Source organism: Stegastes partitus, unplaced genomic scaffold, assembly GCF_000690725.1.
Source record: "Stegastes partitus isolate 25-593 unplaced genomic scaffold, Stegastes_partitus-1.0.2 Scaffold548, whole genome shotgun sequence".
NCBI lineage: Eukaryota > Metazoa > Chordata > Actinopteri > Pomacentridae > Stegastes > Stegastes partitus.
In genome coordinates, this window is record NW_007578279.1 from 329,736 (window position 1) to 386,790 (window position 57,055).

The window sequence follows — 57,055 nt, forward strand, 5'->3', positions numbered from 1 at the left end:
AAGGGACATACTGATTATTGTTTGTGATTGATTTGGTTATGATGTTTTTTGTGGACACATTGAATAGAGGGATAGCGGGTCACGTGGACATGGACGGGAGATTTAAGCTTATATACTCACCTGTTTACGTTTTCATTGTCTGAGGGAGAGAGAGGGGGTGAGCTGGGTCGCCATATTTGTTGTTGACTGCTATTTTGAGTTGATCACTGTGATTACTTTGATTATGAGTTTGCACACATTATCATGAGTTGATGTATCTTTTTTTTTCTTTAATAAAAAGCTAAATTTATTCTTTTATTTTTTTGTTTAGTGTGTCAGACAAACAGGCCTCACCTCAGTCCTTCAGTGACTTGGTCTTGCTACATATTAAATGCTGAGTTTATATTTTTTGTAAATAAATTTTGCTGCCATTTTTGGATCCTATGGATTTTCTATGGTTTCTATAATCATCTGATGTGGTTTTCATGTACAAACATTCATCCATGCATTATCTATACACCGCTTAATCCTCACTAGGGTTGTGGGGGGGCTGGAGCCTATCCCATCTGACTTAGGGTGAAGGCAGGGGACACCCTGGACAGGTCGCCAGTCTATCACAGGGCTAAACTTAGAGACAGACAACCAAGCACACTTACACCTTGAGTCACCAGTTAACCTCAACATGTTTTTGGACTGTGGGAGGAAGGAGGAACCCACACTGCACGGGGAGAACATGCAAACTCCACACATATCTTCTAGCTGCGACGTGATGGTGCTAACCACCGAGCCACCTTGCAGCCCCAATTCAGTTCAATTTATTTCAGTTGAGCAGCTGATAAAAGACAAACTGTACCTTTCTATGGTGTTTATGTCTTTTTTTTCCACTCAGATGGACGTCTGAAGTGGTTTACATGTATGAACATCAAACTCAATATTCAAAACATTCATCTGACTCCATTTAAATTAGTTTATTCAATTCAAATAAATTCAATTCAGTTCAATTCATTTCAGCTGAGCAGCTGATAAAAGACAGACTGTCCCTTTAAGACGGCCCCCCACCGCCTCGTGCACATGACGTCTCCTCACTCCCGGCATGCACACTGGAAGTCCAATTATTGCTAATGGCGGGTATTGTACAAAACATACGTATTTGTAGCAACTGTTTGCTAGCTGCGTGCACCAATTCGAAACCGTGAATCATAACTTGACCGTCGCTGAGCGTTTTGAAGCATCGTCGGCGGGAAAACAAAGGCGAAGGAGCCGAATACGAGGAGTTTGTAACTGTTCACTATCATGTGGCAGCTTTCTGATAACTACTGACTCAGAGTGAAACTGGGCAGGAAGACGGCGTGTGTCTGACGGGAGAAGTAGCCTCGGGGCTCAGCGATGCTAGCTCACCTAAACGTCCGCCGCGGCTACACAACTCGTGCACAAATAGCTAAGTTAATGTGACCAAGTAAGTTCAGCCCGTGTAGAAACGAAACCTTTCATTCATTCGACAGTTTGGTTAGCCGCCAACAAATTAACGCTGTCTTGCTGAAATCGGAAATGAAGCCGCCGGTGTTGCTGTTGCTGTTATTAATGACCGTTAATCAGGTTAACGGTACGTCGACGCTAAATATTCCCAAAGTGTTGCTGCCGCTCGCTAGAAGTACAAGAATTAACTTCACATTGGAGACTACTGAAGGCTGCTACAAATGGTGAGTAGAGATACTGTGAAGGCTGACAGTCTCGGTTATTAACTGAGGGAGACACATGCTTTGTGAAGGAGTGTCATATTGCATAGGGGCATGTGAGGCCACATGGGCAACCTGTACATGTCAGTGTCTGGGAGACTTTAAAACTCCTGCAAACTAGATCTCCAAATGTCCTTTTTTCTTGACTTCATTCATTCATATTAATTCATAATAAATCCAAAGTCAACCCCAAGTATGAAAGTGAAATCCATTTTATGCTGGGCCTAAAATTAAATGGTGCATAAAGTAAGATAAGTTGAGTTGCAAAGTAAGATAAGATGAGATAAGCCTGCATTAATCTCAGATCAAGAGGAACACAAGGGAATAGTACAAAAATGTTGAGTTTTCATTTGAAGAAATAAACAAAAAATGTGCGCAAGTACTGTTAATATTCTTTTCCATATATACACACCTACATACTCACAAAATGTACGTAAGTACCATTGATATTGTACAGATTCTTCCTTATGTATAAATTCAGATAAGACACAGATTCCCCTGAATGTGGAAAATAATATTGCACTGGATTGTTCTATATGTATTAAACACTGATATTGCACAGCAGGAAATACTGACTTTGCACACATTCTTGTATAAGTAGGAAAAATAATATTGTACACATTCTTGTATACGTGTAGCTGAAAAAAAAAAAAGAAAACTGTACACGGGTTTGAGTACTTTGGTATTGTGGCAGATGAAGAACAATATGGCAACTCCACTAATGTGTTTAACCCGTTTTTGTTTGTTTGTTTTTTAATGTTCCTTGTGTCCCAGGACTTCTACCAGGCCAGAGGTAGCAAGTATTCAAGCTGTGGACGAGGACAGCAGCAGAGGCTGCTCCCGGAAAGCTGTCCTCAAGGCTCTTTCCACCCAGCCCTCCAGACTCACGAGCATCATTTTAGCTGAAGATGTTGGTAAATACAGCAATGACATTTTAATCAGTAATTTGGAAGGATGCTTACAATATGCGAGCAAGTAAATTAGTATGTGCTTAGTTTATTATTATTATTATTATTGAATTTCCCTTCTGGGATGAATAAAGTATTTTTTTCATTTCATTTATGCAGGGATCAGTTTTGTCAATTGTTTAGAACGTGTAAACAGGGTTTACTACAGTAGGGATAAAGACACTGGTGAGGATTGTCATCCCTAGGGTATTGGTAAATGTACTCTAAGATGTAGCTCAAATTGTAGTATGCAGATGTATAGAAATATCCACAGCAAGCAGCCTATGTTGGGAAAAATGAAAGTTTTTATTACTTTGACTTTTTTTGTTGTTTCCCAACAATGACAGACTTCTGAAAAAGGCCAAACGACCTGGAAACATTTTTTTCATTAGAAATCAGTTTCATGTTTTGGGTTTTGCATTTTTCTGTCACTGAGAATGAGCCGTAATTGAGTTAGTTAAGCTATTATCAGTACAAAAAGTCCAGTGAGTGGTGACATCAGAAAACCATTTGTACAATTATCTTTGATTAGCAGCATGCTCTACAAATAGTTACTTGGAGCGCTCTTAAATACTTAGCAAACAAAGTAGATATAGAAACTTGCTCAAGCATTACGAAATTTTTTAATGGGTACAATGTGTTAGTACTGGCTGGCTTTCGACCCTTGGATTCGACCGGGTGATTGTCTATGATGTTGCGTCTGCAACACAGTATTGTATTGTCCTCCCCACAGCCCCACCAAGAGCGCTTCAGAATGTTGTTGACGTGCCGATTTGGTCATCTTTTCCTTGATTTTTGTGCTTTTGCCATAGGCAATTGGGCTACATAGTTAAATGGGTTCATTTGTTGTTAATGTTAATAGTGTTGCTATTTCCTACATTTTTACACTGTAGTCTAGCAGTTAAGTCCAGTTACAAGTGTCATGGATTGAACATTTGTAGCTGTGTTTTAGTAGTTAAAAAGACATCCATCCTCCATTATTATTTTATGTGTCTCATATACAGTGCTTGTTAGCTTGAGGAGAACCCTAGCATTTCTTGGATTTATGACGTTGATGTTCTGATGTGATAGGCAATCGGCAATCTGCACATGGTGTTTTATTTCAAGACGCTCTATGCTGTTTCTGATTTTCAGCACAGATAGATATGCTATGTTCTGGTTGACATGACTTTCCTCAAAAATAGACGAGATATGTATTTTTAGTGGAGCAGAGTGGAGAGATGCTTTTAAGATGCTTCGTAAAGGTTGTGCTGTGCACCTGGTGGATTCAGTCTAGAGGTTGTGCGTTGCGCTGCGATTGCAACACGTCCGCCCCCAGTGGAATCACGAAATAAGTCTCTGCACATGAGTTCTTAAAAATATAAATAGTTCTCTAACATTGTTACGGGCTGATGGTCACAATCATAAATTATTGTGATTTATTTTTTCTAACTATGTATTTTTATAGCAGATACCAGCATTTCCAGGGTGTCTTATTGTCGCTGTAGTGTCAGGTTTACTGAACTGTTTAAAGGTCACATTGATTTATAATATATAAAACGGCATACAATAATAACAAGAATGGAACTTCTAACAGGCAGTATTGTACAACTTGCCATTATTATTGCACAACACTTTTTTCATTCTTCCTTCTTTGCAGTTGTGAAATGCTGTATGTCATGGCATGGCATGTGGCCCTTTCACATGCATCTGAAATGAATGTGGCCTAACTCACTGTGTCTGCTGTTGTTTTACTGAAACATAATCCGTTAATCGTGTAAAAGTGCACTTACCAAAGAAGCCACAACATTTGACTAGACTGATAACTGTAGAGCATTAAGCTTGGCACAAAGGAAGCTTTAAAGCTATAAAACTCTGCTGTCATTTCCATACACTCATGGACACGATAGGGTACACGATATGTTTTGCACATCATTAGGCATCCATGTTTCTTAAAAACACCAGGCAGTTTATTTCTGAACTCATCCTTGTTTGTTTAAGGTGCAGTATTTGTACTGTTTAAAATACTGTGAAGTGTTTACTTTGATTGTCATGCTTAACATGTCCCGTCTTCCATTTGCAGTTACAGGACAGGTACTGCGTTGTGATGCTATTGTCGACATCATCAGCGAAATCAAGATAGTGTCCACCACCAGAGAGCTACACCTTGAGGACTCACCCCTGACACTCACAATTCATGCACTGGACTCTGAAGGTGACATTTACTTGGTTTATGACAGAATAACACCATTGTAAATTTAAACTACTGGAATTATTGATAAGTAAATAGCCCCTTAAGATGTCAAGGAATTTACAAAAATCCATATAATTACTCACTTCTCCTATGGCAAGGGGTCTATATTGTATTGTTTATTTGTTGCTCTGAAGACTTTTCAGAGTAATGACTGAACTGACTCTAGGCAGCATTTTCTTTCCCCTGCCACTGTGAGGTAGCTGTGTTTGTTCTGTTCCACTGGTTCCATTTAGGGCAGGCACACTTAGTTTAATGAGCTGTAGCTATAGCCTCTTTCTTTATGATGATGGCTCTAGGGTCTGGTGTTTTGTTGTTTTGTCTTTGCTTTGGCTTAAAAGTACATTTTAGATTTCTCAAATGGAATAGATTGCAAAAGATCGGCACGCATCCTTTAATGAAATTTCTATTGGTTTTGTTTTAACTAATTCAACTGCCTGAGGCTTTCAGACAAATGTGTTCACTATCCATTATACACTCAAGCATAGTGACCTCAGCCTTTAAGTTGAAAGGTCTATGAAAATATTCTTTGTTCCTCACCAAGCCTCAAAATACCCATGTTTAGACGGAACTTTAAGATTTGTGGCCTGAAGAAATGGTAAAACTTTTTTTAATATATATATTGCAGGAAACACCTTCAGCACCCTGGCAGGTCTAGTGTTTGACTGGACTTTAGTGAAAGATGTAGATATGAATGGATTCACTGATTCCTACAGTTCATTACGGTAAGCTTCCTTGTATTATTACGCACTAAATCTCTACTGAACAAAGACATTTGTGTAAAAATCTATTAGCAAACCTAATGTAGACAAAAGCAAACAACCAACTACTAACCAGCCATAAAAACGTAGCTAATTATCCTTTTGGTTTGTCAGTGCCGTGTTTCTTTTTCACCTTGTGGCTCCTCTGAAAACAAATCATTCTTGTGGTCAAATTAAAGAGGTCAGTCTCATAGGTGTTTCTGATCTGTCTCTCTTCTCTCCTCAAGGGTACTTAAATTTTCTGAGTCCACATACACCCCCCCTGGATACATATCTGAAATGGAGCGTGTTGGGAAACAGGGCGACATGATTTTGGTGTCAGGACTGAAAACAGGCCATGCTAAGTTGAAGGCCAAAATACAAGAGCAGCTGTATAAGGTAAGCTGTTAAGTGATACGAATGATCCATTTCTTGTTTGTCGACACCAGCACAAAGTTGGAGTCACAGGTATCCTCGAGGTTTTTGTCTTGTCTACTTTAATAGAAAGAAGGAAATCAGAAGAATAGAGTAAGTTCTAGTTAAATTGGACCCTCTGTGCTCATCCCCTGAAATGCAGACATCTAAAAATAGCAAAGGATTACATAATAGCAATGCCTTACATATGATGTCATGGTAGTAGTGACAGTTAAGTTTTAGTTATGTCTTGTCAAAGAATTGGAATAGAATAAAACATTATTAATCCCTTCGGTACAAGACCTCAGGGAAACTGCTACACCAGAAAAAAACAGCACAACACCAACATAAAATCAGCAACAACAACAGCATTCAAAATCAACATTTAGTATTCAAAATGAAAATCGTTCAAAATTAGTATCTGGCATGTGTTTTCATCAGGCTAATATTTTTTTTATCTGAGTCAATGTCCAAACAAGGCACTGTCCAACAAGACCAAAGAAAAGTAATTTTTGTGATAATGTGTAAAATACTCAAAAAGTGACCAACAGCCTCGTGCAGATTCATTTTATTGGTTTTGTTTTTTATCAGTATTTTTGAACACTGCATACAGTTTGTTCTGGTTTGTTAAGGCGGGAAGCTGAGGCTTTGTTGTTTTGTAACCATGGTATCCATACCACAGGATGTGGGTGCAGCAGAGGTGAGGCTGCTGATCTTAGAGAACATCCTGCTGATTCCTGCGCATGATGTCTACTTGCTGGCGGGAACTTCCATCCGATACAGAGTCCTGAAGATAAGGCAGGGCACAATCACAGGTCTGACACTGCTGAGTGATGAGCAAAGTTCATCATTTTACTTCAAGTGTTCCTGATTGTATACCTGCAAAATTCAGTTTGTAGCATTCAAGCATCAGTTTAGCGATGCATATGAAGTGAAAATGTGGTTAAGTCATTGATGTCACAGATGAGTGGAGCAGCTCTGCTGTTTTTTTCAGTTTCAAATCTCTGTGTAGAACAGCGATGCCAGCTCCTAAGCAACTGTTTGTTTGTTGTGTTTGTTCAGAGCTCTCTATGCCTTGTGATCACTATGAACTGCACCTTCAGAACAGTGTGGTTGGCCCTAATGGAAACCAAGAGGTTGCTGTGGCCAGTCTGGATCAAAAGACCTCCACAGTTACAGCAGTACAACTGGGACACATCAATGTGGTGCTGGACCATAAGAGTATCCTTCTGATAGATTACGCCTGCAGTCATGCGGTTTTTATAATGGAGTAATGTAATGTTCTTTACCATGAAATCATGTGTTGATAATATATATATGATTACATTGTTTTTACTCGAAGTCTTGTTTTTTATTTGTGAGCAGAGTTTGATTAAAATGCAAAAAGTTGTAGTATACATTTGGCAAAAGTTAATCTAGTAAGTTCAGCGCTGTCATTGCACTGATTTACTTTTCCTTAGTCGCATCTACTCAGGCCTTCAAATGCAAGGAGTGTCTCGCCTGCCCAACAGCACTTTGTATGTTGTTGAACCAGGCTACATAGGTTTGTTTCTCACTTTTTTCATTAAGAACATAATAAAAATGTTTCATAGTGTAGCTCTTAAACGATTTGGTAAACCTATGTTTTTTCTTTGTTTTAGGGTTTAAAATCCATCCAGGTGACAGCTGGGTTCTGGAAACGGGCAGAGTTTATGATATCCACATTGAAGTATTTGATAAAACTGGCAACAAAATTCACCTCTCTGATGTAAGTATGCTTCAGTAAAATCACTGAGTAAATGTTTAAAAGAATGTATCTGTATATCTTTGTGAATGTGGCACGTGTTGCTGGGGAATGTGCCCACAAATGTGAAAGTCATAAATATACAAATGGAGACACCCTATTACTAGCAGTGTGTTTTGCTTGCTGTATATAAAATCGGATTTAGGCAGTACTTTAAAAGTCTGTCGTATTTTGATTTTGCAGAATGTCCGTATTGGCACTAATTTCCCTGTGGAGTATTTTGAAGTCCTGGGGTCTTCTCTGAATGGATCATATCATCATGTCAGAGCACTGAAAGACGGCCTGACTCTCATTGATGCTACCTTAAAAGCTGTTGTGGATGAAGTGAGTCTGTTTGCAGCTTTGATGCTTATCAGTCAGAATTTATTTCTTTATTGTTGAATCATTGTTGCATTAACCTTGTGTAACTTTCTTCCACTTCAGTAGAGAGAACTCAAACATTTCTGTTGGCTTTTGTTCTGTTTCAGAGTGGAAGGATCCATGCACTTGCCAACCCAGTCCACAATGAACAGGATGTGGAAATTTATAATCCCATAGTTCTTAGTCCTAGTATTCTCACATTTCCATGGCAGCCTAAAGTTGGAGATTATCAGTACACAATAAAGGTAATTATTCCTTTTCAAACTTGGTGCTTGAAGATCATTTGATCAGTTATCGGGGAGAAAATGTCAGCATTTGTCAGTTTACAATGATTGAAAATTTACAAAAGTCTAGTTGAAGTTTGTCATTTTACCATGAAGTCTCTACGTACGTAAGATCAAAAATTAAAGGTGCCATTCTGTTGTCCCGATGTCTCCTATTCTCTGGTGCATGTGGCAGGCAACAGGAGGGAGTGGAAATTTCAGCTGGACTTCCTCTAACACAGCTGTCGCCACAGTGACCGTGAGAGGAGTGATGACTACAGTCACTGACATTGGTGTCAGTGTAATTTATGCTCATGATCTACGTAACCCTCTACACTTCGGCCATATGAAGGTAAGTCGACATGAAAAACTGCCATATAGTGAAACGACTCACCTGTTGAATATTAATATGAAGGTTTTGGCACACAATCTTCCTGATGATTTTGCTGAATGATTTGAGTTTCAGTTTTGCATTCACTGTGGAGTTTTTCAACGAAATCTTTATCTCTAAAAGATATTTATCTGTTTTGTAACAAACAATTTTAATGTTAGAATTTTATTAATGTGGCTGGTTACTGCAATTTTTTACAAAATACCAATCAAAGTGAGGCTTCTTGTATCTTTCAAAATATTTCTATCCAGTGGAAGTATTTATCTTTGAGGTGGTGATTTCAGAAAATTAAAAAAGTCGCAGATAATTATTTTTAAAGCACATTGTTATCAATCTTGAAAATGTAAATATTATAACATACAGTTTAGTTATCTTATCCAAATTAATTGTGGTGCCACAAACCTAATCTTTTGTCACTGCTGAATTTCAGTCTTAAAGCTTGAATTATCATCATTCCCTGTTTTAAAACTCTTCAACACCTTTCTGATCTTGGTTCTTGTAGGTGTATGTTGTTGAGCCTGTTGCCATGGACTTTGCCCCCTGCCCAGTAGAGGCTAGGTTGGGCCTGGTTCTGGATCTGCCCCTCAGGATTTTCGGGCTGCTGGAAGAGGTGGAAAATGAGCAGGTCATGTTGAGTGACTGCTCCCACTTTGACCTGCTTGTTGAGGAGGAGAACCACGGTGTCTTTGAGCTGCTGGATGGTGAGTCCTGGTGACAAGACTGTGGTGTGTGGTGAAAGAAATTGCACAAAATTATGTGAAATTCACAAAATGTCGTGTCATGCTGACTTTTTGACCCAAGAATACTTGGTAGTCATTAGTAGGTTGGACTGCATTTATTTTTGAACTCTGCTTTCATTTTGGTTTATACTACTCATTGTAAAGTTTTATGATTGTGGCTTGCATGGTTTCAACAAGATTAGAAACTGTCCACAGGCAGACGGAAACGCATACTAAAGCATTAGAAACTGCCTCTGTGGGGCACTCTTTCAGTTCATCAATTTGAGTTATGAGTGATACAGACTTTGGCCAGTACACTGTACTTGAACTGCGGGTAAAGATTTTGTGAGTATGGTTTACTTAGCAATGCTAGAGTGAAAGTACATGTTTCGGAGGGTCAACTTAGGATCCTACCACAATTGTGTTGTCTACTTACTGGGGTAACACTATCCAGTAGGATGCACCCCCTTGGTTTTTATTTTCATGTAGGTTGTACAGTTTCCATGAGAACACAAGTTCAGGAAAGTTGCAAACTTATCCATCCATCCATCCATCCATCCATCCATCCATCCCTCTCTCCAATTCTTCCTGAGGATTCCAAGGTGTCCCTAGGCCAGATGAGATAAATAAATCCCTCCAGCGAGCTCTGGGTCTACCCTGTGGTCTCCCCCCATGCGGACGTGCTCAGAAAACCTCCACAGGAAGTCTCCCAAGAGGCAGATGTCCCTCTGGATGTCTAAGCTTATCACCCTGTCTCTAAGGCTGAGTCCAGCCACCCTACAGAAACTCTTTTGGCTGCTTGTAATCTCGTTCTTGATCTTTCTGTCACTACCCAGAGCCCATGACCATAGATGAGGGCTGGAATGTAGATTGACTAGAAAATTGAGGTGCCGACTTGCAGCCTAGCTGCTTCACACTTGGCAGCAAACTGCTCCAGTGTGCCCTAAAGGTCAGACAATAGTACCATGTCGTCCACAATGAGCAGAGATGCGATCCAGAGGTCCCTAAACCAGACACCATCCTCAGCCCGGCTGCACTTTGAGATTCTGTCCATGAATACCACAAACTGTGGTCGCACTGTCAATCAAGTTGTACTTTATGCTAGAAATTAATTTTGTAGAGTTAGAATTAAATTAATAATAAATATAAGAATGTTTAGAGGTCAAGGTTGTCAGCCACTGACTTACATTTCATGAATGTACTTATTGGAAATATTATGAGCACAGTCCATACAAGCACTGGAGTATAATTTTTTTATTGATTTCAGATTGCCACTGCAAAGTTTATATTTTTGAGAATTCCTTTGTTTGCAGAATCTGTAGTTTTTCATTTTGGAATCTTATTAATCAGAAGAATGTGTTGGGGAGAAAATAAGACTGCTCTGTACCCCAGTGTGTTTTTAAAAAAAAGGAAGATAAATGAGAACACCTCTGTGAACAATTATTTTTTGGTACATTGTAATATTGAATTCTCTCCAACCTGTTTGTCCTGATCCAGGGAGGCTGGCTCCAGGCCAGGACCACTGCAGTGGAGTGAGAGCCAAGGCTCTAGCCCCTGGATACACCATGCTTACTGTCAGCTACACCCACGGCAATGTTCACCTCAGTGCCAAGATCACCATTGCTGCCTATCTTCCTCTCAGAGTGAGTCCAAAGGTGTTGTTCCTGCAGGACTTTGATATTATGAACTTTGAAGTGATTTACTCAAGGATTCAACATTTCATGTCGAACTGCTAATTTCTTTTTGTAGTTCTTTGTTTTGTGAGTGACAAAATGTGTTTGATATGTGGCAAGTGCAACGTGTAATAATCTTGAATATTACCTGTAGTCTTTGCTGTGATTTGCTTTCATTCCTGTGACTCAGCCCTCATAGCTCCAATTAGCACTTGTCTTCTAAGGAAACAAATTCACTCATGCACACACATTCACATTCATGAACAGCCTCCCCTGTACTGTCAAGGCAGAAATGCAATGATCAGCAAGTGTTAAAATTTTCTCCTCCTGGGTTTCCTCTGTGCATTTTAATTATGCATTACACACTTGCTGCACTGATTTGTTTTCTATGCAAGGGCTCTGGTAAGGCACAAGAATGAAACTAACTGTTGTGGTAGAATATAGCAATATGGCATGCATTAGGACGAAGCGACCAATTGATCTGCACTGAAAAATCTTGTCATTCCTAAACAATAGATATAGTAGCTGTGTTTTTTTCACAAGTTATCAGTACAGTACCATATTGTTTGATGCACCACAGGCTGTGTATTTTTTTTTTCATGGGTTTGAGCAGAATTCTTCAAAATATTGCAGAAATGTTCTTCCCTTGTTTTGCCCTGGCAGCTAAAGGTTGACCTAATTCTGTTTCTTTGCTGTGTAAGGTTGTGTATTTCAGCTTAACTTTTCCCAGCTATGTTACTCCTAACAGTAGAATGACCAATAAAATGTGAATTAATGCATGTTTTTTGTTTTTTTTTAATGTTTTTTAACATCATAAATTGAAACATTGTTTTATCCTATAATAATGCATCATGTTTATTGGCAGGCGATTGATCCAGTATCTGTTGCTGTGGTGACCCTGGGATCATCCAAAACCATGTTGTTTGAGGGTGGACCACGGCCTTGGGTTTTAGAGCCCTCAAAGTTCTTCTGTAACTTGAGCGCTGAGGACGAGGCCAGCCTCAGCCTTACTCTGGCTAGTCCCTCATCTCACAACTATAATCAGCACTGGGTCAGAGCAACCTGCAGGGCCCTGGGAGAGCAGGTAGGTGCACTTGAAATCATGTCCATTTACCATTCATGACACCACCAAAAAATGGAATGTTCCATCTTTTTTTATTTTTTTACTGGAGGACAAATACAATAGTTCAAAATCCTAACTTTATAAACTATCTATAGGCTATAGTGGTACCACTGTGTAGAGCTGTCCTTGCTAGATTACTGTGATGCCTAGAAATACAGCTATTGTGTTTTGTCATCTGTCAATGGAGTTGTTATGTTATTCTTCAGGTGCTGGAGGTGATGGTCGGGAACAAGGCCAGTGTGACCAATCCTTATCCTGCTGTGGAGCCAGCAGTGGTCAAGTTTGTTTGTGCTCCTCCATCTCGCCTTACCCTGGTCCCAGTGTATACCAGCCCACAGCTGGATCTGACCTGCCCGCTGCTGCAGCAGAACAAACAAGTGGTATGTGTGCAGTCCCTTCAAAAAAGGGTCAGCAGTCTTTCCTTTGCTGTATTTTGCTGCATAGATACATTTTTATTTGTATTTTTTCTACTTCTAAATTTTACCCAGAGCTATAAAGACCTAAATCATTGAAGAAATGTTCTTTTAGTGTTTGTAGAAATCTTTTGATAGAAATACTCTTGTACTGTAAGGAGAAAGTGACATCTACAAAAAGACGCTGGAAATATGAACAGATTTTAGTTCTTAAGAAGAAAAAAAAGGTTAATAATTACTGAGTTATTTTTGTGTAATGGAAGTAAAATGTCCTATATATAAATAGTGTGCTTGTTTTTCTTTTGTCTTTGTAGGTACCTGTTTCAAATGACCGCAACCCCATTTTGGACTTGGCTGCTTTTGATCAACAAGGAAGGACGTTTGACAATTTCAGCTCTCTGAGCATGTTGTGGGAATCTACAAAAGTGTCGCTGGCTAGTATTGAGCCCACTATGCCCATGGAGCTTCAGCTGCTTGAGGACAGCAACAAACAGATGAAACTTCATGGTAAAAAAAACTGCATTGCGTTTTGTTTTGTTTTTAGGAGAGAGTGGGTGGTCGGCTTAACTTTAAAGCAATGAGGTAACAAAATGAGAAAAAAAAATCTCTGGCAGGATTTAATCCTAAAAACACCTGCAGGAAACAGTGAATTGTCCATTCACCCTTTGTTTCCTGAATGTTTCAGTAGTTAAGAAATTGCAACAATTTTTGATTGATGTCATGTAATTACTCTTTCTGTTTTTTGTTTTCAACTCTAACAGGACGTCAGACAGTTCTTGTCCATCAACAGACAGGCATTGCTGCCATTACAGCGACAGCTCTCGGCTACCAGGTTTCACATTTAGCAGCAGCCAAAGTTCCCAGTCCAGTAAGTGAAAACAGTCACTCACCGACCAAGTCTTGTCAACTAGCTTTTCACTTCCTCTGAAAAAGCAGAAGTAGCTGAATAAGACATTATTCAAAATATCTGTGTAACCTTCTTGCATAAGGTCTGTTTCTCAAAAGAAATCTTGATCTCAGACAGAAAATCTTTTTTTTGTTTGTCTGGGCAGATGTTACCCTTTTAAATGATTTGTGTTTTCAAGTAGACTTGTATTTACATGCTTCCTTTTTTTAAACTTCTGTTACATCTTCAACGTACTTTCCAAAACCAGTTTTTCCTGTATAATGGGCATTGCCAGTATGGTGCCTGTCTGCACTTTTTGTAGGGTTTGGCATCAAGAACCAGTTCCAACTTTTAAGTGATTACAAAAGTCAGATTCTAAAGAAATCATGAAATACATGTTAATTTTGCCTCTGCTTATTGGTTCCTGAACAAATTTCACTTGCGCTGGTTTATAAATACAGTACTGCAAACACCTGCCTTACATTTACTGCTGTTCATCTGTGCTGTCATGTGAGTTGATTGCATATATGTCTTTCAATCTCTTAATGCATTTGTCCTAATAAATCATGAGCCAGCATTATTCTCAGTAAGTATATTCAGCTGTTTGTAGCAGTATTTACTACATTTTGCTGTATTAAAAGGTTTTACAAGAATGACATCAGGACTGCTGTTGTTACAGTGAAGTAGGCAAAGTAAACTGTAAAATATTCAAGTAACCAGAAAAGAGCTATAGTTATGCTTACTTCATCTTGCTGTGTGTCTCTGTTGGAAACATTTTTCCATTCTAAGTTGTGTTTCATACAACTCTGCTGCAAGCAGAAGGACGCAGTAGCAGTCTGAACAGGGATTCTTTACAGGCAAGTTACGGCTGCCTAAAGTATCGTTACTGCTCCTTCTAGGAGATGCTTTTCTGATTGCATCAATGTTCTGGTATTTTTCTGTCATACCTGCAGAGACCTGCACCTCAAAGAATCAGAAGTGTGAACTGTTCTGAACTGCATTTGTTAAAATACAAATGATAACCAACCTTAACTGTCTGTTACATTAGTGATAAATGTACCAATTCTTTTTGCACTTGTCATCTTCTTCTGTACAGTTTGAGCCTTTGACCCCGGTCTCAGCTAATCTGGAACTGCTATTAGTTGAAGATGTGAAGGTTTCTCCAGATACAGTGACCATATACAACCACCCAGATGTGAAGGTAAGAGACAGAAATATTAGTGCTGTGGATTCATGTTTGATATACTAGGAGTGTTTGGAAGGTGTGAGGGTTAACAACAAGTCACCTGTGTAAGAGGATTTTGAAGAGCGTGTGTGTTCAGGGGTGTACTTTGATGTCACATGCAAGACCAGCTATCTGTCAGAAATATGTAAGAGGGAACTGCGATCATTTACCGAATTGTGGAATAATCATTTTGAAAACTGTCACAAGGCACTGATTGCTTTTTGTTTTGTAGGCAAATCTAGCCCTGCGAGAGGGTTCGGGGCACTTTTTTGTCAATACCAGTGTTAAAGGGATAGCAGATGTGGTATTCCAGGAGACCCAAGGCACAGCTCAGGTAAGACAGAACATCTGCAACGGGGACTTTCAGGAAACCTTATGGCTATTTTTCTCTTAATTGGATTATAGATTTATTTGCACCAGTGCTCAAAAATGTCTAAGCGAATGCAGAGAATTGAGTTTTCATTTGGTGTTTGTGCCCAGGTTTCTCCCGTCCATCCAGGTGTGGTGAAGGTGATGGTTCATGACCTGTGTCTGGCTTTTCCAGCACCTGCCAAAGCCACAGTGCACGTTTCTGACATCCTGGAGGTTTATGTGAGGGTGGTTGACAAGGTCAGTTTCCAGCTCCATAATCCTTCATCTTAGAGGGTCCAGGTACTGCTTGACTAGATAATCTCTATCATATCACACGTCCCTGAAATGCCTCAGTGACTCCCAAGCACTAAATATGGTTATCGTCTTCTTGCACCTTCCCTCCCACTTTCAGTGAAAGGCAAACTAACTTGAACTAGCATCATTTGGTTTCCCCCTACGGTCAACCAAAGTTATTATTTTTCTATTGATGACTGTAATTCATCTCGATTACAGGTGGAGATTGGCAAATCCGTAAAAGCTTATGTCAGAGTCTTGGATGATAATAAAAAGCCCTTTCCAGCCAGCTATTTCCAATTCATGAATCTTAAACTCAAGGCAGCGTCTGCGATAGTCTCTCTAAGGTAAGTGATGTAAAATGAGTTGTTTAGGTTGAGAATGTAAGAACAAGCAAGGTTTTATGTAAATTTGTGAATGTCTCTGTTGCAGACCAGTAGTGGAATCCACAGAAAAAGATACTGCAGTTTTCCTGGTGAAAGGTGTCTCTGTTGATCAGACCACTCTATCAGCTGTTGTTGTGGATAAAAATGGGAGAAAAATTGCTTCTACACCGCAGCCGATTGAGGTATGATTTAGTGTTTTTCTTCAAATTTTGACACTTTCATATGTTGCACATGTTGTAAAAAAAGATGTCTATTTTTCTCTAGGTGTTTCCACCATTCAAACTCATTCCAAGGAAAATCACTCTGCTAATTGGAGCAATGATGCAGGTATGTGGAATATTAATGCTTAGGCTGGATGTGCAAACAGCTGGCTTCAGTTCATCTTGCCAGAAGAGTTCATCTGGTCCTTAGTTTATCTTCCAAAAGAGCTCTCTGCCAGAATGCTTCTGGAAGATGACGTTAGCCTAATTGCTCTTGGTTTAAACTTCCAGCTTGCCTGTCATTTGCCTCATCTCATGCCATAATTAGAACGCATTTACCATCTATCCAACAAGCCTCCTAATTGGTGATCATTAAACTCAGTAAAACACTACACATTATTTGTGTTGGATCTCAATTTTTTAAATCATGAGTAGGCTTATACACAAAACACAATAGCTTTCAGCAGTATCAGGCGCTGCATTGATGAAAACTGTCAATTAGACTGTCAGAGTGGTCAAGATCACTCATGAAACTGATACTCAATATTTTTTGTTTGTTTTTTTTTCCCTCTTCCCCTATTTTTCAAACTATCCTTCCTCTTCTCATTTCTGCTGTCATTTATAGATCACATCCGAAGGTGGCCCTCAGCCTCAGTCCAATATCATTTTCTCTATTTCCAATGACGAGATAGCTTCAGTTAATGCTATGGGCCATGTCCGGGGTATTGCTGTTGGTAATGTTACAGTGACTGGACTAGTCCAAGCTATTGATGCAGAGACCGGGAAGCTAGTCGTTGTGTCTCAGGTAATTACAAATCAGTGACGTTGACCAGTGTATGGCTCACTTAGCTTTGCCACATTTAAAGCTTATTCTCTTGTGTCCTCAGGATCAGGTAGAAGTGGAGGTTGTGGTTTTGACTGCCATTCGAATCAGAGCGCCTATTACAAGAATGAAGACAGGAACACAGGTATGAATAATAACAGACCTAAAATCTAAGTACAACTGTTTAAAATGGTTCTCAGTGTAACAAAAAAAGTATATGATGATTTGATAGCCTTGATTCATTTTCTGTCCTTTTCTAGATGCCTGTATATGTGATGGGTTTGACCAACAGTCAAACTCCATTCTCCTTTGGTAGCGCTCTCCCTGGTTTCACCTTTCACTGGTCCACTACCAAGAGAGACATCCTGGATGTCCAGCCAAGACATATTGAGGTACCGTGCACTAAGGGTTTTTGCTCTTGCATTTAATGTTGCATTCAGTTTCTGCCACTGATCCGTTTCTATTTTTGGGTCCCGTTTCCCTTTGATCCTTTTATCAGATTGACTTAAGATATGCCGTCCGTCCATTACTGCAAGATTTCTAAAAACCAGCATCTGCCTCGTCTCTGCTTCTTTGTCAGCCTCTGCCTTGTCCCTGCTTCCTCATCACTGCTGCCGTTTTTATTTGATTTGCTGCTGCTATTTTTACCATTGTCATAATGGTCCCTGTCCTACTCAGGCTAGTGTGGAGCTTCAGTCAGAGCACAACTTTGGCATGAGGGTGACTGGAAGAACAAGAGGGCGGACAGGACTGAAGGTGGTGCTCAGAGTTACTGACCCCATCACACGGCAGCTAATGGGGCAACTGCAAGAGCTCAGAGATGAGGTCCAGATCCAGGTACTACACAATGGCTACAACTCTTTGTGGATGTACTTACCTAAAAAAAAAAAAAAAAGCACTGCTATAAACATTGTATTTGTGTTTACCACCAGCATCACAAATATCCTGTATGCAGATATTGCATAAAGACACCTTTTATGAAGTACTTTGCTTATCATGATCACGCCTCCCCTGCTGCTTCCTCATAATGGGGAAAGCTGGCATTAAACGCACCAGAGCACCAAAATTGCTGAGCTTTGGGATATCTGAAGTTGTTAATTTTGTGAAGTGATAACACTGCAGATTAGTTGGAGCTGAATGCATCCAGCTTCAAATTGTATTAAACTATGACATGTCACTAGTGCAGAAACATCAAAGAATGATTAAAGCCCTTTAATAATTGGAGTTTCAACATTTTGCTTTGATCAAGGTCTATGACAAGCTGCAGATGCTTAATCCTGGAGTAGAGGCTGGAGAGTTACTGATGGCTCCAAACTCAGCCCTCAAGCTCCAAACGAACAGGTGAGTTGCAAGTGTCTGCACAGTGGGTTTTGTCTGTTCCGAATACATACGTAAAAGTATGTCTCTCGAACAGCTTTGCCTGCATTGCATAACTTTGAAAAAGTTGATATGATTGAATTTTCCTTTGCTTAATAGGGATGGGGTAGGTGCACTCTCCTACCGGATGCTGGATTGCCCCGAACAAAGTGTTGTTGCTCAAGTGGATTACAAAGGCTTCCTCCTCTCTGGCTCTCTCACTGGCATATCTTCTCTGTTGATCACCTCACAAGAGACCTTTGGTGTCAATCAAACTCTCATCCTTGCTGTGAAGGTCAGTGTAAGAGACACTGCATGAAAATTGTTTGCGATTTTTGCTTTTAAAAGTATTGTCCTCTGGATATTGAGAATGAAATACATCTCCTGACCTCCTGCCAGAAGCTGTTAATGTCAGACTCAGAATCAGAATCAGACTGCTGAAACTTTCAGATGTTTTATATTCCAAGGTACCCAGTTCACCGCAATATACAGCCTGCACTTCTATGGAAACGGCATAATAATAACATTATACATTTGTACAGATTCTGGCTATGGTAAAAGTTGCAATTTCTGCAGTTTAAAAAAATAAACAATGACATGAATTTCATCCCAGGGGTCAGGGGTTCAGAGGATTAATGGAGCTAATAATAGATTACAATATACAGTCAGTTAGATCAAGGACATACAAAAAACAAGCTTATTTTTAGAGATGCAGTAGGCTCATATTACAAAAACAGCATTTTTTTCCCCCTCCTCCTTTTGCATTTTACGGCAAATCACGAAGCTGCACCTTTTCCTACATTAGGTGCTAGCTAGCAAGAATATAGAAAGGATATTCTGCCATTATGGATTTTTAAGCAGAATCTTTGTAACAAGTCATCCGTCATATGCCATACTGAACCATGAGCTGCCAGTAATGTGCTGCTAAAGGCTAATTCTGAATAATACTGTCTTGAAATGACCGATTGCATGGTCTCTGCGCCTAATGACTGCAACTCTTCACTTCTCAGGTGCTGCCTGTGTCCTATGTGCGCTTCAGTACCAGCCCAGTGCTCTACACAAACACCAAAGAGAGCCTGAAAGCCTTCCCCCTGGGAATAGTACTCACCTTTGCTGTCCACTTTCATGCCATTACTGGAGAGGTTCTGCACAGCTCCAACTCTCACCTTACATTTTCTACAAACAGGTCAGTCCCCATGCAGCCTATAGGTTCCTGAGCACCCCTTATCATGTGTCAAGAACTGCTGTGCTTTACTGGCATAATTCATACATTCATAAACTGTGTGACTGAATGAGTGAAACATGACTTCTAGACAGGCAGAGGAAGGAGGATGATATGTTTTTCTGTTTGGTCACTACCTCAAGGTTGAAAAGCTATTATCCTGCTGTGTGGGCATTATTTATAGAGAGAACCAAGGCCTCTTTTAGTGGTCCATTTTTGCAACCTCACCCAGCCTTGCGTGAGCTAATGTCTCCCACTATTTCAAATTCTGTCAGACAAGTCATGTCAACCCACAAACTACTCATCCTCTACTAAATGCATTTCAGTTAGACATTGTTTATTTATCATTGTTCACTTCTCCTATATAAAACTATAGGTTCTTGAAATGGTAGTGGTTTTGTATGTGAATGTATTTGGTGTGGTATATTTTTATGGCATTGATAGATCCACCAATGAGTCAAAACAATATGACCACTCACCATGCAGTTAGATGAAGCGGCTAACCTGGATGGCAGGGCTTGTGGAGTGCTCTCAGTGAGGTGGTCTGAAAATGGACAAGCAGCAGACAGTGTGTTGGGGGAAAAAAACAGATCTACAGTAGCTCCAACTCACAACTAATAGGAATTAAAAGGACTGCTGCTGAGCTCCTGATGTCACAGGATGTTGTATGGTCCACGCCTCGACAAGCACAGTTGCTTTGGCTGCATGCATAAATCAACAGCACATTAGGCAGATGGTGGTCATAATATTTTGGCTCATCCGTGTATATTCAGAACACTAACAATATTTTCTATTGCTGTCTGCCACCCCAGTTTATTCACATCATGTGCATTAATATCAGTACAGTCCAACCAGAGCAGCTGAGGTCATGGCTATGAGGCAGGATCTATGAAGAGTTCACAACATTAATTTGCTGGGCAGTTCCTTCAACCTCATTTCAGATTTAGTTGTTTCCACCTGAGTGAGTGAGCCAAATTAATAGGAGTGTTGGGCAGGGAGGAGCATTGCTACGCTATCGTTGAGGGACTCCCTCATCTGTCTGCACAATAAATTGATTCTATTACCTTGTTCTCCAGGTGCTGACAGACAATTAGGGCAAAAGTATCAAAATCAGAAGTAAGGGTCTGATAGTGCTGGGACTGCGATTACTGGCCTGTGATTAAATCCTATTAAATCTCCAAGGAGCCTATTGGATTTTATTGATACCTCAGGTTGGAGTAGTTTGGCCCTATTAGTTCAGAACGAATGCTTTGGTGCAAGAGGCAAAAGTAGGACATTTTTTTAAAAGGGAAAAGATAAATAAAATGTGAAGTAGAACTTTTCCAGCGGGAAATAAAACACAAAAGTAACTTAGCCTAACGTTAGTGACCCAGTTTTCAGTTTACCAAGCTCTCCAATAACGGCAACAGTGTCATTCATTTGCAAATTTATTTATTAGAACGAATGCAAATGTGTGAGGGAGGCAATGAGGTTCCGTCAGAGGTCAAATCCAAGGGTGTGAAATGAGGGTCAAATGGGAATCGATGCTGGGGCACGGGATGTGGTTGCAAAGAACACAGTGAGAACTGGATTAGAGTAAAGCGTGGTCTTACACGTTAACGTTATGTCACACTTGTTTGACTTTCTCAGTTGCTAATCCCTAAATACTAGGTGTGGTTGAATCAGGAGACATTGTTGTTTGATATTTATTGATATATGCATTTTTTATGTTCCCACAAAACACATTTAGGTTTTAAAAGAACTTGTTTTTATAAAATACTAAGAAAATCACATCTTTGTTAGCTCATATTTTTTTGTTTAACTATAGGTCATTAATTTTTCTGTCTTTACTTTGTACAATTGAAATTAAAGTTCTCTCTATCAGTCGCACTATTTGAGAATGTACAACTGCACTTAATGTAAAACAAAATTATTTAATGTGTACCTCTGTTTTTCCCTTGCAGAGATGACCTTGTGCAGGTGGGGGTTGGACCTGGTAACCACACTCTGACAGTGAGGACAGTCAATGTGGGCCTCACCCTTCTGGCAGTGTGGGACAGTGAAAACATGGGTGTGGCAGACTATGTTCCCCTTCCTGTTGAGCATGCTATCGACATGCATGGGGCCGGCAAACTGGTGGTGGGAGATGTGGTCTGCTTCCACGTCCATTTGACCAGTCCAGATGGTGAGACATCTACATGGTATTTAGGCACCATACAGACAGAAAAAAAATCCTTACCAGAAAGTGGAAAGGAAAATCATTTTGAAAGCTAATTAAATATTAGTTTTAGAGTTTAGATTCGGCTTAAGTTGTGTTATCTGTATGTTTTTTTCCTTTTGTGTGTTCTTTAGTCTTTATTCAGTTTCATTTTATCATAATTAGTTTTTCTTTCTGTTCAAGTGACATTCGAAGCATTTTGTCCTGTGGGTTTTATTGAAAGTGCGTTTTTATTTTACATCTGTTTGGATTTTTAGTTCCCCTTGTTTTTACTCTAGTGTATTATAAACAGTTTGGCTTTAAAAACATGTAGATTCCACTAAACTGACATTATTTTGTGCCTTCTCTGCAGGTGTCCATGGTACTTGGAGCTCCTCTGCAAATGGTGTTCTTCAGGTGGACCCAAAAAGTGGTGCAGCTGTAGCCAGAGATTCTGGGACAGCTACTGTGTACTATGAGATTCCTGGTATTTTGAAAACATACAGAGAGGTACGTTATGTGTAGGTAATAACTACTAGCAGAGCTGTAGTGCTTCACTGACAGGTTGTGTGATAAAGCATGAAATGCACCCTGGCATGTTTTGTTTACATTTTAGTCATAGCTGTGATAAATGTGCTACAAGAAACAGACTGTGTTCTAATTATGCAAACCGCACACCTCTCAGGTTTCTTTTTCTGCTCTTGACACCACTATCCTCCAGAGATTCTGATCATCCCTGCTAGTGCATCATACTGTATCGATCCTTCAATAATGTATTATAATGGGAATAAAAGAGTACAATGGGTGTAGTATATCCATCATCACCTATGAGAAACACATTCTCGCTGCTTAATGTGTGTGCATGTGGCCATGACATTGCTGCTGTTGAGATTGTCGTACATGATGGCGCGTGGGAAGGATTAATTGGCTTTCTGAGTGTTAGCATTCTCCATCCAGTCATGCTGCTTCCTCCTCGTGAGCGGAATGTAACTGGCAATTTTAAATGAATATTTCCTATTAACACAGTAAGAATTGATGAGACTGAGTTCAGTATTTTCTCCAAAAACGAAAAGTGCTCACAAGCATTTTAAGTAAATGAAAGGAATGAGGGTAATGTTTTTATCAGTGTGACAGGAGAGATTGATACAAGAATCCGTAATGTAATATTAAACGCTCAACTGTGTTTTAATTAGTTTATTTCACCGACAGTCTGACGTGATTGATGGTAAACACTTAGTTGGTGGATGTAAAATATAATGTCATTATTCCATGCACGCACCTGTATCTCCTTTGGGTTTTTTTTTTTTTTTTATCTCATTGGCTGTTTTTTGTTTTTGTATGCTTTTGCAGATAGTCGTAGAAGCACCTACGAGGACGACAGCTATGTTGCAGACTACACAGGCTACACCTGTCAGGAATGGCAAAGACACAAAGATCCTACTTACCACCAGAGAAAAAGGAACCAACCTCATTGGTACTCAAACTGACTGCTTTTTTGTTTTGCATTAGTGAAAGAAATAGTTTTACTTGCTTTCTTGGTGAAACGTATGCAATATTAAGTTATGCACCTTTATGGAAACAGCACAACCAACAGGTTTACAAGTTCCCAGAGGGGCTACAAGTGGTGAAAAAAATGGTGGAACAACATATAGATATTTTACGACTTAGATTTTTATTTTGTTTCTATACTTGCCTCCTATCTGCTCAGTATGAACACAGCCTGCAGTTCAGCCCAGTTCAGCTAAAAAGTCCCCGAGTTTTGTCATGTGACTGTTAATCAGTCTTTTTAATTTTTTCTTTTTTTTTCTTTTTTCTTTTTACACAAAAACATTTTTTGGTCAAATTTTTAAATGAGGCCTGTGATTTTGATAAAATATCGCAATTTTCAGCTAAGATTTGGCAATTTTTCCCAATGAAACAAATCATACATGATTTGTTTGTAGACCATTGGGGAAAGTTCAAAATCTGATTCGTCCTGTTTTAACAGTTTCTTGCTATGATAAATTGTGTTATTTGGGTTATTTTTTTTTAAAGAATAACTAATGCTTTAAAATCTGCTGGCATATTTTGGGGTTCAGAGGGTCAAATGAAAGGATTGTTTCTACTTGCACATCTGTATGGAAAATCTAAAGCTGGCAGACAGTTAGCTTAGTTTATCAAGAAAGACTGGGAACAGGGGAACAGCTAATGTAACCATGTCCAACAATAACAATCTGGGAAGCAACACTTGTAAAGATTACAAACTGTGCATATGTCATGTTTACACATTGTTTTTTGTACACATTACTTGAGCAAAGTAAAGCATGTTAATTAATGAGCTTTACAGGGAGTTGTAAGAGGATTTTGTTAGCCTTGGACAGAGCCAGGCTAGCTGCCTCACCCTGTTAGTCTTATATTTAATGTGCAGATAGGACAGTCGAATAAATCAACTCACCTAACTCTCTGCAAGAAAGCTATTACGCTTATTTCCCAAATGTCAAATTATTCATTTTAAATATCTGACCTTGTTCTCATTTGTCCCAACTGCTAAACCAAAGATTCATAAATAAGTTAAAGTAGAAGTCATTAATAATGAAAGACATTTTTGGATCCCAAAAGTATTTTTTTAATTTTATTTTTTCAATTCTTTGTCCATTGTGCTCTACACTGCAGGAACCTGTTCCTCCGCCCAGACTAAGGCTATTTCACAGCTGCAGCCAGAAACGTCTATAGGCTGCCATCTCAGCTTTACCAGCGACTCTGTTGGCTTCCCTGCTAATGATGTCTTCAAAACACACATCAGCTTTGACCCCAGCACCGGTAAGGCTGATCTTAATCCCGGTCAGATCATGTTTATGGTCAGAGAAGCCAGGAGTCATCTGTAATTGTATACAGACTGTAAGCATTTTTAGCAGTGTTACATTATTTAAATATATTCAGATACATCTGACTTTATTTACTTGGTGTTAACAATCATTAGGAATATAACTCTGATTTAGATGACTAATGTTAAGTGGGAGTCACAACAGGCTTCAGTTTTGTGTGTATTAAATTAGGGGATTGGTACTATGCTTCTGCTATTTATTAAAATATATTTGTTGCACCAAACTTCCCTCTAACTGTCTATACTTTGATATTCACATAATTTGCTACCTTTTTAGGCACTGTTTTCCAAAATCAAAGTACCTGAAACTAGCCATAGACACAGTGTTTACGCTCTGCAGAAGGGGCAGAAAAATACTGTTTACAAGGGTGTAATCAATACTTGCATTGCCCATGGAATGACTTTAGCAGGGACTATAAAAGGTGTCCGGATGATGAATTGAACCAAGGAGACTCCCTGTTGCTTGAAAGCACTGGTCTAATTATGTCAGGGGGTTTGGGACTTCACCCCAGTTGGCTTATCTCTGATGGGATCCACACTGTGTGTACAAGGCTGTAACCACTCAGCTGAATCTTAGTGAGTTTTTAATAACAGCATGTGATTGTGAAATGACACTACCTGAAAAATTCAGAGGTTAGAAATGAGGGGAAATATATGTATATATTGCTTGTATGTACTGTTCACCTTCTGACACCAAATTATGTTAGGGGTCTCATAAATGGTGTCGTCAATGGTCAGTTCTTGTCCCACATGCACATCAATACTTCATCTTGAACCACCACTTTTACAGTATACAGCAGACGTGAGTACACGCCTTTGCAATAGCGCTAACATGTCAAAGAACTCAAAATTGTATCATCTCTTCAATATTACATTATTTCTAAGTTAAGTAGCGCATTTCCTGTGGTAAACAGTCCAAAAACCAATACTTGAGCAAGAGTACACTGAAAACAAAGTCCCCAATGTAGAAAGTCTGAGCAACAGAAGTGAGTACAGGCGTTAGAAAATCTGTTATCGCTGAAGTGCACGTGTGACTTTTAGTTAGCCTATTTTAGTTCGCATGAACATGGTTATAAATATGACCTGTGAACATTAGAACGTTCTGAGTTTTGTACCTATTGGCTATATGTGTGGTTCGACATGGAGAAGAATAGTCAGAGGAATTTAAAAATCTGATTGTGAGACTTCGTAATAATTGAAAAGAAGACAGGAAGATCAACTCAAAATGACCAGCAAAACATTTATTGTAACACAGCTGCAGCAGTAATCAGGAGGTATAGAAGGAGCCATAGTACCACTATTCAGAGGACAGTTGATGCCCTCCGACAATAATGCTACAGACAGTAACTTTCAAAATCTTGCTCTGAAAACCAGATGGGCATGTGCTTGAGACTTGACACACGGGCTATAGATGAAAATCAGAGTTTCTGTGGCAGCTCAGACAGTGTGAAGGATGGTGCATAACGTCAATGTCTATGGATGGCATCCAAAAAAAAAAAACCTTGCTTGTTCTTTGGCACAAAACTACAAGATTAAACTTTGCCAAAGAACATGGATAGGGAGCCTGATTAATGTTGGAAGTGCGTTTTTGGTCAGATGAGAACAAGTTAAATTTGATGATGTCAAGGGTGTTTTGCATGAACCTGGCCAGGACTACCACAGTGAATGCATAGCCTCAGCAGTGAAGGACATAGGTGTTGTTTTGATGATGTGGGGTTGCATGTGTGCAAACAGTGTTGGGGGCATTTATAAATGGCAGCATGCATGTCTGTGAATGTAGAAAATATAGACTACCAAGTTGATTCGTTATCTCTAGAAGTTTGGAATGAAATATTGAGCATTATACCAATCCAAAGCACAGTACCTAAAACATACAAGAATTGCTAAAGAAGAAAAAACTTTTACCCAGCCAAGTATGTTCCCTGAATCCAATAAAATATCTTTAAAGTATTTTAAAGAGAAAGGTAGAGCAAGGCAACTCCTCCAGCAAAGAGCAGCTGAAAAAAAAAATGTCTCTGAAGAATGGCAGATTGTTTGTTCAGGAATTTGTGCAACACTGGCATGCTCTGTGCTGAGGAGGACTGAGTCTGTCTTCAAAAATAAACACACTGGTTTACTTTTGTATGTATTTTAATGCAGTAAATCTAATCTTTGTTTTTGATTTCACATAAGAGCAAATATCGTGCTGTCTAACTTGTAAACAGTTACAGATACAATTTTAGACTTTGTTTGATATTGAAGTGTTATTGTAGAGGTATACTCCCTTATGTTGTGTACTTTATGTCTGTCTATTCTTGTCCCAGGCCTCTACACATGTTCCATGACCTTGCAAACCATGACTGACCAACAGACCCGTGTACTCAGCATATCTATGACCAACCTGCTGGTGAAGGCAGGCCTAGAGGGCAGTGCCTTCTCTGGGGAGCAGGTCAGCACTCGACTGCCCATAGAGCCGGGTCTCTACTCGGACCAGACGGAGCTGCTGCTCTCAAACTTGCACCCATCAGCTGAGCTCACCATCTATGGCCCCATTACCGCCCTGTCCAACATAGAGGTCAGAAATTACAGTAAAATATCTTGTAAACTGTGCCATAGTTCTATTTTTATGACCGTTTAAATAAACTTGATAAACTTTTTTGTCCTCAGGTGGTGTCCTCTTCTCCCTACATTGCCGTCCAAGAGAAGGAGGTACATCATGACTTCCCCACGTTCTCAAAGTACACCGTCAGTGCTGTGAACCCTCAAGCAGCCGTTACTGCTTCTGTGTCCATAAGCAGCAGCACCTCTGGCCAGAGTCTTGTCATCCCAGTCACTTTGATTAACACAGCTGATCCCAGTGCGACCATGCAAGGTCAGATATCCTTTCAGTGCAAATGTCAAGTCGCTGAGCTTCAAGCTACAAAGTCATGTTACTTTCAGTGTATTTGTCTGAGGTCACAGGAAAGGTAGCAAAACTCACTTTTCAAAAGATTTTGCACAAATTAAAGAAACATTTTTTAACTATTTTAACGCAACTCACAGCCTCATTCTAAAATTTGTGGAAGAACTAACATTGTTTGGTTCATTTTCTGTCTTCACTGCCTCATGTTATTGTAGGGCAGCTGCATTGTACAATGTTAGTAAGACATCAATAGCTTTATTTACTACTTTTTCAATCTACTTCCCAGATTGTTTGCTGAACAATTATCATTTTCATTTTGCATTTGCAAAAGAAAACCCAGCAGTGTAATTCAACAGAGCCTGCGCAGGGTAGTAAGAACTGTAAGAACGTTTTGAGATTCAAAACTTACAGCCTATGAAAATGTCAAACAATTTTTGAGTCGCTTGTGATGTGGCTCAGTAGCAGATGACAACAAATGCATATAGAATTTTTAAAAATGTTCCATGTTTGCACTGTAGTTTGAGTGTCAAACACATGACGGTTCTAAAAAAAATAAAAAAAAGTCATGATGCATAAAACTTGGGTATATGCTTATTTAACAGCTTCCTGCAATACTGGTCAATACTAGGTAAGAATTGCAGAATCTGCTCTGTCATCTGTAAGAAATACCAGCAGCAACAAGGCAGGTTTTCTGTAGCCAATTGTTTTGTCCAGATGTCAGACATCACCACCATTGTGACATGCATCATTATCCTTCTCTGCCATAGCTAATCCTTGTTAGTGTGTCGTATGTTCCAGGCGCTTCGATGAGGTTTTGACAGCCTGTTCTCTCATCCACGACTCTCTCTCAGCAGCTGCTCCTCCAGTTGGTAATGTGGACGGGGGGCACTCCCTGCACAGCTTCATAAACTGCTACCAGATGATGTTCTACACCCTGTTCGCGCTGCTGGCTGGCACAGCTATCATCATCATCGGTGGGTCACCTCATTTCTGTTGGAATTGCTGTGCTCTTACTGAAACAGTTGGAGGAACTGTAATAAAGGCTGTATGGTTTTCCATGATAACTAGTATCATTTGTGCACCAGTAAATGTTTCGTTTGAGATCATGCTCAGTTTCACCATGTCATTCTTATTCAGTTATTAAGTATTAGGACAGTTAAACATTATTTGTGCCCTACGTTTTTATGCATCAGCACATTTATCATGAAAAAAAGACACTACATTGTCACACCAAGCTTTAAATATTCATAGGTTTAGATCAGTAAAGACAGAAGTGTATGTCAGATGTAGCCCATTTAGCCCACGGTGCTACAAAAGTAATACAGACACACATATCAAAGAGAGTTCTCATGTGTAATGTTTTGTTAAATATCCGCTGTAGTCAACGACTGCCTGCCATGATGATGCTCACTGCAGCTACTTTCAGTTTTTGCTTGTTTTGGGTGGTCTCGGCCTTTAGTCGGGCTCTCATTAAGTGGAACGTACACTGAATCAGAATGATATCAGATGAGTGACTCAGCCAGTCAATGGTATTCCACCTCTTCACCCTGTCAAGGTCTTTGGTTGCTTTGGCCGTCTGTTTAGGATCCTCATCCTGCTGAATGATGAACTGTCCAATGAGTTTTGATGTATTTGGCTGAATTGCAGCACTCATAATGCTCCAGTGTAACTCGGCATTCATCCTCCTGCTTATGTCAGCAGTAAAATCATCAATAAATGTCAATGTGCCAGTTTCATTGGCAGCCATAGTTACCCAGAACAGAAACCGCACCATGTTTGACAGATGAGGTGGTATGCTTTGGGTCACGAGCACTTTCCTCTTTCAATCGTTTTTAGAATATGTTGATTTTTCTTTCATCAGTCCATGAAACATGTTGCAGCTGCCAAATGTGCCACGACTACTAGTTTCTTTTTGTGGGATCTTTTTTTTTCTTTCTTTCTTTTTTTTTTTAAAAAAAACTTCAGCCTGACCTTTCTGTTTAGGAGTGCTGCCAGCGGTTGGCATCTTGTGGTGAACTTTTTGGTGTTAGGAACATAAAGTCAGAGTTAATTCCGACAGTTGACAGGGAGAGCATTTTTAACTTGCTGTAAACTCATAAAAACAGTTTTCACCATGTACATGTATTTCTGCTCAGAACACACCCAACTGCTGATAAATCCGATATATTTTTTGCTTCATTTAGAGCCTCATTTTTTGTCTTGTTCACTCTTAAATCCACCTCAGCTCTGGCAACTGTCAGATCTTAATCAACTCTAAGCCTCAAGCGAGCTCTTCTCTGCATGAAGCAACACTGAAACGCACAGCTGTCCAAGAAATCATTTAGTGTCCAATTACTTTTAATAATTTAAGTGCATAATTGTGTGCAATATGTGTTAAAAGGCTAATCAGTACTGAAATAAGCTTAAATAAGTTAATGCTTCTACTCCAGCCACTATTTTACTGGAAACTGAATGTTTTGAATCACAGTCTGAAGAACAAAAACTGACTGTCCGAATACTTTTAAATCTAGACTGTATATGTTCAATGCTTTTCAGTCTTACTGTATCGGCCACTTAAACAAATGCTTCTTGTTTTCTAAATGAAGGCCTCCATCTCCTCTAACTTGAAAGTTTCCATTTGTATTTTTCAGTAGTAGTCACAGTTTGAAGCACTGGAAGTTATGATATATTTTGTGACTTCCTATAGTTTTTTATTTTTTTTGGATGCTGTGCCTTCTAAACACACTTACATGTTTTTAAATGTATTCTCCCCCCTGCAGTCCTCCACAATGTATTCTCGCCAAGAGAACAAGCTTATCACCCTGCTTTCATCCAGAGGACACCGCCACCCATCTCAGGTAGGACACTGTCACCGTGACACTTTACCCACACTGTTATTTATAAATAAAAAGCATATATTCAGAGAAGTATTCCATTAAATCACAGTCCATTGTGATACTTGAGCACTATAGCGTACTTCAGTGTTGAATGGGTGAAGAGACGTTTATATAAGCCTTTAATCTGTGCTCTCACTAAGCTGTAAAGCTCAACTAAGAATTAATTTAAATAGATAGAAGATGTTTCGGACACCTTCCCGACAATATTCTGGAAGAATTTTTAAAGAAAACTCATAAATTTTGGACCCTTTAGATGTAAAATGAAGCAAAACAGAATTTTATTAGTCTACAAGTGTCCTTTATCATGAAGAAAACTGCTCCAGTGTTATCACAATTTTATAAACCTGTGCTTTGACTGCTGCAGTATGTTTGGGAGGTGTTTATACATGTTACAAGTCACATTTGGTTGATCACTTACAAGTTTTAAAGGTCCCATATGGTGAAAATCCATTAGTATGGCGTTTTGTGGTTGTTCTAAACTTGAAGGTATAAAGTAAAAGCTGTTCAGGAATGGCAGAAGTAAACGTTTTAATTTCTTAAGTCACCACACATCTGGATAGCCTCCCAGCTATACAAGCCAGTAAGAATTTGACCCAAGTGCTACATCAAACTTAACCAATAGTCATCCAGCTCAAACTTTGGATAGTCTTGCACCCTTATTGTCCCCTGGTTGTCTGTTCAGAACAAACAAGCTCACTGGCAGACCACCAGCTTCTTTTACTCTCTAGAGCTATGTCTGCTAACCCTAAAATGCCTAAACTTTAAGCAAAGTTCACCAAATGTTCGCTGCAAGAGTGAAAACAAGAGTCTTCAGGCACTTTGAGCACTTGAAGAACTGAAGATCCAGTGGATTACTTTTATTTTGATAATGTCACCACAGCAGTAGAAGAATTCTCAATCATTTCTTCAAATTGTAAAGCTGAGGGACATTCAGAGAAGACACACTTTGAGACTGATTTGACTCCAGTTAAATAAGTACTGTGTGGGTTACTGTTTTTTTTTTGGTTGCACTTCAGTGCAACATAGCGTCAGCCAGTGTTGACATGTTTTTGTGTCCCTCCTGCTCTCTGTGCTCACATGTACTGCATTTTAAAACAGCTGAATTCCCAATAAAGCCGTCCTCATTTACATATTCTTCCATTTCTATTGTCAGACAATGAAAGCAGTATGAGATTAGGACTGAAACACAGCTCATTAAGACTCCTTGTTTACAGGGAGTAATTTCAGAGCCGTTTCTCTTCCTGCTGGAGGCGGGGACAGCAGCAGCTCATTGGTTTTCAGAGCGAAACAGCCCGTTTACAACCCGTTTACCAGAAATAAACCGTCTTTGCAATATTTTGAGCTGAAAAATTGAAAACCACACCGTGGGGACATGGAGACTTGTATTCATTTGCTGAAAAGGGGCACAATATGGGACCTTTAAACTAAGTAATGTTTCCTTTTAAATTATACCACCTCTGATTTGATTCTAACTTTAACTGCTATAGCAATTGATTCGCACCACCTACTGCTTGTTTAAATTTTCTCTTACAAAGTGACTGCTTTTTTTCTGCTTCAGTGCTTTATTTACTTACCGTTTATTTAATATTTGGCTCTTTCTAAGGTTTGAACTCGCCAGTAGCGAATTCCTTCAACCGCACAATACCCAGGGCTGACCCAAACAGCAGCCTGCATCTTTATTCTCCAGACTACAAGTCCTGATGAAGTCCTGTGCTCAGCCACTATTCTTCAATATTGGAGCACCCCAGGCCATTAATGCATACAGATATATGTGCCTCTGTCCTTCAAGATGAATGCTGTGGGATGTGAAAGCAACATCTCTATTTCCTTGTCTTCAGATGTCGGTACAGATGTTTAAACGAAGCTTAATTTTCAGAGTGGCACATACATTAAAGATGATGCAAAATGATGACAGGGCTATATCCAGTTTTCATTGAGTGTATGCTTTTGTGTGTTGAAGTGTGTGTATATATGTAATGTGTGTACACAATTCTACATATATTGTTTGTATTTTTTTAGATGGTATGCCATCTAAATAGCTTTTATACAAGCCCCCCCCTCCTTTACGAACTGACATCTTCCGAGGCGTTTCGGAGAGTGCATAAAAACCAAATCACTAGTTTATGCTTCAAAAAGTTGCTTTTTTGTGTTTGTTTGACATTTATTGTGTGCCACTTCTCGTTTTTGACGTGTGAACTCAGGATAAACCACATTCTTTGTAACAAACTTTCGCTTGAAAATATTTATTTTTATGAACAGGAAAAAAACCCTTTTGTTATAATGTAGCCTGTATATATTTTGAAAAAAATGTTGTCCACTGAAGCCGTCCTCCTCAAAAGTGATGAAACCCTTTAAATGTGTTTAATCCCAGCTAACTGGGAAACGGTTGGTCTTCTACTGTTCAGGGCATTTTTTTTTTTTTTTTGAGGGAAAATTAACATCCCAATTATTCAACATTGCAGAATTTTCGAGCCACAATACATGCAGCTCCTGTCTAGTTCATTAATGTGAAACGGTTAGTCAATGTGAACGTCGTTCAGTTTTTATCCCGGTGTTGCTTCGTTGCAAAAGCACTCAAATGTGACCTGGTCTAATTTGTGAAAATGTAATGTTGCTCTTTCTGTTTTGTTCTCACAGCCCACATTTGCAGAAAGAGATTACTGTAGCATTGTTTGAACTGCTGGGACATCAACCTGTGACTTTGTTTTGAATTACATGTTTTTGTATTTGAAAAACAACAACACATTGACAGGAATTGTATTTATGTTAGCTAGTTTGTGTTTAAGACTCATAGTCATGCCTTACAATCACATCTGAACTGTTTTCAGCACATAATCCAGACACGAGTTTGTTCGCTTGTGTGAATATGCTCTTGCCTTTGCTAATAAAAAGCTTTTTTTTCCTTTTCATGTTCAGTGTTGATCTCAGAATTATTCGTCGGAATCATTTATGTACTACACTGAAAATATCTGGAACCTCTCGCCTCACCCTTCTCCAATTGTGTGGAAGAACCTACAGAGGCTGCTTAGAAACATGAAAAAAGGCGAACAGCCGTGGCTGCATTCCAAATTGCTTACTTTCTCTTTGTACTTTAAGTAGCTCCACAGCAGCCAGAATAGCAGGCTGGCTTACACACTGCAAAATGTGACCAGATGGAGTAGGACATCCTGGTGGTTTTTGGAAAACTAAGTTTGACATGCTAAAGGAGTGTTGGGACATACTAAATGTTTTTCTGGCAAACGATGTAGTATAGATATTGGAATGCGCCCCATTAGTAGAAACATGCAGAGCTGCTTCCTATACAGATAAGAAGGGCTTTTAAGGCCCCTTGACAGATAAATAGTCTTATGGAAAACGGTCTTTTTTCAGAATGTTTTGATGCAGTTTAAACAAACTATCAAAACTGATTCTGTCACTGACACCACACTCGGCCAGAAATTCTCCACATTCCTATGAATTAATTTCCTGCATCAGTGCTATTTTATTAGTGCAGCCATTTATACATTTTGTTTTTCCCTTGTTGATTTTTGTTGACACATCCTTTTAGGTATGGGTGAGGACACTAGTCTAGCACACAGACTGCAGTAGAAGAAACCAAAGAGATAGTGCTGTATGTTAATGCGACATTCCTCTTTGTAATGCAGGTAATTCTGTATTAGCATTGTTTGACTTTTCATGAATCATGAAGCCAGCACACTCCCCACACATCTTGAGTGCGACACACACGGATACAGGCTCACTGAGGATATGTCGAGGTCTGCCACCGCTGCTCGAGCATCTCCCGCCTGTCTGACACTGTTGTGGAGGGTCCAGTCACTGAGCTCAGGGTTTGTTTGTTGTTTTTTTTTTTTAAAGTCTGAGACTGTAGGCATCCTCTCAGACGAAGGGCACCTGTTCACCCTTATCTTTCTTGTATAGTTCACGTAATTCGTGGTTTACTGTGGGATTATACTTGGATCCTAAAGGCACTCAACAACTAAACCATGGTAGCCTAATATCTCTGACATCACTTCAGACAACACAAAATACATTTAAAAAGGTCAGCCCTAAATCAGTGATTAGTTTCTGGAGGGAGGGGAAAGCAGTAAAATTTCCCAAAATTACTGTATCTGAACTGTTTCTTTAACAAAATACCATTTTTCCCTTTGATTGTTTGATAACTGATGTATTTTTTCACTTCCATTCACAAAGCCTCCCCTGGAACTGTTCTGGAGCCCCCCTACCCGCTGAGGCTCACCTTCCACTTGGAAAACCTCCGACCCAGCTCATTTGTATGCCCTCAGCAGCTGCCTGCATGTCAGCAACTGCTAGCCCATCTCGAATAGGTGAGCAGAACAAATTGTGCACCCCAGAACAATTTGTAAAACAGGAGAACATCAGCTGTGGCACATATGAGCTCTGTAGACCCCCCTGACCAGCTGGTAAGGGTTTTCTGTGTTTTTGCCTTTATTTCTGTGTTGTTTTTTTTGTTAAAACATGTACACTCTTATTGATGGAGCTAACAGAATGCAAGTGAAGATCATTTTGAGATAGTTTTGTTAAATGCTTAGCGCCTGAAAAACCCACCGCAGTGTCTCAGGCCTTGATGTGACTAATTTATAACCTTTCAATCATATGTTATTTGGAAACTGAAAACAGAATATTTGTCATTTTAATTAGGAACAGTTAATTGATGACCAAATTATAATTGCAGATTCTTTTTCTGATGAATGATTAATGAATAAATTAACCAATCACCTCGACTCTAGTGTTGTTGTTAGGCGAGTCACAGGGGTCCATGGAAATGATGTTACCATGAGACACAAAACTTACAAATGTGGCACTGCTGCACATGGAAAGTAATCCTGTGGGGGAGTGGGACATACACAGCACCAACTATAGGTTTTGTATTATTTCCCACACACTCCTTATTTCTCAGAGGGGATGTTAAGGCAGACAGAGCTTCAACTCATGCCTGAGAGCTGTTTATGAGAAAGCTCAGGACAACCAGCTGTGTAGTTGAAGCTATGGCCACAACAGGGACTCATGGGTATTTCTTAAGATGTTTGGCTGACCAAGGGAAAGAAAACATGTTAAGCGGAGCGCTGTGCCGTGTGAGGGACTGATCCACTTCCTTACTACTTCAGCAGCAGCAGCAGGTAGCACCACAGCAGCCGCGCACTACTTTTGATTTACTGTCTGCTTCACTTAAAATAACTTAAGTGGAAAATGAACATTTTTTTTTTTAAATTACTCCCATCAGCTGATGGTGGCATGTGGGTTTTAAATGTGACCCAACAGTGTATCTGTAACTCATTAAGGCAGTCATCCGTGCCAAAATGACACTCAATTTATTCTCTCCATTAAGGCACACGGGTTGCATAAACCCCACCTGTCAGCCTGTCGAGCTGAGAGCCATCTCGCTGCATCCTGGGTGAAAGGAAACCGCCACTGTTCCAGATGGCTTACTGTGCTGTCAGTGGAGGGGATCAATGAGGTGGGTACTGAATGAGACCTGACAAGAATGGTAAGGATGCTCCCACAGGAACCCCGGGACGACATGAGAAGGCCTGCCTGGAAAGCAGTTTCTTTTTTCGAGGAAAGTCAGAGGTTGTTGCTGCTGCTGTGAGCCTAAGGAAATCCTTAGTAATTTGTTTTTAGGATTTTTTTTTTTCCTGGTATTTTCTGCCTTTTTTTATTAGGTAGCGACTGTGAGGGAGCTGGGCAATGACAAGCTCTTCTGTGCATGTGGGGAATCAAACCCGAAGCTCAGTGCTTGAAGGCATTTGCACCCATGTGATATGCATCCTAATCACTCTGCTAAATTATATGATTTGTGCATATTTATAAAGTCGGAAATGAATTCAAATACCGCACGTTGACTGTGTAAGTTTAAAGTTCTGGAGTAAGTTGAAATATTTATATAAAAAATGGCACAAGCGTCAATGCAAACCTAATCAGGCTCCCTCTATATTATTGCTGTTTTGAACTGTTGCAGGAGCACCAGTGATGAAACTCTCTAACCTATTTGGTTTTGGTATTTATGACTTTAATTATATATTTTCTGAAATCGTAGAACACTGAGTAAATTACTCCATTGCCTACAATGCCCCCTTCTCGCGTGCCAATTCAGATCCATCACGCAAATGCACATCTATATGAGGTGGCTGCGGGCTCAGCAGAGACTGTGGCATTCTCAGGGAAAAAAAATAAGGAAAAAAAAAAAAAACTTTTCCACTCTGCTGGTTAAATTATTGGGGCCAATTTTCCATCACAGCTGGCACATGTTTTGCAGGGGCTGAACTAAGAGTGTGTTTGTTTCAGTGCAAATATAGGAATGATTTCACAAAATAAATCTCTCTGGCTGGCACCCGTCCTGCCACCGACATGTAACTGGTGCGCCTTAAGAAAGAGAGCAGCGTAGTAGTGACGAGCAGCGTGTTTTGAAGTGGTTAATATCCCGAGGTTGCTGGCGTCCACATGTTGAGAGTTGCATAACTTCCAAAACCCCCAAGAGTTAGTAGGGGTTGAAGGTATGTACGACTGATTGAGCTGCGTGGTTTGATAGTGTAATTGTGGACTGGAAAATATGAAAATATAAGATTGAGGTTAAGAGCAATCGGACTTTATGATGTGTTTTTTATGGTACTTTTTTTTTTTAAACCACATTTTCTTGTCCTTGAAGCACAGGGTCACCAGAGCTGGAAGGGATCCAGCGTCTTAATGAGAGACACAAATGATTTGTTATGTAAAGGACCTACAACAAGCATCTACCTGATGGTGGTATGTGCCATAAAAAAGAAACAGGTCAGAAACCAGACATTGCATTAGGCAGTGTTGACATGTAAGATTTGCTTCCTAAAAACTGTCTACTTTATATCGTTCTAGGTGGCATGTCAGGACTCCTGCAGCCCTCCTTGGCCTCCTGCCACGTGGATTAGGAAGCCACAGAGAAATATGCTTCATCTGTGCTCCGTGTCGTCAAACAGCTACCCGCTGCTGCCGGTTTGTCGCTCCACATTCATTAAAACAGCAATACTCAGAAGATCCGAGTGCAGCTTTCAGGTGGCGTATCGTGATGGCGAAGCCCTCCGTTTCCCCAGACAAAGCGCTAATCGGGTCTATTTGCACCGGAGCTGCATTCAGGAACATCAGAATCTCAACTGGGCTTTGAAATATTGATCAAAAGAAAATGAGACTGGGGTTACAGAAGTGTTTGAGCAGCAGACTTTTCAACAACTACTTTAAAGTGTGAATGTTGCTTTGATTAAAAACAAAAAAAAGGGGGGGGGGAGTGGCCACAAAAGCAAACTGCCATTTCTCTACAGTTCCTTTACAGATGCCAATAACATATAAGCGGCAACATCTGAAGCAAAAAACTGCAGTTCCTCAAATGATCTCTTAAGGTTGACTCCATAAGTGATTCGATCACTATTGACACACATGTTAAAACTTTACCACAGGAATATACATTTACAGCCAGGTATCTATAGACAACTTGCCCGTTCATGACAACTGTACAGTGGGGATTTTTTTGTTTTATACAACTAACCTATTTAAATTGCATTCAGGCTTAAAGTTAAACACAACTAAGGGTGTGGCCGCTTTGTGTGACAGTCAATGGCCTAAAGATGTTTACATAGCCAACAGCATCTCCACTCATGCTCCACCTTCTTGCTCATCTTTGCACGAGCCATGAGTTAGGAGAAGTCAGACACCGCCAAGGTAGCGACATCCAAAGCCGCCACACCAAGAATCAAAAGTGCCGTTCAGGAAACCTACAGGTCAACTTCATGTAGGGTTTGTCCATGTTTACAGACAGTCGGTGGTGATCCTGCACGAGCTCTGGGTAGTTTTAAAAGGTGTTTTCATGAAAATAATCACCTCATAATCCCAAAATGGCTTTGAAAAAAACTTCCTTTAGAATGTGCACATCTATGAAGTCCCACCTCTTTCTCTGCTTGTCCCTAAACACTCGCTGCAGCTCAAGCACACCAGCTTGTCTATGACTCAGCTTGAACACCATAAAGCAGCTGATGTAAGACGTAATACTGGAGTTGTACATGTTTCAACTAGAATCTGATTCTAAAGAGGGATAATGCTACTGGATGCCCCACCCTGCAGCTTACCAGGATTGGTCCCTTTTGTTTTCTACACATGAAACCCTGGACGTTTAAATCTGTGTTTCTATTTTGGACAGTTTCATGCTGGAAATGCTCTGTAGGCTGATTATTCCCCACTTGCTCAGTGTTTTTGCCGATAAAGAACACCATATGGACTTGTTAACAAGGCTTCTTTCAAATCAGTTGTCAGTTTAAAGGCAACACCTTGAGGCTTCCCTCTGAGGGCAGGGCTACAGGAGGGGACCTGAGCCGCTCAGTCATGTAAACTCAAGCATCAGCCTCTACTCCTGCTCTGCTGCAGTTTGCTCTCACTCCGGGACACCGCCTGTGCAAAAAAAAATCTGTATCCTCCTGCCACCACAAAGCAGATATGCTGAACAGTTGAGTCATTTCTGATTCCAAAACCAACACAGGCTGCTGCTATCTATCGAGATCATTTCACTAGAGGGGGATCCAGGCTGCTGGTGAGACACGGCCAGCATAGTAAACAACTCTGCAGGGAAGACGCAGCACCAACCACCACTCTGTGTGTGTGTGTGTTACCACATTGTGTTACAGCATGAAGCACAGGCATGCAACAAAGTTCAACAACGTTGCATCGACACGTGCGATGCTGTTTGAAATACAAGTGAGAGCAGATTTGTGCGTCTCTGGTGTGCTTCTGAACGGAAAATGCAATAAAATTTTTAGAAAAAAAAAGAGGAGGGGAGAGAAAAAAATAATACCCTGACAAACTCAAAACCCATCTACCTTCCTGCTGCAGCTGCAAAGTCATTACTGCTCAATGCGACCTGCAGATTCATAAAACTTGGGGAAAACCCCGCCTACTCGACAGCCAGCGTCTGTTTACGAAAAGTCACGGGAGCAGCATGGAGCGAGAGGTGCCCAACAGAAATGTCATAGCGCGCAGCCGACAGGGGGAAACGCGCAGACTTCACAGGAGAGCCAGCTGCGATCCTCACTATGAAGTCGTTTCGCTTGTTGGATGTTTTTGATGCCTGCTGACATTTTCCCCCAACATCTAGTTGTGCGCAGAGAGGACTTGGGAAGAAGGAGGAGGAGGAAGAGGGAGAAACGCGGGACTTATTTCTCATTCGGAATTATCTCCCCACACACCGACTTAAAACAATGACGAGGCGTAAAAGGCGCAACCTATTGAATTGTTGCGCCTGAATCCAGCCTTGGACTACACAACGGAACCAAGCTTACTATTTTTTCAGCGAAACCACGGCGCAAAAAAAGGGATAAATAATAAGATCATTGTAATAAAAAAAAGGGAGGGAGGGCGACATGGAAAGCCCGACAGAGAACCCAACCAGGGCTGCGGAATATCTGAAGGAGCTCAACAAGATCATCGAGACCCAGCAGGAGTTGCTGGAGAGGCAGAGGGGCAGGATAGAGGAGCTGGAGCAGCAAGTGTCCGACTTGTGCACGGAGAACGCCTGTCTGAAGGAACAGTACCAGCGGCACCTGGCAACCTGCAGGCTGCTGCAGGGCTCCAACAGCCTGGTCACGCTGGGAGCCATCAAGGAGCATGTCACACAGGAAAAGTAAGAGATTTTGATAGCAGCATGTGATACTGAGTGCATCAAAGTTAAATCATGCATTGACTAGATTCCCTTTGGCAAAGTTCAAAAGAAAATGATAATTGTTGCAAAAAACAAGACACCAACAAACTAGTGCCTCCACAGCTGCTGCTTACTTTGGCACTGCCTGTGTTTGCAAATGGAAAATGGGGAGCCTTCCCATGTTTGTATGCATACACAGGAGAGAAACAGCACAACAACCACCATGACGGAAAAATAGGCTCAGAATTACAGTGCCTGTATCTGTGGTTGTGTTAGTACTACAGGTTTCCATAACCCCCCTCTCTATTTCTTCATCTCATTACTTTGATATTTGCTATTTTTCTGCAACTTCTGCAACTCTACCAATCACTGATTTTCACTGACAGCCACATTAATCTAGGAGGAAATGCAGCAGCTACAACCCCCTGGGATGAAAGGCACATACTTGGGATACTTCCATCAGGCCTGGCCCTGTGTGCAGGCAGACACAGTGGAGCACCTGGTGCAGCTCTGAATGATAGTCAGGGTTACCAGCTCCGCGTCGAAGTTCACACTCCAGCCGGTTGTATCTCCAAAAAACGCCTCAGCATGCAGACATTTAACTCGGCTTCTGGCAGTCTGCGGGATCGTGTGGTCGTGCTTGACCTTTGTCTCAGCGGGCGTCTTAGTGTCATGAGGATCAGTGGCAGCAAATCAATACTGATGAGTCATGGACTGTATGTCTTTGCTGGTTGATAAAACCAGACTCGGGAGATAAGGACGTCGTAACACTGACCTTTTAGCGTGCTCCGTTTTTGTCAATCTCACTTGGGGCCCCTATGGAGTAATTCTGTCTGATTTCCCTGGAAAAAAAAAAGTCAGTCACCATCCATCTCTCATTTTCTCTACGGTCACGGTATCTGAACACGGTTTCAGTCCGGTTCTGGTAGGCTGGCACAGAGGTTAGTGAGGAGCCTGTGATTACCTCAGTGAATCTGATGAAATGTGACAGATGTTAATAATGTAAAGCGTGGTTTATGGAGGATACAGGATTTAAAGCGCCGTTTAAGTGTGGGGGAGCAATTTGAAGAATGCAGTGGCCTTAAGCAAAACTGGTTCTGAGATCTGCAAAGGTCAATTTAGCATAGAGAGAGAATAGGACTTAAACAGTGTGTTTAAAAATTAAACTGTCTGGCCCTCCTTATGTATTTGTGTTCATTAGCTGAGGTAAACTGTGGCAGCAGTTGGCCAGAGACACCCAGATAACTTTCCTTAGAAGCTCCTGGTTTTCCTGAGGGTTTTCCAGGTATTCCCAAGTCCTCTCATAATCTGTGTTTCTTTACCTCCAGAGAATGGACTGAGCAGCTGATAAAAGACATTTGTATACACCATTTCGAGCTCCAACAAGTTGTGATAGTTTGTGTTTATTATTTTTTTACCCAGGCTAGCAGCAGGCTTCCAGGAATGGCTAATCCATCAATCAGTGATGTGGCAGACTGAAATATCTAAAGTAATAGCTTAACATGTCCAATACTTTGGTTTGAACTTTAGCTCAATGCCTTCAGTATATCCTCACAAAGCAGCTAACATGGCTGTACTCTTCTTGTTAATATTTGATCAATTAATCTAAAAACTAACTTGTAACAGTGGTGGTTCTAAAAATATCACTAATTTAGAATTAGTAGCCTCTGTCTCCTATAAATCCGCATCTCTTGATATAAGACTGAAGTGGACCTCCTAGAACTGTCACAATAGTGAAACTTTAGTTGACAGCTGATTGTTATACAAATTATTGGGATAAACAATGTAAATGTCATTGTCTGTGTATTTTATGCCTCTACCACCTTTAGATTAGTGGTATTAGCACCTTTGATCGCCACCTTTTTGCTCTGAATCCAACAAATTTCCCCCTCCAGCTTATTTGGCTCTTCTTTTTAATTTGGCTTTAAATCAAAAAATGTGCCCACAGCGGTGCTGCGGTGTTTGGCTTTGCAACTAAATGCATGACATTAATGTCAATTGATACTCATCAAATTGCAGTTGGGCAAATATGAAAAGTTAAGTGCCTTGAGATAAATAGTTGGTACCATTTAAGCAGAGCAAAAGAAGTGGGTGGAAAAGGTAGAAAATGACAAGCAACACAACATTCCTGCCAGTCTCATTCTGATGTTTTCATCCAGGTGAATGAAAGCGCTTTGTGATGACTGTGCAATGCGTTTGCAGTCAGCTCAAATAATTGCGATCAGGCGATTATGTAATAATTGTGACAGGCCTAGATCCTCCTGGACTGCTGAGCAGAGAAACCTCATTTTGGCTGCTTGTATCTGCAGTTTCATTTTTTTTTTTAATCCAAACCTTGTGACTGAATCTCACACTCAAAACAAAAAACAGCAGATACAGGTCACATAAAGTTGCACTTTCTAACTACTGGCATCATCTACATCGTCAGTCAGAAGAATAGCATGTCTTTGTAGTTCTTTGTTGAGCAATCGCTGCTTGTCTTCTTCTCGTAGGGGACAGTGGCTTCAAACATATAAATGTTGATTCACACAGTAACCACATAGCAGCCAGAAAAAAACAACCCAATGCAAATCAGAAATCACATGCCTGAATACCAACATTGTCAGCAAACAACAATGTTGTTTAAACAGACACACTTCACACCTCGACTTTGCCTTCACATCCTGCGTCTGAATATCATGCAGTGGAGACCAAGCATATCCGTCTTTCAATGACATGACAGTCTTGATTATTATTATTTTTTAAATTATGCCAAAAGTGTAGACTGAGCTCTCCTTGTGGTGTCAAGCATGTCCTTTTCCCTCTTGGTAGCCGTCATTCGAGCTGTGTAATCAGGAAGGAGACTAGCACAGAATTTAAGGAAGGACGTGAATGCTGTTGTCAGTTGCATAAAGTACCAGCCATTAACTAGAGTTGTCTGTGTGTGATAAAAAGGTAGAGTCTCCTCTGGAGAAAGAGATTGACATTTTTGGAGACATGCCTTTTTGCTTCCTTGCCAAGAATTACTGGAGAAGATGGTGCATTAACCAAATAGAGCAATATTTGAGAGAGACTTTAACTTTAACTGGAAATCTGCACAAAAACAAGTCTTAGTGAATCCAGCTATAGCTTTATACAGACATGGGAGTGGTTCTCATGTGACTCTAAGAAAGAAAGGGAAGTGTGTTTACAAAAAAAAAGAGACAGTTCCCGAAATGCCGTTTGATCATTGGATAAGGTATCTTGAAATTCCTCTAAGATTGTGATCACCACCTCTGCAGGAACCCACACAGAGCCGAAGAGACACGTGGCGCAGTCCCACATCCCTTTGCTCAGTGTAGACGTAAGATCTACTTTTTTAACAAAATGTAGTTTAACATACTGGAGCTTCATGCTGATGGCAGCCAGTTGGATTTGAACCGCAGGCCAACTTGCGGTGAGACAAAAATGGTAACTGCTGAGCTCACGCTGAATGTTGAACTTTTTATTAGGAGGGAAATTAAGCCCGGTCGGGGCAAGCATCTTATATGGCCGCACTGTGCATTATGCTGCCGCTTGTTGTTCTCACTAGATTAAGCTCATCACTTCTATTCTCTTGGTAATGCATGCAGGCTGTCATGCAACATGTAGTGAATTTCTAGTCCTTTTGCGCTTGATACGGATCTTAAAACAGTTTTTTTTTTTTGGTTATCCAGTTCTTTTGAGCTCCTGTTTGTCACCTGGTAGCAAACGCACGCATGCAGGAGCAGCGTGACTTATTTGTGTTAGATCTTGAATACAGTATGCGCTCTTCTTTTGTCTCACACTGTATATGAGTAGCTGCGAGCCGATTTCATGAAGAAAAACAGCGTTAAACAGTTATTGCAACACGAGTGACAGATAAAGAATTTCTCCTGCTGAATGATACATGAGCCTGTTTGCTGCTATCTTGGGTCTGCTATAAACGGAAGGCTTTTCCCTGTAGGTTGTTTGTACTTTTTTTTTTCTGCCCCCCCTCCTCCCCTTTACCCTCTTTTAGACACAAAGTGCAGAGAGCAGGAAACGTGATGTGCCGCTGATAGTGGAACCTGTGGTGCCAGGTCGACACATTTGTCTGTGAAGTCTGCAGAACAGGTTCCTGGGTAACATCGGCCGGCAGGTTCTCAGGATGCAGTGGGAACTGACCTTGACGTGCACCCATAAACTCGTACACTTAGGTGATTGTAACCCTCTAGGAGCTGGCTGAGCAGAATTAGCAGAGTGGGAGTCATTTTCTGTGTGTGACACTCAGACGAGAGTTAGCAATGACATACATATCAGGTTCCTTGTGTTTCTGGCTGCCCGGTCAGCCCTTCAGTTCAGCGGTATTTATGCTGACCCTATGTAGTTTTTTTTTTTTCAGTTTGTTTTTCACAGCCATCTACAGTTTCTTGTATCCGTGTTGTACACAATGGGATTAAATGATACGGTTGCAAGTTTTTGCAGCGCACATTAGTGGTAAAAGGTCTTTCATGAGCAATTATGTTGAAACAGATTTAAATGTTTTCGACTTTTTGTCTCATCTGCTATCATAATCCATTATAAAGCCAAAACACCAAATGAATCTTTAACTACAACGGTAACAGTGGTTGTGATGAACGTTTTTCTTGCATCACGCAGGGGGAGGCTGCAGGTTTAAACGGCGTGGATCCACTGTGGTCTGAAACCTGTCCTCTGGGGGTTTGGGCTGGAATAGTATCTGAAAGTGTTTTCATTTCTTATCTCGGAGCTGCTGGATGCATCTGCCAGCCTTCGTTTTAGCATTCAAACTTTGTCCTAGGCCCAGATAGCCATCCAGGTGTAAACAATATTTGGGACGCTGACGTGATTGCCGGACGGATAACTTCTTCAGCTGTAGATGAAAAACAGCTGATATGTCGTTTTCTGCCTTGTTTTTTTTTTTTTCCAGGAATGTACTGACGGGGTGTTTAACTTCAAAGTAGAAACTCCATTTTTGTGCTGTCAAACAGAGGGATATTCATTGTTTTTTTTTTTTGTTTTTTTTCATTTTTATTCTGTTTTTCTTGTTCAGGCAGTCATTTAAGTTCAGTGTGAATCCAAGTCAGTAAAGAAACATTGATCTTTGGCGATCAATTATTAATGAATAACACAAGAAATCAGTGGGAAAGTCCAGCTCTCTCCTTGTTAATGCTAATGCTCTAATATGAGTGTTTCAATGCTGATGAATGAGCAGCAGAACTCTCGAGCCGTTGACTCTGTGCCAGGTCTCGGCCGGGACCGGTGCCAAGACATGGCCTGCCTGGTTATCATTCTGCAGCGGTGTGAACGTTTAAAAAGAATATTTCAGGCAGGCGTTACATACAGTATATCCACGTTTTGTCGAGTGGTTTACATTCATCGCACATATTTAGCCGCTACAAAACCGTAATTGCTTTGATGCTGGAGCCCCGCAGTTGAATATGTTTGACAAGTTAAAGCAGCTGCATAATTATGCAAATAAGACTCTTTTTTTTGTGGGAAAATGAATGTTAGAAAAATGGGGTGATTTCGTTTTCTTCTACACGGTTATTTGCTAATGCATTTTACTGTTGCTTTTGCTGTTTTGGCAGCTTTGTTCTCATTTCTATCTTTAGAAAAATCTGAATTAGTTGTACTGGAGGGATGCTTGTTTCCTTTACAAGTTTCACAACAAAACCAGATGTGTAGGATTGAGTCATAAAAAAAAGTAATTAAAGCTTTGCTTGAGTTCAGAAATACTGATATGTTCATTGTGTTACTGTTGAGAAGCTTGGATGACGAACAAATAAGGTGCAAATCAGATATCTTGCCTGATTGTTTGAACAGATACAAAATAAAAAATAACTAATAATGAAAGGGTATTTATTATTCAAACAGTTGCCTTAAGTTACAAGCTTTCAAAGGGGCCTGAACTGTATTATATGAAAATACAGGATATTATAACATTTTGCATTTTGTTGTTTGCGTATTTCATTTGTTTCATTAATCAACACAGTGCATCTCTAATGAGTTTGGAACAATTTCAGAGGAGTTAATAGTCAGAGAATCTAATCAATAGATATCGAAGTAATGAATAAAGGCTTCCTTTAGGTTGTTGCTTTTGGCCGATACTGTTATCTCTTTGTGGTCACCAGTGGTTTTATATCACCTTCTCTGTTGGTTATAGTGATTGTATCTCGGCTTCTCTGCTGTAATTTGCTGCCTAAGAAAAACCTCAGTTGCCCTCACTAAGTCCCCTGGATGGAGCCTGGAGACTGGAGATTGGCAAGTTCATAAATAGTTCACCCCGAGCCACTGTAACAGCTTTAGCATGTGTTTTGGGACCCCTCGGCAGGAAATAATAGCATAATGGAGAAAGCTGCTTCTTGTGGCTGGCGGCGTCCACTCATTTACCCAGCGATCTGCTGAACAATCAGTGTGCCAAACCAAATTTACGAGCGCACGGACTCCCTCTCTCCAGCAAAGCTTCCTCTAATGAAATACCCCTGCTAGATTAATGTCTACACAGGGATGATTTGCATTCAGACTCACCTATAAATCTCAAGCAATGGCCAAAGACAATTTGCAACTTGCACTCAAAATCAACTGCAGGCTGCCTTCATCTGTGATAGACTGTTCCTCCTTGCGTCTCAGGGTGGCTACAGCCGTTGCTGGAAGAAAGCCAAGCACTGCTGACCTCTGGTTCTCTCAATCATGCCTATTAAGACAGAGTTAAGGCTGGTTTGTGTCCTTTGATGTTGCTGGTTGTCCCAGGAGAAAGGATAATTATGGCTTTATCAAGCTTTGGAGCATCTATCTCATGGTGTTACCGGTTAAAGCTTCACTTAAGCCTCAGTTTGATTCAACTCGAGGGCAAGTCAGTCCTTATATAAAATCCTGTGACATTTGATGATAGTACTGTTTGCATGGGTAGGATAATGGATAATAAGGAGCAATGTAACTTCATCTCAGCCATCTGTTTCAACAGCCATTGATCTTTATGCCTAATTCTTTGCCAGAAACAAAGCAAAACGAAGCCTTTTTTCTTTGCATTTTGCCTGAATGAGCTACAAACAGGAACTTCAGGGATAAACGACTGCATCTTTGTGTTTTAAGGTGTGTTGACAGGCGTGAACTGTTTTAAATAAAGCCTCAAACATTGCTCATTTGGTTCAGATGTTAGATTTAGTCAAACTTAAATGGCTTATATATATTAGAGTCTGATTTGCAGTTAGATGGAACTGGAGTTTTTTGACCAAAAGTAGCACGACATAATCATGTTTTTAAAAGTCTGTCTCCTGTTTTGTTTGTTCTTATCTGGACTTTTGTTCTCGTGGGTGCGAGCATGTGGGATTTTGTAACCTTTGGCCAGAGCTAAGCAAACTATTTTCCCCTCTTTCCAGTCTTTTTAAGTTATTCTAACTGGCTGCAGATGGTAGATTTTTAGTTAGACATGAGAGTAGTGTCAGTCTTCTCATCTAACTCTGCACAGAGCAGAAAGAATTCAAGAGTATTTCCCAAAATGCCGAACCACTTTTACTTTAATTTAAAGAATACTGCAATAGAAGTAGCGACACATTCCCATTTAAAAGGCTTATTTTTCTGTCTGTTTACATAATTTGATTTGTACTGGGGAAAAAAAAGTAAACCATAAATGATTCACATGGACATTTTATAATATATCTAAACCACTCTTAGTTTTTCTGTTTTGTTAGTTTGTGAGAACAATCCATAGAGCATAAATCTTACATGTATTCTGTGAAGTTGACTATGTTTAATTTACCGCCTTTTTACTTCAAGCTTGCTAAGCCTCTGAATCTCTTTCTGCCTTCTTTCATCAATACGAACTGTGATCAACACTAAAGCGGCACATTTGTAGGAACCACAAGGCCGAAGTATGGCTGCCTGTTCATTCTTTATTTCTTCACAGTTGAACCAATTATCCACCTCGCAGCTGTCAAAACCAGCTGATGCAGCAGCTGAATCGAAGGCAATTTGTAGCATAGTACCTGTGGAGAGCTGTTTGAAAGGCTGCCACTAGTATTCTGCCAAGTGGGAGTGTAGAGGGATGTGTGATTGTGTGTGTGTGTGTGCGTGTGGACGGCTGACAAGGTGGAGGCTGAGTCAACAGCTAAACACAGATGAGGAGCTACTGCTCACACACATCTTCTTAGTCATCATAGATAGATGTCAACACAGAGTTCCTCACAGCTGGCTGGGCCTTTGACAACCGATATTTGGGTTGAGATATCTGCGGGAGGTAGTTTGGAGTTGTATGAACAATATGCATTAAGGGCTCACAACATGACCTCTGCGCTTCTTGGGATGCGTTTTAAACGTGTACTTCAGCAGACTGAGAGCAACTCGCGGGTTTGCTCGCTTCTCCTCATAGGTGCTCGGCTATAATCTGTGAGTTTCCACGCTGAGTGCCGCTGTGCACTTTTGTTTCTGCTCTTTATAACTCTGGACTTTGCAAAAGACTCCGAGGGCTCATCTAAATCCAAGCAATATGTTCAGGAATGCAGCCAGAGCGAAAGTGAGATTCCCCTTTGTACCCAGCTCTCTGCGTTAGGTCAGGTGGAGAAAAACAGGTTGGAGAGAAAAAAAAAAGGCTCTCTTCAGTGTGAACAAGTGCTTTTAAGGATCACACGTATAAAAGTCAGATCTTATTAAGATGTCATTTAAAAATGTCTGATTGTATTTGCATTTGAAGTCCTGGGAGTGAATAGAAGTTGGCACCGTATTCGACTTTTTTGGGGGCAGGAATAACAGAATAATTTTCACAGATTTGGAGCCCAACTTTAAGAATAATGATGAGTGACAGGGTCAGTAATCAATTCTTAAAGTCCAGTTCCTCAGCCGGTGCACTGTAAATAATATATTGACTGGTAGTAGGCTACAGTGTCAGAGCAGATGATGAGAAATTAAAGTGGGTGAAGGCAGCAGATGGATTGTTTTGAGCAGTTTTCAGCAACATGCACAAGTGTGTATGTGTGTGCAAGTGTGTGTGTGTTTATGAGGGACTGCCATACTCCCTTAATGCGGGGGCAGACAGCCAGTGGGGGTCATGCACCGCTAACTCCTTAGAGGTACATAATTTGACAGCACCATGAGAAGAAAACCACTGCAGAGAACTGGACCGACTCATTAGATCTGCTTAGGCAGACACATTTGTGCTTGTAATTAGTTGCTGATTAATACAGATCATTTAGATCTCAGTAATACGGACGCCACAAGTATGTAGTGCACCGTGGAGCCCAACACAAGATGAATGCCCTTCATTTACGCACTTGACTGAGAAAAAGACTTTTAACCAAGGAAAGCAGACACAAAGGCACACAAGCATGCATTCTCATCAGAGAAGCACGAGTGAAATCTACATCAAATGCTGAAAATGCTGCACGCCTTCTCTCGACTGCGGTGTTCTTTTGGAGAAAAATGGATCTTATAAAATATTGACAATAAATATGAAATAGTGTACAAGAACGTCAGGCTTCACAGTGTTCCTCTGAGGAACCTGTCAGCGTGAGTGAGCTGTTTTAGTCGACCGCAGGTTCAAGCCATTGATCATTTGGTGACATTGTTGTGAATGGAGGCAGGAGCCACAAAATTGCAAGAAGTGCTGTTCAGTTTTCAATAGAAAGTTTAGTAAATTCCGTGTTACGTCGCCCGTGATTTATTCTTTTTCATCACAGCTTGAGGGGGTTTTGTTTGCGGAGGCTTGAAGCGTTTCATGACTGTCACGGTTGCCACTGAATGACACAGTATATTCAGGAAACCCAATAACTGTTGGGGTAACTTTGGAAATAAGTCCGGTCTAAGCAATTCAGTTAAGGACTCTGCAAAGTTCATAATGGATTTTCTGCTGCTTGCTTTGTTAAGCGTGGTCAAAGATGCGGTTAGGGCTGCGTTAAGTGATTTTAAAGTTGAAGGATGATTAAAAAAACTTAACAATTAGGAGAACTGAAGTTATAATAAGAAAATAATAAGAGAAACATGTCGTACAGCAGCATTTGCATGCAATGTAAGATATAATTTCCAGTATAGTCCGACTTGGAATGTCATCAATCATACACGGAGGACAAACTATAATTACCTCTGATTTTGTTATGAATAAAGGAAAGGAAATAGCCAGAGATGTATTTCCGTTAGCACTATAGTTTTCTTTATTGCCGTATTATAGGCGATAATGTGATGAAGTGCTAGAAGCCATTTCTTCAAGGCCGAACCTTACTTAACATTTTATAGTGAAAAACAAATAATGGATCTATAATTACATTGGAGCAGGTTGTTTCTGGAAGAGATGCTGTAAGTGAAACAGCTTTAGGGGGGAAAATGTCCAAGCCTTTGTGATGCATGGCAGCTGTATGTGAAAGTAAAGAAAATGTTGCACGAGAAATAAGCTACAGACATGTTAAAAACAGGGGCAGCGGGATGTGTTGATGTGTGAATCATTGTGGCTGTGTGGCCTACAGTAGATGATGTTCCAGTTCATTTGAAGCCAAGGAGGGAGCTGTGATTAAATGAGCAGACTCGTGCCTTTCTGCAGTCGTGTCCAGTTGCACTTACTCCTGCAGAAAGGCAGATTGATAAACTCTGAGTAAGCATTTTTTGCACTCGGTGTGCCCTCTGTTCATTTCCTCCCTTACAACAGGAAACAGACTGCCCTCATTGCAACAGACACTCAATCTGAGCCACAGGAAGAAGGGCATGTATGTATACTGTCCACAAGCTCCGAGGTGAAGGATAGGTTATCGTCACTGACTTGGCTGCAAAGATGGGAGCTTTGAGATTAAGTTTAAAGAAGTAACTGAGGTCAAGTCTTGAATCTGCTACTGGAAATCTGGCTTCTGTGTGAGCCACCATGGGAGAAAGAAATCTCTCAGCCTGTGAAGGCCTTCCTGTGGAATGATACTTCCAATGGGATTTGACATTTCATGCATTATTTAAAGGGCTTTGGGAATGCACCTGAATGAGCCTAAGTAGCTGGTGTTTCTGCGCAGTGCAGAAGATAAACAGTTCAACTTTCATTCTTGTATGGATCATCATAAGGAAGAGAGATTCTGCTGAGATAAGAGAAGAAAATGTTGAATTCCTTTTTTTCATGATCAGCTAACAAGCTTTTTCCACACTCTATCCAGAACTAATTAATACTCAATCAGTTTCCCCCTCCCATGTAATCCTTCATTACAAAAGAACTGTTTCACTTTGTCTTAAAAGAATGTAATTTACTTCAAATTAGGTAAGTACAACCCCCTGGTTGAGCTCTAATTACTGTGTTTCACCCAGAGAGGTAGCTTGTCGTATTGCAGCATGGCAGGTACACAGATTTTAGGGAAATGAGAAAATATTGTCGACCCAATAGCCTAGTGGTTGAAAATACTGTAGACCCAATAGCCTAGTAGTTGGGGCACATACCATGTGGTTAGAAATGCATTGGCAGCAAGTACCATATTTGATTCCCAGCTGACCGGATCTTTGCTTTCCCCACATCATCTGCCTGTCTCTGCTGTGACCACTGATGAAGGAAGCATCCGGTCCTTGTCCAATCAAATGAGGAACTGTGTTCATATTCTCAACACAAGGTCAAACACGTTTCCGGTGGGTGCTGGACTCTGCCAGGTTCTCTAATCCTGTTTGCAATATTCATGGACAGGATCTTAAGATGCTGCTGGGTTGAGAAGGGTGTCCAGTTTGGGAACCTCAGAGTCGAGTCCTACCTTTTTGCGAATAACGTGGTTCTGTTGGATTCTTAAGTACGCATTGGGGCGGTTTGCGGCTAAGTGTGCCGGGGTGATTGTCAGGACCTTCAAATTGGTGAATCGCTCCCTTTGGGTTGGGGGTAAGTTGCTTTCCCAAATGAAGCAGTTTAGGTATTTCTGAATCTTCTTCATGAGTGAAAATGGAGGGTGAGATGGACAGACGGATTGGTTCTGCCAACAGTACCGGTCTGTCATGGTGAAGAGGAAGCTGAGCTGTGAAGGGATTGCTCTTGATTTACCTGCTGATCTATGTTCCAACACTCAGCTATGGTCATGAGCTCTCGGTAGTTAGTGAAAGGATGAAATTATGGATACAAACAACCAAAGTTTGACAAGCGGCTCAGAGTGTAGTCACTATTCCTTTGCTTTAAAGGGAGTCAACTGAGGTGGTTCAGGCATCTGATTAGGACTTTTTTTTTAGGTTTTCTGGGTACGTCCAACTGGGAGGAGACCCAAAACCCACTGGAGGGATTATAAATCTCATCTGGCCAGGGAATGCTTTGGGATCCCCCAGAAGGAAGTGGAAAATAATGGAGAAAGTGACGTCTAGCCTTCTGGCACTGCGCTGGTTCAGTGGAAGAAAACAAATGGATAAAATGGATAATGGATATTTTTTATCATAACAACATATCAGATGTCAATATAAAAACAGTGTGTCACTGTGAAAGAGATTGCAGTGATAAACCTACACCAAAGTGTCACCCAAATCTGCAGCTTCCTTCAGTTTTTACAGAGCTTTACAACGAGTTTCAGCTCCTTGTTTATGTGTCTGACTCAGAACTTTACTGTTTTGGTTCACAGCTCTTAATGGGGCATTTTCAGCCACAGCAGGCAGCTGTTTTCTGGGAAGAAGCTCTAAAAACCCACAGTACACTACCTGCTCAGCAACAAATGGCAGACAGAAGTAGCGACTAGCTGGTGAACATGGAGCATTTAGCAGCTAAAGAGGCAAATACCACCCTCAGGGGTTGGTAGAGACCAAAAACAGAGACAGAACAGAATGAATATTGGGTTTACTTTCGCCAGGTGGCCCGAAACACAACTCCAAATGAATGCTAATGTGGCTTTGTAACTGCTGCATGGGTAATGGAGCAGCTGTTGTGATTTCCTAAAAGGTGCCGATATGTCAGTGATGTGTTAACAGCTTGTTGCTCCTTTCCTTAAAAGGCCAAAAACTTTTATCTTTCCAAAGCAGGTTTTCTGAGCACAAAGTGAAGTTCCACATGAATAGCAGTGACTGATGATGCTTCATATTTTCTAAGGTTCAGCAGATTGTCCATCTGTCTTCTGTACACGTGTGACACTTTTGCAGAATCAGAATAAAAAAATGATGTCAGCCTCACACAGATCAGGAGTTTTACAGTCAGTGTTTGTCCACTTCCTTCTCGGTATGAGGATGTCTGGTCTGCATGGGCGGGTGTGGGGCAGTTTCAAAGATGGGCAAATCGGTCAGTGAAAGATTTGTGAATTATGAGCTTGGTCTGATCATTTTTTTCAATGATGTATTGTATACACAGCAATCAATAGCTTCAGTAATTGCCATTGTATCTGGACTGCAGCGTGTGTGTCAGTGAATCTCATCCTACCACTGCATTATATTGACCCAGCTCCAGTTTCCACCTCAGACTAATTTCACAGTCATAATGGAATTCGCTCTAATGAAAACACCAACGGTGTCAAGTTTGTTCTGTGTTTTTATGGGAATAATTTGAAGATGTTTGGATGTCTTTGCTGAAAGGACAAACAGTCTTACGCAGGTGTTTAAGCAAGATATAGATATTCTGTAATAAGAAGAAAGGCACACAGATAACACAAAGGAAAACAAGTAAAGTAACTAAGGGTAAAGCAAAGAAATCATCAGTAGACAATTGGCACAGTGTTGTGCAGTACAGGGGATCATTATTTTGCAGAGCCACCTGAACAGTACGACCACCTCGAAGAACCTTTGCAGCCTAATGGTATAGTCAGTAACTGTACTGTTACACTGTTTTCACCATGAATACCTCATTGTTTCTCTCCATGTGAAAAGTGAAAAGAGCCGCCAAGGGGGCTCATAAATTTGTCTTGATGCAGCCATGCATTGGCTTTATTGCCCCTTAGTGCTGTGGTTCGCAGAACAGGCTACATTTTATTTCCGTGGTGTGAGGAGTACTTTCCTTGCTGTTGTGATGCCATTTGCTGCAGTATATTTCTAAAGTGTTCATGAAATTTCACGACAGAAATGGATAACGTGAAGCGTACGGCAGCAAATAAATGATAATATGCAGATCAGATGTTCTCAAGAATCTCTTGCAGTCCTGCATTTGCAAGTAGAGCGAGTCGTGCCTTTAAAGCGTCTCAGTGGTGTGACTGCAACACTTATGCCTGTGCAGTGTAATGGATGTTTTTGCAGTTTTTGCTAATAATCGTGTTTGTCATGAGAATATGACAGTGAAACAGCTTTAAAAAAAATAGCATTTTCATCGTATTTGTATTTTTAATTATTTTTTTTCAACAGTTGCCCCTGCCATGGAGAAAAAAACTCCTGGCCACCCTTGTGTTTTTATACAACTCCAACCTTCTCTACAACTACATTCTAGTTTACATTTTTAAAGAAAGGCAATTTCTCCCTGAATGTCGTAACTGTGATATCGTAGGAAAAGCTTCCAGTTTATACAAAGTCACACAGCCTGAATCAGGAGGACAGTTGGAAAGATGGCAGATTAAATCAGCAACAGGATTTTAATTGAGGAGATTTGATATCCTATATGGAGACCATTATTCAAATTCTTTTGTTTTCAATGGTTGTTTTTTTGGGGGGGTTTCACTTGCTGTTTGGTTGGTTCATGCACCAAAACTACGTGGTTAGGTTTAGGAAAAGAGCACAGTTTGGGATTAATTGCAACCCTTTCACCACATTGTGAAAGCTTCTCCTCTAATTTCTGAGTTACCGGGGTGATAAGTACACATTTAATTTAAGATTGGTTTGCTGGAAAGGAGTGACAGAAACAAGATAAAATATATGGCAAAGATATATTGATTTTAAAGGTTTTTGTAATACACTGTAAAAAACAAACAAACTTGCAGTTGTTCTTTTTTTTCTCCAGTGTTTTCTTTTTATTCATAAATAAAATAAAAATAATAAAAAACATAGTATCCTTAACAATCCTGTGAATAACGACACAATTTCCTTTTTAAATTTTTTTTGTTTCCCTTATTTTATTTTTTTTTAAACAAATTTCTTTTTACAGTGTGCATCACAAACAAGTACATTTAGGCTGAAAAACATTTCTTCTTGTTTTTTTTTTTTTTTTTTAATCAGACTTCATGTTGATTTAGTCCAGAATCCCCCTTTTTTCACTTTGTGACAGAACATTAAAATTTCTCCACAATGTAATCTTCATTTAAAACTTATGCTTGGTGATTGGTTTCTCTGTTATCTTGTCACTTGGATGTTTTGTGTTCATAGACTGGTAGTTTTTTTTTTTTTTTTTTTAAAGAACCATATATTTTGCAACATAGTCGGCCATCTTTTCTACTAATAATTGAATGCAGAGAGTTTCACGCCCATCTAAGTGCTCTACTATGAGGTACCTAAAATTATGTGTAAGATTATTAACTCAATATTTACTACAAAATCATTTAATTTGCATCTTTATGCCAGGTTGAATCAGAAGCGACACTGAAATTAGCCCAATGGAGGTTAAAATGTCTATAATTTTACTATGAACACTTGTGTTTTTCCTCCTGTGATATATTCTATATGAAAAAGTAAATGGCTGAGACTACAAGGAAGGTTTTTTTTACACCTTGTTTCCTTTTATAGAGTGATGTAACAATGATAGAAAGCCCCTTTAATCCACTATAGAACAACCCCAGACTATGGCCTCTAAAATGACATTGGAGTTTAACCAGCACTATAGCAGGATGTTCTATTCATGATAAACACTGCATTGATATGGCAGACATTTGTCAAACCCCTAGCTGTATATTTACACATAGTTTTGTGAATGTCACACACAAGTTGTGGCTGGACTATAAATGGTGTTTCTCACCTGTCAGCGGCAGACGGCTACACTCGGCCGCAGCGATGTAACTGCTGAATCAATTGATGGTGGTTAGTGAGGCATTTTATCTAACTGTACACGTCTTTATCTGCATTACTGACACACTGCAGCATCTTTTTGTTTCTACCTGCTCAACAAAATCATTGAACCGGTGTTTTTTTTTTCTGCCTTTCAGATCTGAATGTGACTCCTCCAGAATGGTCAGGTACAGTACGTCCAACTGCTTTAATAATGTAGTCTTTTTACAGGATTCTGCCTCATAGAGGTTTCCCGCTGAAAACACTTCTAAAGCCCGTGCCTTTTGGGGAAAAACATATTGCTTTAGAAAATACTTTGGTGAAGACACTCTGTTACGTAAGTCTTTTGATTTGAGCGAGTAAAACGAAATAACCCGGGATCAGGGTGCTGGCCGGGGTGAGTGGTTTTTCTTCTATCTGAAGGATTGAGGCAGACATGATGTGGTGCCTGTTATCGGTGTTTTGGGATATTATAGTATTCAGGAAATGATGAGATTTTATATCAAGTGCAGTCCAAGGTCACATTCCACTGTTGTCAGTTGTTGGTTTGCGTGAACTTTGGTGGCTAGAGATTTGTAGGGGTGTGTTTATTTACTGAGTCAAGATTTCAAACTGTAGTGTGAATCCATCATTGGTGTGAACACGGCTAAGGAATAGGGCCTGCATGCAGAGAGTAGATGGGCTTCTCTCGCTGGTAAACACACTCCTTATCTGCAGTTTCTCTCTTTAGGGATGCCTCGCTGTGGGATCCAAACAGCCTCTTCCTTTGCCTGTGTAGTGCTGTGTATTAAGGACCCAACAGTGTCTAGACAAGTTGAAAAGAGTGTAGCAGAGCCTGTCCTGTGTTTTAGTAAAACATTTTCCAGTCCATGTCTGTTCTTTCCTTAGGTGTGCTGCTGTCTGTGCTCCCCGGGCCACTTTTCTTCTGCTCTAAATGCCCCATTACAAATTTGAAGCAAATCCAGAGGGCCACGGCCTGCAGATGTGTGCCGGTCTTTGTCTTGTCTGTACAATCCGTGTCTGTGTATATCTGTGTGTGAGTGTTGCATGCAAGTGTGACACATGTGGATGTGAAGTTTGTCAGCCACTCAGTAGCATAACTAACAGGAGTGTATAAATACAAAAAAAAGAAAATCAGCATGACTAATAGTCTGTATAAAAGCTTCATGTGCACTGTATCAAATCGACTGAAATAAAGGAGATCATATCATTTGTAATATTTTTAGCTTTCTTGATCTGGCGGTCTTTCTTGGTCAGACCTACAAATCTTTGCCTTGGGTGGAATTGCGCTTGAA

At 40.3% G+C, this 57,055-nt stretch overlaps 1 protein-coding gene across 3 annotated transcripts; it reads left to right on the top strand.

The window, feature by feature from the left end:
- Positions 1-1,069: 1,069 nt before the first annotated feature.
- nup210 (nucleoporin 210) lies at positions 1,070-33,219 on the top strand. Of its 3 annotated transcripts, none has more exons than XM_008288239.1 (40): positions 1,070-1,679; positions 2,490-2,629; positions 4,725-4,856; positions 5,521-5,617; positions 5,881-6,031; positions 6,729-6,861; positions 7,109-7,267; positions 7,521-7,589; positions 7,687-7,793; positions 8,013-8,153; positions 8,297-8,434; positions 8,649-8,804; positions 9,346-9,544; positions 11,060-11,205; positions 12,101-12,319; positions 12,565-12,738; positions 13,086-13,278; positions 13,533-13,639; positions 14,754-14,858; positions 15,115-15,216; positions 15,363-15,491; positions 15,747-15,874; positions 15,960-16,095; positions 16,178-16,240; positions 16,739-16,918; positions 17,001-17,081; positions 17,197-17,328; positions 17,615-17,773; positions 18,186-18,277; positions 18,413-18,587; positions 19,303-19,478; positions 21,458-21,678; positions 22,064-22,200; positions 23,041-23,164; positions 24,343-24,489; positions 26,857-27,107; positions 27,200-27,404; positions 28,286-28,408; positions 30,194-30,271; positions 31,914-33,219. In XM_008288239.1, exons 1-40 carry the CDS (start codon positions 1,528-1,530, stop codon positions 32,009-32,011), a joined length of 5,655 nt encoding a protein of 1,884 aa, XP_008286461.1. In that variant the 5' UTR covers positions 1,070-1,527; the 3' UTR covers positions 32,012-33,219. The 3 variants fall into 3 exon arrangements, with proteins under 3 accessions (XP_008286461.1, XP_008286462.1, XP_008286463.1); XM_008288240.1 differs by having other exon boundaries at positions 28,289-28,408; XM_008288241.1 differs by lacking the exons at positions 26,857-27,107; positions 27,200-27,404; positions 28,286-28,408; positions 30,194-30,271; positions 31,914-33,219 and adding an exon at positions 31,488-31,578.
- Positions 33,220-57,055: the final 23,836 nt, after the last annotated feature.

What these genes read in the sequence shown, in the direction of transcription:
- nup210 (XM_008288239.1), top strand. Translation starts at nt 1,528, where the DNA reads ATGAAGCCGCCGGTGTTGCTGTTGCTGTTATTAATGACCGTTAATCAG. An exon ending in GAATGAAGACAGGAACACAG is followed by an intron (nt 17,082 to 17,196) that starts GTATGAATAATA and finishes GTCCTTTTCTAG; the next exon opens with ATGCCTGTATATGTGATGGG. An exon ending in GAGATGAGGTCCAGATCCAG is followed by an intron (nt 17,774 to 18,185) that starts GTACTACACAAT and finishes GCTTTGATCAAG; the next exon opens with GTCTATGACAAGCTGCAGAT.